General features: G+C 46.3%; 2 protein-coding genes across 2 annotated transcripts in view; both read left to right on the forward strand.

Annotated features, from left to right (window-relative positions):
• The window catches only part of LOC142913262 (beta-1,4-galactosyltransferase galt-1-like), a 3,553-nt gene extending 1,444 nt beyond the window's left edge, over window positions 1–2,109 (forward strand). The window contains exon 2 of the mRNA XM_076060792.1: window positions 263–2,109. Within this exon, the coding sequence (XP_075916907.1) occupies window positions 347–1,726 (1,380 nt within the window). The 5' untranslated portion in view covers window positions 263–346 and the 3' untranslated portion in view covers window positions 1,727–2,109. The remainder of the gene's footprint in view (window positions 1–262) is intronic.
• Window positions 2,110–27,134: 25,025 nt separating this feature from the next.
• Window positions 27,135–38,952, forward strand: LOC142913263 (heterogeneous nuclear ribonucleoprotein L-like). Its single transcript, XM_076060793.1, has 11 exons — window positions 27,135–27,226; window positions 27,608–27,693; window positions 27,825–27,921; window positions 29,361–29,430; window positions 32,665–32,751; window positions 33,239–33,495; window positions 33,851–33,972; window positions 34,651–34,852; window positions 35,460–35,517; window positions 36,345–36,440; window positions 36,898–38,952. The coding sequence occupies exons 5-11, from the start codon at window positions 32,676–32,678 to the stop codon at window positions 36,951–36,953; spliced, it is 867 nt and encodes a 288-aa protein (XP_075916908.1). The 5' UTR covers window positions 27,135–27,226; window positions 27,608–27,693; window positions 27,825–27,921; window positions 29,361–29,430; window positions 32,665–32,675; the 3' UTR covers window positions 36,954–38,952.
• The last annotated feature ends 33,137 nt before the right edge of the window (window positions 38,953–72,089 follow it).

The following is a 72,089-nucleotide window of genomic DNA, read 5'->3' on the forward strand; positions in this document are numbered from 1 at the left end:
CGTATGTAAAAATAAAATAAAACAAAAATAAAAACAACTAAATTAAATCATGACGTTTCGGGCGCAACACAAGCGTCAAATATTGCATTCACTTGCAGAGAGTTGTACCTGTACATATCCGCCCTGAAGCCAATACAGTCTTTTGATTTTGGAGAGCTTTTCTTTTTCTGTGAGGTTTACCTGAAATGGAATTGTGTAAAGTGTTGTGCATTTTTAACGCGAAGCTCTGTGTGTGTGTGTTTTTACGTAAATGTAATCACAGGCCGAGCGATATCAGACTTTTCGTCCCGAGACGGCGGTCTAGAGATTTGATCCAGACGTCTTGTCTCCTTGCACGCCTCGAAGGATGATGAAGCTACGCCTCCCGGTCCTGTTCCTCTCGCTGCTGCTGCTCAGCGTCTCATTGCTGCTGAGCGTCTGGTACATGTACAGCTGGAAGGGTTTCCTCGTTCGCGACCTCGACGCACTCGGCAACTCGTCCGTCTTCAGGCCAAAGCCGGGGTCTGCTTCCGATAAGATCAACCACGTGACGCTGTGCGGGCAACGGGGAGCGCTGCAGAACACGTCAATGATGCGCGTGCGCGACACCAAGATATTCTTGGTGTCGGCGTACCACGACCAGCGCGAGGCCAGTCAGAGCACACGCATCATCGGCATCGCCAACCGGTATGAGCCGGACGTGCTCTCCTGCCACTTCTGCTGCCGAGGGCACTCGGAGATCCTGACGGTCACCGCCAGCGCCTACGTCCACTCGGATCACTTTGACTTCCCGTACGGCACGGCCGACTTCCTGTGCACGGAGCCGCTGGACTGCGAGCCGGGACACGTGTCCGTCCAGCGCATGCGCACAATACCGGACGAGGAAGAGGCCGAGTGGGTCTTCATGCCCGTGCGAAATCGGCTCTACATGCCCCCCACCATCACACAGGAATTCAGCGTCTGCATCTCCACGCTCTTCGGGAACTACGGAAACGTCCTGCAGTTCGTGCAGGCGATCGAAATGTACCGCATCTTGGGTGCGGGCCGCGTGACGGTGTACAACACAAGCTGCAGCTCTGAGCTGAACAAAGTGCTCCTCTACTACATCAAGGCCGGCCTCGTCGAGGTCGTTCAGTGGCCCATCACGGACTACGTGCGGGTGTCCAGAGGGTGGCACTACCCCGAGCACCCAGGCGAGCTGCACTACTATGGCCAGATAGCGGCGCTGAACGACTGCGTGTATCGGCACATGTACAGCACGCGCTACCTGGTCCTCACGGACATCGACGAAGTGATCATCCCTTTGAAGCACACAAACTGGAAGGACCTCATGCGGTACTTGAACGACAAGTACGGCGCCGACATTTACACATTCGAAAACCACGTGTTTCCCTACACGGTATCGGAAGAGTTTGGGTCGAAGTTCCAGGCTTGGAACGCCATCCCGGGCGTCAACATCATGCGCCACATTAGACGGGAGCCAAACCTGCCGGAGGTCTTCAACCCGACCAAGATGATCCTGAACCCACGCGCGGTGCTGCAGACGTCGGTGCACAGTACGCTCAACGCGCTGGGCATCTCGCAGATGGTGCCTGGAGACATCGCGGACATGCACCACTACCGATCGCCCGAGCAGCCCGACTTGCCGCTCGACTCGCTGGCCGTGGACCTCACGCTGTGGAGATACAATGCCACTCTGATCAGAAATGTCAACAAGGTCCTCAACAGGGTCTTCTGGAATGAGTAGGCACAACGGGCGGCGGTGGCGGCGGTGGCGTTGATTGTCATCTTGCGTTTTTTGCGGTCTTGCAATTTGAGTTAAACACCGGTGTTTGTGAGTTTTCCGTTTGCGAATGTGGTCAATGTATGGGACATTTATTTGCTAATCCTATGATTGCGTTTACAGTTAAAATTTGTTATCTTAATTTTTTTCTGCATTTTAATCCACCAGGGCACAATAGGGTTTGTATTGGTATGTCTTATGGAAGCTAGGGAAGTTAACATTGGTTTATTTTAAACCAATCCTAATTATTTCTATTGCTTTTGGGAGTACCACTCGAAATGTTTTCAGGTTAAAACATTTAAAATGTGGCACAAATTTATTTAAATAAATGTTCAGTGTGCATGTTCTACCAGTCTCTAATGAGCTTATTGTTTTCACGACTCATGTCCACGGAGGATAGTCAAATCCCAGAGTGTCAGGATTTTAAAAAGTAAATCCTGTGGTGATAAAAAAAATGCACATACGATATTAAACTTTGAATTTGAGTGATAATTTGAGTGTTTTGGGCCAAATGAGCTAGTAAAGACTCACATTAAACATTACAATAGATTCAGTAGGAATATATTTATACATCCAAATGTATATAGTTGTATATTTGAATATGTAACAACACCAGCTGTTGATACATACAGCTAATTTTAAATTATAAAGCCGTGTTAATGTATTCCTAAACAATACATGGAGTTGACATTTCTGAATTGTTGCATTAGATAGTTTCACGATGGATTATTCAGCAGAAATCATCATTATCACGTACTATCAATCTTGCAAACCAGTTTTAAACATATACAGCAAAATGCTATTACTATTCTTTATCTACATATATAATATCACAGATCTGTCCTTCTGTCATTCTGTGACTGTGATTAACGCCTCCGGATTGGTTTAAGTGCGTCACGTGACCCCGAGCAAACAGCCAACCAGAGGTGCGCCCCCCCCAAACATGTATGCCCCCGGATTGGTTTAAGTGTGTCACGTGACCGCGAGCAACCATCCAAGCAGAGATGAGCCCCTCCCAAACATGTACGCCCCCCGATGCTGCCCTGAGGCAGAGCCGTGCTCGGGCCGCTGCTGCCCCGAGGGAGATGGGTGAGGAGACATGTGAGTGACAGGAGAAGGGTGAGTGAGAGTGAGGAGAAGGTGAGTGAGAGTGAGGAGAAGGGTGAGAGTGAGAAGGGTGAGTGAGGAGAAGGGTGACAGTGAGAATGGTGAGAGTGAGGAGAAGGGTGAGTGGCAGGAGAAGAGTGACAGGAGAAGAGTGAGTGAGCGTGAGGAGAAGGGTGAGTGACAGGAGGAGGGTGAGGAGAAGAGTGAGTGAGAGTGGAGAATATATGTAATTTGTACGTGTTTATCTTAGGGATGATCCTTCGGTAGAATACTTCAATACAAAACTTCCATAAATCGTTAACAAGTTTATATGCTTAACCCAGATATCATGGCACTTATGTATTTGTAACGAGAGTGCGCCACCTACAGGACGACCGGGGGGTTATTGCAGACACGTGCTATGTTGTCTCACATCCAATCAGTAAGGGGGATCCCATCTGGGTGAAAGGTAAATGGGTAGAGCTAGCGGGAAGCCTCGAGAGCCCTCTAGAATGTTCCGAGAGGGGCGTGGCTAGAGGCAGAGCTTAGCACCGCCGAGAGGGATATAAGCAGAAGCAGCAGAGGACTCTGGGTCGTCGGTGTGTGAAGAGCCCGGGTCCGAACGTCGTCACCACCTGCGCTACCACCCATCGGCCACGTGGCGGGCTCCACCAGCTGAGCCTCCCCTCTCTCCGACACGCCGTCAGCCAGCGGCGAGGCGGAGAAAGAGTGAGTGCCACGGCGGCGGGAGGCAAAGCGTGCGCCGCCGTCCCGGGAGCAAGAGAGAAGCCAGCTGCGCAGGGAGACACGTGCTGTACTGCAACTTGAGAATAAATACAACTGAAGTTTAACCCATGTCGGAGACGCTGATTACATATTGATAAGTGGATGTTAATAAAACATGCAACTAGTAGTCAAAACCTTCTGTATTGTCATGTAACAATGTATCCGTTCACAAAAGTTAACATTTAAAATCGTGACGTTTAACAATATTCACATGCAGCGGTTGGCAATTTTACGTTTCAACTTTCCAGGCACTCGGGTTTGTTAATTCAGAGAGTGAAACAGCAAGGGACATTCTCGTCTCTTTGTCCTCTGTTTGCCTTCGGGTGCAGTGAGTTTATGGTGTTTTGCCATGGGTCCTCCCTTGCTCTCTCAGAAATTCCCTGAGTCACTTCTTGCCCATGGAAGAGTTATTCCTTTATGGCCTTTCATTAACGTTTCACCTTTTGCTACATGAGTTAGGTTTATTCCTGAGAAGCGAAATATTCGACGGCTTTAAGGCCTTCCTCAGCTCTGGTTATTCTCATCATGCCCATCTGATCAATGTCTCTTGTATTATGTTTACCCGTTTCTCATTATAGTGCTGTTTTGGCTTCGTCATCTGGTTTTCCCAAGCTTCAGCATGCAGGGAACGCATATTTGTCTCCAAGGAGCCATGATATAAAAATAGACAATATTACACTAACATTTTTTTGGAAGAGGCATATATACAACAGGTGTGGGAGCATGGCGCTGAGGTTTAGGAAACTGTAAGTCCCAGGCTTCTATGGTCTGGCCTTCCCATAAACAAAACACGAGGAATGGTAAGGGTGGTTGCTTACGCCTCCACCGACTATTAACACCAGTGGAGGGATGGAGGCAAGGCCGGTGAGTCAGATGCCTTCTATGACCTGTCACAAGTACTAGCTAAAGTCGCCCCTTGGGATGGAGTCATCCTGTCGGGTGACTTTAATGCCTGAGTGGGTCATGACACTGGCATCTGGGCCAAAGTGATTGGAAGGCATCGGCCAGAACAGCTCAATAACAACGGTAGGAGGCTGCTAGACTTCTATGCGGCACTCTGGGCTTACCAACACGCTGTTCCGGCATCGGCGCATCCACACAGCATCATGGATGCACACTGGGTCCAAGCAGGGACATCTGCTGGACTATATAGTAACAGAACACCGAATGCAAGCCCATGTCCTTGACACCAGGACCTACCGTTGAGGTGATCTGCCCGTTGACCATATGCTTGTCATCTGTAAGATTTTCCACTCCGGTGGTGGGTGTCCATCTAGGACACCATTCAAAGCCACATTGGCCTGGTCTCAGCTAGCTGATGAACGTTGCAAGTTAGAATGTCATCATCTCTTGCAGGAGAATACAAGTTAGGAAGCATTAAAGTCAGAACACAGATCAGAACATTTAATTAAATGACTGCGTGTTGTCTTGGTGTGGTCTGGGACTGTTTTGTTGGTGTTTTACTGCCTTGCCCTAGCTTGCGTTCGGTATTGATACATCGGCAGGCATGTATGTACTCATTTAATTTGTACTTAGATACTATATTTATAGTCGTACATTTTTAGTGACTTGCATTACTTTTTTCTATTTTGTACTCCTAACAAAATTGTATTGCTTGTTGTAACTTGATCCGCCCCTGCTGGACATTTGTGAAAAAGACCAGAAACCTTCACATTACAGGCATCGCAGAGTCCAATTCCAGTTGCCTCCAGACACTCAGACCGCCACACGCAAGCCCGCACTTTGTTGAAGGAACTGGTTCCCAGAGAGTTGGCTGCAACAATCCAACACAACCAATTTAACGGGGTTCAGGAGTTACATGAGGTGCATCCGAAGTCAACGCTACATATTGACAGAAATAATTGAATCACGCTCTATTGGGGGGCAGAGTGGTGCACCAGAATGTGTCTGGGATCGATTCCAGACTCGTGTGCTTTTTTGGGTGGGGTTGGCATGTACTCCCCTTGTTCTGCATGAGGGTGAGTGAGCGTGTGAGTGAGTGGAGTTGGAATGTACTCCCCTTGTTCTGCATGAGGGTGAGTAAGTGGAGTAGGAATGTACTCCCCTTGTTCTGCATGAGGGTGAGTAAGCATGTGAGTGGAGTTAGAATGTACTCCCCTTGTTCTGCATCAGGGTGAGTGAGCATGTGAGTGGAGTTGGAATGTACTCCCCTTGTTCTGCATGAGGGTGAGTGAGCGTGTGAGTGAGTGGAGTTGGAATGTACTCCCCTTGTTCTGCATGAGGGTGAGTGAGCATGTGAGTGAGTGGAGTAGGAATGTACTCCCCTTGTTCTGCATGAGGGTGAGTGAGCGTGTGAGTGAGTGGAGTTGGAATGTACTCCCCTTGTTCTGCATGAGGGTGAGTGAGCGTGTGAGTGAGTGGAGTTGGAATGTACTCCCCTTGTTCTGCATGAGGGTGAGTGAGCGTGTGAGTGAGTGGAGTTGGAATGTACTCCCCTTGTTCTGCATGAGGGTGAGTGAGCGTGTGAGTGAGTGGAGTTGGAATGTACTCTCCTTGTTCTGCATGAGGGTGAGTGAGCGTGTGAGTGGAGTTGGAATGTACTCCCCTTGTTCTGCATGAGGGTGAGTGAGCGTGTGAGTGAGTGGAGTTGGAATGTACTCCCCTTGTTCTGCATGAGGGTGAGTGAGCGTGTGAGTGAGTGGAGTTGGAATGTACTCTCCTTGTTCTGCATGAGGGTGAGTGAGCGTGTGAGTGGAGTTGGAATGTACTCCCCTTGTTCTGCATGAGGGTGAGTGAGCATGTGAGTGAGTGGATTTGGAATGTACCGTGGCGAGGCCCTAATCCGCTGTGTACCAATGCTAATGATAACGAAAAAGGGATGGCTGCGGCAGGACTCTGGGTGCACGCCTCGCCGCTAAGGCTGTTTTTACTATGCACACGCTGTGTAAGTGCGCGCGAGTGCCAGCAAGTGGGCCCCACACCGAAACCCTGCAGCCCCGCACACACCCTCTCATGCACACCGTCTCCCCACAAAAATCACAGACTCCACGCCGAGGCTCTACCCACACACACAGAAATGAACTAAAGTTTATTAACGGCACAAAAACCCGCTACCTGGAGGGGGAATATTTCGTGAGGAGAGCCTAGCCTAACTCTGCCTATGACCCCAGTTACACAAACGTCCTACCATGTACCTCGTAGCTGTTCTCACGGCATCGCACGGACGCTATGAGAGTCAGAGGGAGACGGACAAGCGAAACCCTTGCCAATCGCTGCCTCATAGCAGCACTCGCTGGCATCACATGGACGCTGCGAGCGGCTCGAGGAGGCAGGACGGCAGGCAGTGGGTCTGGATTGCCCGGAGGTTGAAGACAACTGCCCCAATCGTCCCGGGGCTCCCACCTTCATTCTCTAAACTTAAAAGGCCCAGGGTGGAATTGTACCGCGCGGCCAATCGCGCGCTTAACCTGCGCCGTCTAAATGGAGGGCCACGGGGTCTGCTGCCGCTCACCCATTGTCCTCCCGTGCTCATTAATTCTAACCCACTGGTCTGCTCTTCTGGCCAATTACTCCACACTCCGCCTATCCCAAGGTCGTGAGTAACTCATCGCGGTTGGTCCAGTGAACCTTTCCCTTCTGCGCCCATAAAATCTTCAGCCAATTTAGGGGCACCGCAGTGTAACCTGTCCTGTGGGGGGTCGGCCAATCTCCTGGCACCGGGAAAACTCTGTGCGGCAAGGCGTTTTCAGATTCATATATTCTTGTAACACCAGAGAACACACACGGGAGAGAAACCCTTCAGGTGCACTCTGTGCGGGAAGGCGTTTACAGTTTCACCAAAGCTTAAAGTACACCAAAGGACACACACGGGAGAGAAACCCTTCAAGTGCAGTGTGTGCGTGAAGGCATTTGCACAGTCATCCGATCTTGTAAAACACCAGAGAACACACACAGGAGAGAAACCCTTCAAGTGTGCTCTGTGCAGGAAGCCGTTTGCAGATTCATCAAATCTTCGAAGACACCAGAGAACACAAAAGAATCACAAGGAGCAAAGTCGGAGTCTGAAATCAGCTTGTGAAAGTCAAAGTGCCGCAATGAGCCCATCCCTCATGAAACACGAACCGGAAGAAAATCCCAGCTTGGACACTTTTAAAGGTATAAAGGTGAAATATGAAGAGGTGATGGTGAAATGTGAAGATGAAGATTCATTTCCAGAATGGGACCTTCACATTGATGAAGGCAACGTGAAGCAGGAGGAGAATTCTGACTGAGGCAGAGCGAGGCAACTCCCAGCAGTTTGTGGAAGTGGAGGTGTGGGTGGACTTGCTTCTAGACAATACAAAGTCAAGTGGAGACCCGGTAGATGTGTAAGCTTGAGACGATGTCGCTACAATAGATGCACCTTTGTCACAGGCCTTTAATGACAGGAACGTGAAGTTGAACACTTTGTGGGCCCGTGGGTTGGGTAGATCTCTAACCAGGAACAAGAGCCAATAAGCTCCCAAGCATTCACTATGTTATCATAATAATTGATTTTACATGGTGCTTGGTTAATTCCCTCAGCAACTCGGAGTTTTGTGTCGTACCTCGTCTGAAACACTCGAAGAGCATCCCCAAGTAGCAGGGTTTCTCTCCTGTGTGTGTTCTCTGGTGTTTTACAAGATCGGATGACTGTGCACAAGGTGGTGGCCCTGCACCAGCCTGCATGTGGACAAGAGCCTGTCAGTAGGGGGCGATGATTGATGCGTCATCTCAGTTGTGTAGTTTGTAGGCAATCTTCATTCGAAGCTTTCGTGACTGCAGGAATCCACACTCTTGAGTTATTTCGGTAAAGTCACCACGTGGGTAGAAACATAACAGATCACGGCGTTTAGATCACAACACAAGCAATCGTCATCAGGTGGGACAACCACAGCAAGAGAAACTGCTGAAGTAGTAGGCGCCTACTCCAGCAGTTTCTTCTTATTGCTGCTGTGCTTGTCCCACCTGATGACGATTGCTTGTGTTGCCATCGAAACGCCGTGATCTGTTATTTGTAGTGTGATGTTTTAAATTTGCTACATTTTGACCCAGACGCCAGCATGCAACGGCCTACTCGTTTTGAATGACGCAACAATAGTACGTTGTACATACACTGTTAAGCAGACGGTGCGTATTTGTAAAATAACTTCTTGTTAATACGATGTAACGTGATGCAGTCGATTTCGCTGCAGTAATTCAATGTTGCTGATATGCCCGTCAATGATTTATAATGAATACTTGTCTGATTGTGCATGTAACATTATCTGAGGGTCACACATTGAACAAGTGATGTTAGGACAAAGTGTGTGTGTGTGTGTTTGGAAGTAACCTGTACAGAGAACTCAGGTGAGACCAGTTGTTCTTGTGATACAGGTCAAAGGGTACTTTTGTGTTTCACGAAGCGTCTGCCTCTGGAGCAACTCATCGTCTTTGAAATAGGGAGCACGCTCGGATCATTCATCAGTTACAAGGCATACCACTTGAAAGTTACACGTATAGGAGGAGGTACATTCTCTAAAACACGAATTGTAGTTTTGTCTTACGTGTTAACGTAGATTTTGTCTAACTAGGACTAGAAATGCTCCTTGCTAATTGACGTCTGGATGTTCGTTACCTATCGGTTGAAGCAAACCCCACTGCTGTTGTTGAGAGGCTGTGCACCAATAATGGTCCAACACATTGACGGCCTTCAGGCCAGGAAAGTCACAACATTTGCACACGAAGGACACATTCACACAAGTACCCCATGCTCCGTTTTGAAGTTTTAAAATGAAACATCTTTGAATTGTGTTGTGTTATGAATTAGATGATTTTATTTTTTCATTAAAAGCTTGTATCAATTTACATCTGGAAGACTTCATTGAAAAGGACATTTCGTGTGAATTTTCTCTCGTCATTAAGTAGATGGCCTTTGCCGGGGGTTCGGACACACAGTTTACACACACAGTGTACACACAGTGTACACATGCACACAGTGTACACACACACAGTGTATACACACATAGCGTACACACACACAGTGTATACACAGTGTACACACACACAGTGTACACACACATTGTACACGCACACAGTGTATACACTGTACACATACACAGGGTATACACTGTACACACACAGTGTACACACATACAGTGTATACACAGTGTACACACACGGTACACACACAGTGTATATACACACAGTGACACATAGTGTGCACACGCAGTGTACACACACTGTATGTGTACACAGTGTACACACGCAGTGTACACACAGTGACACAGTGACACAACAACAACCGCAATTCGCCACTAAGTGGCGGTGACGTCACCACGACGCTTGTGCCAGGCACAGTGACACAGTGACACAGAGCGACACACAGTGACACACAGTGTATACACATAGTGTACACACACACAGTGTACACGCACACAGTGTATACACAGTGTATGTCCACACAGTGTATATATGTACACACACACAGTGTATACATAATAATGTCCACGTTGTTGCTGAGCTCACACACCAAAGGGAGGGAGCAATGGAAAATTAATCTAAATCAGCTTAAACTCCAACTCTGTGACGTCACCACTCTGCATACCTCATCGGCGTGAAACGCCAGGGTGAGGTGTACCTCGCTAGTGACGTCATGTCACCAAGGTATTCCACCGTGCTCTTGAACGTGACGTCACCTCCGCCAGTGTCACTGCAGATATCTTTCCAGTGGCAATCCTTATTTGGGCAAAGCTACGCCCAGTGACTGGCGGCTCATTAACATAATGTGACCGTTAAAGCCGTCTCGAGTTTATTGCGACGGGTTCAGCGCCCACGCCCCCATCCCTCCACATATGGGCCGGCCTCATTAACATAATTTATTCAGGTACAGAGCCGCTCTTGGGAGGGAAGTGACGTCATACTACTTCCTGCTGTCGCTAGGCAACAGGAAGCTGCCCTGTGCGCGCTTGCACTGAAATCCGAGGTGAGAAATTCTCATCGTTGTGGTGGTGGTGGTCGTTGTGGTGGTGGTGGTTGTTGTTGTTTACCAAGGTAGAGCCTCGCTCTCTCTCGTAGGGATGTCAGTTGAGTAGCAGCGAGCATGGGAATCGATGTCCAGGTTGGAACTTTACAACGCGGGGCCTAGCCACGCGGGGCCTTGCCTCCTGCCCTCGCCTGATTGCATTCACTTTAATTATCTCGCTTAAATTTAATTTGTCTTCACCCGGCTCGCCACTTTGTAACTTTGTTTTATTGTAAATATTCACGCAGTTTTTATTTTATTTTGTTAGCAGGCCAAGCCCGCTTGAGCTGCTATACCGCTCTTGTTATCAGAAGCAACCTGCCCACAACAACACAAGGTGAGGCTTTGTCAACGTGTGTGAATGTTTTGACTTAAAACTTTGGTGACTGCAGGAATTAATATTCTTGGTTATTTCGGTAAAGTCACGTAGATAGAAAATAAAATAGAAATAAATAAGAATAAATTGTAAATAAAGCAAAAAAACTCACGTTTTGATCGCAACACAAGTGGTCTTTATTTAATGTAATTGTATTATCTGTTATTGTTATTTTCTATCTACGTAACTTTACTGAAAGAAACAAGAATACGTGTGTCAATGTCTATCGGTCAAAGACGCTAAACGGAGTGACGCGCAAACTCCAAATATACAGCAGGCGTCAGGGTCGGAATCGAACCCACGACTTCCTGTGCACCAGGTGAGGTAGTTAACATCTCACCACGGAGAGAGACACGTAAACTCCAGTTAGCCTCGGCTATGTTCATTGATCCTCAATTAATTACTTGGTGGAGTGAGGAAGCATTCATGCCAAGCAGATGAAGGTGGCCAGGCATGATTCTAGACACGCCACCGCCTGTTTACCCAGTGACAGTGTACAGTTTGTGTTTGCAGTAACGTCTGTTAACTCTGTTGAACACGGAGGTTATAGCGTAACAATAGTTTACTTTTGTTTTCCTCTGGAACTCTTTATAAGAATGGAAACAGGAAGTTAACACAGCACACACATGCAGCTGAAATCGGAACTGTTCATCCCAGCATTCAAGGACATCTGAGCCTGGATTCACACCTCTAAGTTGCGATTGAACGTTAATTTATGAATTTCTGCACAACACAAATAGTATTGTTTTCAACACCCTTTGCTGTGTCAGCTGAATTTAGCTCTCATAAATATTCCTTTTGAAGCCAGACAGCTGAAATTGTGTGGTTGGAGTTTTTGGTGAACATTCATTTTGAAGATACGAGGGCTTCCAGGCATGTTTATGACCATTTGCCCTCTCATTGTGTGCCATAACAGCCCTGTGATGAATTTGGGAAACGTTTTTACTACATCATGAATATATGAATGTAGACGTGTAAGTCACATGTGACTATATATGCATTCCTCTGTGCCTCGATACTGACGTGTAGATGGTGTGGATATTATTTTTTTCTGTCTGCAGCTGACGCTTCCTCTGACGCTTCCTCCGCAGAATTGGTCTGATGGAGCAAATGCGCTCAGCGCAGCTCGGTAGGACAAGGCTCCAATGCGACCGGTGTGCATACAGCACGGATCGGACTGGAGATTTCACACGGCACAAGAGAACTCACACGGGAGAGAAACCCTTCAAGTGCACTGTGTGTTGGAAGGCGTTTTCACGGTCATTTGTTGTTAAAAAACACCAGAGAACACACACGGGAGAGAAACCCTTCAAGTGCACGATGTGCGGGAAGGCGTTTGCACAGTCATCACATCTGCAAAGACACCGGAGTACACACACAGGAGGGAAACCCTTCAGGTGCACTCTGTGTGGGATGGCGTTTGCACAGTCACATCTTAAAGTACACCAGAGAACACCGAAGCATCAGAAGATCCACAAGGAGTGCAGTCTGAAATCAGCTTGTGAAAGTCAAAGTGCCACCATGAGCCCATCCCTCATGAAACACGAACCGGAAGAAAATCCCAGCGTGGACACTTTTAGAGGTATCGAGGTGAAATATGAAGAGGTGATGGTGAAGAGGGAAGAAGTGATGGTGAAGAGCGAAGAAGTGAAGGTGAAATGTGAAGATGAAGATTCAAATCCAAAATGGGACCTTCACATCAATGGAGGCAACGTGAAGCAGGAGGAGAATTCTGACTGTGAGGCAGAGCGAGGCAACTCCCAGCAGTTTGTGGAAGTGGAGGTGTGGGTGGACTTCCTCCGAGACAATACAAAGTCAAGTGGAGAACCGGTAGATGTGTAAGCTTGAGACGATGTCGCTACAATAGATGCACCTTTGTCACAGGCCTTTAATGACAAGAATGTGAAGTTGAACACTCAGTTTCTAGGTTCTATCTGCAGAGTAAGGGCGAGCGGCCAGTCTTTGTGGACCTGTGGGTTGGGTAGATCTCTAACCAGGAGCGAGAGACAATAAGCCCCCAAGCATTCACTATGTTATAATAATTGCATTTACACGGTGCTTGCTTAACCGCCTCAGCAACTCGAAGTTTCCTGTCGTACCTCGTCTGAAACACTCGAAGAGCATCCCCAAGTAGCAGCTGCCCCTGTGTGGCACAAGGTGGTGGCCCTGCACCGGCCTGCATGTGGACAAGAGCCTGTCAGTAGGGGGCGATGATTGATGCGTCATCTCAGTTGTGTAGTTTGTAGGCAATCTTGATTCGAAGCTTTCGTAACTGCAGGAATCCACACTCTTGAGTTCTTTCGGTAAAGTCACCACGTGGGTAGAAACATAACAGATCACGGCGTTTAGATCACAACACAAGCAATCGTCATCAGGTGGGACAACCACAGCAAGAGAAACTGCTGAAGTAGTAGGCGCCTACTCCAGCAGTTTCTTCTTCTTGCTGCTGTGCTTGTCCCACCTGATGACGATTGCTTGTGTTGCCATCGAAACGCCGTGATCTATTATTTGTAGCGTAATGTTTAGAATTTGCTACATTTTGACCCAGACGCCAGCATGCAACGGCCTACTCGTTTTGAATGACGCAACAATAGTACGTTGTACATACACTGTTAAGCAGACGGTGCGTATTTGTAAAATAGCTTCTTGTTAATACGATGTAACGTGATGCAGTCAATTTCGCTGCAGTAATTCAATGTTAATATGCCCGTCAATATGCCCGTCAATAATTTAGAATTAATACTTGTCTGATTGTGCGCGTACATGTAACATTTTATCTGAGGGTCACACATTGAATAAGTGATGTTAGGACAAAGTGTGTGTGTGTGTTTGGAAGTAACCTGTGCAGAGAACTCAGGTGAGACCCGTTGTTCTTGTGATACAGGTCAAAGGGTACTTTTGTGTTTCACGAAGCGTCTGCCTCTGAAGCAACTCATCGTCTTTGAAATAGGGAGCACGCTCGGATCATTCATCAGTTACAAGGCATACCACTTGAAAGTTACACGTTTAGGAGGAGGTACATTCTCTACAACACGAATTGTAGTTTTGTCTTATGTGTTGATGTAGATTTTGTCTAACTGGGACTAGAAATGCTCCTTGCTGATTCACGTCTGGATGTTCGTACCTATCGGTTGAAGCAAACCCCACTGCTGTTGTTGAGACGCTGTGCACCAATAAGGGTCCAACACATTGACGGCCTTCAGGCCAGGAAAGTCACAACATTTGCACATGAAGGACGCATTCACGCAAGTACCCCATGCTCCGTTTTGAAGTCTTTAAAATGAAACATCTTTGAATTGTGTTGTGTTTTGAATTAGATGATTTTATTTCTTCATTAAAAGCTTGTATCAATTTACATGTGGAAGACTTCATTGAAAAGGACATTTCGTGTGAATTTTCTCTCGTCATTAAGTAGATGGCCTTGCTGGGGGTTCGGTTCAATGCGGACACAAACAGTGTACACACACACAGTGTACACACACACAGTGTACACACAGCGTACACACACAGTGTATACACACAGTGTACACATACACAGTGTACACACACAGTGTACACACACACAGTGTACACACAGTGTATACACAGTGTACACACACACAGTGTACATACAGTGTGTACACAATGTACACACACATTGTACACACACAGTGTACACACACATTGTACATACAGTATATACACAGTGTACACACACGGTACACACACAGTGTATATATACACACACAGTGTACACACACACAGTGACACACAGTGTAGACAGACAGGGTATACACAGTGTACACACACACAGTGACACACAGTGACACACAGCGACACACAGTGACACACACATTGTATACACATAGTGTACATACACACAGTGCACACACACACAGTGTATACACAATAATGTCCACGGTGTTGTAGCTGAGCTCACACACCCAAGGGAGGGAGCAATGGAAAATGAATCTAAATCAACTTAAACTCCACCTTTGTGACGTCACCACTCTGCATTACCTCATCGGCGTGAAACGCCAGGGGGAGGTTTCCCTCCGTAGTGACGTCATGTCACCAAGGTATTCAGTCCACCGCGTTCTTGAGCGTGACGTCACCTCCGCCTGGGTCGCTGCCGATATCGTTCCAGTGGCAATCCTTATTTGGGCAAAACTACGCCCAGTGACTGGTGGCTCATTAACATAATGTATTCGTTAAAGCCGTCGCGAGTTTATTGCGACGGGTTCAGCGCCCACGCCCCCATCGCTGACATATGGGCCGGCCTCATTAACATAATTTATTCGGTTACAGAGCCGCTCGTGGGAGGGAAGTGACGTCATACTACTTCCTGCTGTCGCTAGGCAACAGGAAGCTGCCGTGTGCGCGCTTGCACTGAAATCCGAGGTGAGAAATTCTCATCGTTGTGGTGGTGGTCGTTGTGGTGGTGGTTGTTGTTGTTTACCAAGGTAGAGCCTCTCTCTCGTAGGGATGTCAGTTGAGTAGCAGCGAGCATGGGAATCGATGTCCAGGTTGGAACTTTACAACGCGGGGCCTAGCCACGCGGGGCCTTGCCTCCTGCCCTCGCCTGATTGCGTTTACTTTAATTATCTCGCTTAAGTTTAATTTGTCTTCACCCGGCTCGCCACTTTGTAACTTTGTTTTATTGTCAATATTCACGCAGTTTTTATTTTCTTTTGTTAGCAGGCCAAGCCCGCTTGAGCTGCTATACCGCTCTTGTTATCAGAAGCGACCTGCCCACAACAACACAAGGTGAGGCTTTGTCAACGTGTGTGAATGTTTTGACTTAAAACTTTGGTGACTGCAGGAATTAATATTCTTGGTTCTTTCGGTAAAGTCACATAGATAGAAAATTAAATGAAAATAACATTATAAATTAAATGAAAAATAAAGTAATAAACCGACGACGTTTCGATCGCAACACAAGTGGTCTTTATCTTATTAAATTTAATCTGTTATTTGTATTTTCTATCTCCGTGACTTTACTGAAAGAACCAACAATACGTGCGTCAATGTCTATCGGTCAAAGACGCTAAGCGCGTGCCGCTGTTGACTCTGAATGTGTGGAGGGGAACACCTTCACCACGGGGAGAGAGAGACAGAGACACGGATAGCCTCGGCTATGTTGATTGATCCTCGATTCATTACTTGGTGGAGTGAGGAAGAATTAATGCTGAGCAGATGAAGGTGGCCAGGCATGGTTCTGGTCACACCACCACCTGTTTACTCATGGCAGTGTGTGACAGTGTCAAGTTTGTGTTTGCAGTAAAGTCTATCAACTCTGTTGAACGTGGAGGTTATATCAAAACAATAGTTTATTTTTGTTTTCCTCTGGAACTCTTTATAAGAATGAAAACAGGAGGTGAACACAGCACACACCTTCAGCTGAAGTCAGAACTGTTCATCCCCAGCATTCAAGGACATCTGAGCCTGGATTCACACCTCTAAGTTGCGATTGAACATTAATTCATGCATTTCTGCAAAACACAAATAGTATTGTTTTCAACACCCTTTGCTATGTCAGCTGAATTTAGCGTTCATAAATATTCATTTTGTAGTCAGACAGCCGAAATTGTGTGCTTAGAGTTTTGGGTTACCATTCATCTTGATGATATGAAGGCTTACAGGCATATTAATGACATTTTCCCTCTCATTGTGTGCCATAACAACCCGTGGAGAGAAACCCTTCAGGTGCACTCTGTGCGGGAAGGCGTTTGCACGTTCATCAAATCTGATTAATTTGGGAAACTTTTTCACTACATCATGAATATATTAATAAGTATAGACGTGTAAGTCACGTGTGCATTCCTCTGTGCCTGACGTGTAGATGGTGTGGATATTCTTTTTTTATGTCTGCAGCTGACGCTTCCTCTGCAGATTTGGTCTGATGGAGCAAAGGCACTCAGCGCAGCTCGGTACGACAAGTCAACAATGCGACCAGCGTGCATACAGCACGGACCGGACTGGAAATCTGACACAGGAGAGAAACCCTGCAAGTGCACTGTGTGTGGGAAGGCGTTTGCATGTTCATCTGTTGTTAAAAAAACACCAGAGAACACACACGGGAGAGAAACCCTTCAAGTGCGGTGTGTGTGGGAAGGCGTTTGCAGATTCATCAAATCTTCAAGTACACCAAAGATCACACACGGGAGAGAAACCCTTCAAATGTACTGTGTGTAACAAGGCATTTGCATGGCCATCAGTTTTTCAGAACCACCAGAGAACACACACGGGAGAGAAACCCTTCAGGTGCACGATGTGCGGGATGGCGTTTACACAGTCATGTAATCTTGTAACACACCAGAGAACACACACGGGAGAGAAACCCTTCAAGTGCAGTGTTTGTGGGAAGACATTTTCAGGTTCATTTGTTCTTAAAACACACCAGAGAACACACACGGGAGAAACACCCTTCAAGTGCAGTGTGTGTGGGAAGGCATTTTCATGGTCATCTGCTCTTAAAAAACACCAGAGAACACACAGGAGAGAAACCCTTCAAGTGTACTCTGTGCGGCAAGGCGTTTTCATATTCATGTCATCTTGTAACACACCAAAGAACACACACGGGAGAGAAACCCTTCAAGTGCAGTGTTTGTGGGAAGGCATTTGCACAGTCATCTGCTCTTGTAGAACACCAGAGAACACACACGGGAGAGAAACCCTTCAAGGGCAGTGTGTGCGTGAAGGCATTTTCACAGTCATCTGCGCTTGTAAAACACCAGAGAACACACACGGGAGAGAAACCCTTCAAGTGCAGTGTTTGTGGGAAGGCATTTTCATGGTCATCTGCTCTTAAAAAACACCAGAGAACACACACGGGAGAGAAACCCTTCAAGTGCAGTGTGTGTGGGAAGGCGTTTGCAGAGTCATCTGCTCTTAAAAAACACCAGAGAACACACACGGGAGAGAAACCTTTCAGGTGCACTCTGTGCGGGAAGGCGTTTGCACGTTCATCAAATCTTGAAGTACACCAGAGAACACACACGAGAGAGAAACCCTTCAAGTGCAGTGTGTGCGTGAAGGCGTTTGCACATTCATCTGATCTTGTAAAACACCAGAGAACACACACAGGAGAGAAACCCTTCAAGTGCAGTGTGTGCGTGAAGGCGTTTGCACATTCATCTGCTCTTGTAGTACACCAGAGAACACACACGGGAGAGAAACCCTTCAAGTGTACTCTGTGCGGGAAGCCGTTTGCAGATTCATCAAATCTTCAAGTACACCAGAGAGCACAGAAGCATCAGAAAATCCACAAGGAGTGCAGTCTGAAATCAGCTTGTGAAAGTCAAAGTGCCGCAATGAGCCCATCCCTCATGAAACACGAACCGGAAGAAAATCCCAGCTTGGACACTTTTGAAGGTATCGAGGTGAAATATGAAGAGGTGATGGTGAAATGTGAAGAAGTGATGAGCGAAGAAGTGAAGGTAAAATGTGAAGATGATCCAAAATGGGACCTTCACATCGTGAAGCAGGAGGAGAATTCTGACTGAGGCAGAGTGAGGCAACTCCCAGCAGTTTGTGGAAGTGGAGGTGTGGGTGGACTTGCTCCTAGACAATACAAAGTCAAGTGGAGACCCGGTAGATGTGTAAGCCAGAGACGATGTTGCTTCAATAGATGCACCTTTGTCACAGGCCTTTAATGAGAAGAATGTGAAGTTGAACACTTTGTGGGCCCATGGGTTGGGTAGATCTTTAACCAGGAGCGAGAGACAATAAGCTCCCAAGCATTCACTATGTTATCATAATTGCATTTACACGGTGCTTGCTTAACCGCCTCAGCAACTCGGAGTTTTGTGTCGTACCTCGTCTGAAACACTCGAAGAGCATCCCCAAGTAGCAGCTGCCCCTGTGCCGCACAAGGTGGTGGCCCTGCACCGGCCTGCATGTGGACAAGAGCCTGTCCGTAGGGGGCGATGATTGATGTGTCATCTCAGTTGTGTAGTTTGTAGGTAATGTTTAGAATTTGCTACATTTTCACTTCGACGCCAGCATGCAATGGCCTACTCGTTTTGAATGACACAATAGTATGTTTTACATACACTGTGAAGCAGACTGCAACTTTTTAAAAAGTTTCTTGTTAATACGATGTAACGTGATGCAGTATATTTCACTGCAGTAATCCAATTTTGTTAATATGCCTGTCAATAATTTAGAATGTATACTTGTCTGGTTTTGTGCATACTTGTAACATTTGATCTATAAGGGTCAAACATTGAATAAGTGATGTTAGGACAAAGTGTGTGTGTGTGTTTGAAAGTAACCTGTACAGAGAACTCAGGTGAGACCTGTTGTTCTTGTGATACAGGTCAAAGGGTACTTTTGTGTTTCATGAAGCATCTAGAGCAACTCATTGTCTTTGAAATAGGTAGCACGCTCGGATCATTTATCAGTTACAAGGCATACCACTTAAAAGTTACACGTATAGGAGGAGGTACATTCTCTACAACACGAATTGTAATTTTGTCTTACGTGTTGACGTAGATTTTGTCTAACTGGGACTAGAAATGCTCCTTGCTGATTCACGTCTGGATGTTCGTAACCTATCGGTTGAAGCAAACCCCACTGCTGTTGTTGAGACGCTGTGCACCATTTAAGGGTCCAACACATTGACGGCCTTCAGGCCAGGAAAGTCACAACATTTGCACACGAAGGACGCATTCACGCAAGTACCCCATGCTCCGTTTTGAAGTTTTAAAATGAAACATCTTTCAATTGTGTTGTGTTTTGAATTAAATGATTTTATTTCTTCATTAAAAGCTTGTATCAATTTACATCTGGAAGACTTCATTGCAAAGGACATTTCGTGTGAATTTTCTCTCAACGTTAAGTAGATGGCCTTGCAGGGGGTTCGGTTCAATGCGGACACAAACAGTGTACACACACAATGTACACACACAGTGTACACACACACAGTGTACACAAACAGTGTACACACACAGTGTACACACACAGTGTACACACACACAGTGTACACAAACAGTGTACACACACACAGTGTACACAAACTGACACAGCGACACACAGTGACAAAAACAAAGATACAAAGATCCCCCATATAGCCTTAGACTGTAGGGGCAAGTCCTGTTAGCGAGCACCTATGAAGGCCTGAACGGTACACGAGGGGGTGGGCGGCCAGCACCACGCCCGACCGCCTTTGTCTCCCTAGTGGCAATGTTTACACACCGCACCAGGTACTCATTTTAGGCTGAGTCGACCTAAGGGAAGCCCGGGACCGGTTCAGATAATCGTCACTGGTGTTGGCCGTGAGCGGGAATCGAACCCGGGTCGCCAGGTTCATAGTGCAGCGCGCTAACCGCTACACTATCGCTCCCCACACACAGTGACACACAGCGACACACACACAGTGACACACAGTACACACACACAGTGTACACACACAGTGTACACAAACACAGTGACACACAGTGTACACACACAGTGTACACAAACAGTGACACAGCGACACAGTGACACACAGTGACACACGTGGTGTCAATAAAGTTACAGACACCACGTGGTGTCAATAAAGTTACAGGAACTGCGTGGTGTCACTAAAGTTACAGCCACCACGTGGTGTCAGTAAAGTTTACAGCCACCACGTGGTGTCAATAAAGTTACAGCCACCACGTGGTGTCAGTAAAGTTTACAGCCACCACGTGGTGTCAGTAAAGTTTACAGCCACCACGTGGTGTCAATAAAGTTACAGCCACCACGTGGTGTCAATAAAGTTACAGCGGCCTAGAGGGGCGGACCGCGAAGCCTCCTCGGCGAAAACTTCGTGCCGGTAAAACCCCTCACACCCCCTAGGCAGGGATCCCCTTGACCCCTCACACCCCCTAGGCAGGGATCCCCTTGACCCCTCACACCCCCTAGGCAGGGATCCCCTTGACCCCTCACACCCCTAGGCAGGGATCCCCCTATGGGCAGTGTTGAGTCTATGGTGCAGTGTTGAGTCTATGGGTAGTGTTGAGTCTATGGTGCAGTGTTGAGTCTATGGTGCATTGTTGAGTCTATGGGCAGTGTTGAGTCTATGGTGCAGTGTTGAGTCTATGGTGCAGTGTTGAGTCTATGGTGCAGTGCTGAGTCTATGGGTAGTGTTGAGTCTATGGTGCAGTGTTGAGTCTATGGTGCAGTGTTGAGTCTATGGGCAGTGTTGAGTCAGTGGGCAGTGTTGAGTCTATGGGCAGTGTTGAGTCTGTGGGCAGTGTTGAGTCTATGGGCAGTGTTGAGTCTATGTTGCAGTGTTGAGTCTATGGTGCAGTGTTGAGTCTATGGTGCAGTGTTGAGTCTACGGGCAGTGTTGAGTCTATGGTGCAGTGTTGAGTCTACGGGCAGTGTTGAGTCTATGGGTAGCAGTGTTGAGTCTATGGTGCAGTGTTGAGTCTTTGGTGCAGTGTTGAGTCTATGGTGACGTGTTGAGTCTATGGTGCAGTATTGAGTCTATGGTGCAGTGTTGAGTCTATGGTGTAGTGTTGAGTCTATGGTGACGTATTGAGTCTATGGTGCAGTGTTGAGTCTATGGGCAGTGTTGAGTCAGTGGGCAAACGTACAAAATCAGCAGGGGATCAAATACTTTTTTCCCTCACTGCAGTAGAGACGATGAGACGAAGGGGTGTATCTACTTCATGTAGCAGAAGGTTTCAACGAGAACTGTTTGGTTTGATCAATTAATGCGGTTGAATCAGAAATGATTTTGTTGGATTGTATGACGAGGCTGTTGGTGGGATCTCTTTTTATTTTTGTATAGCTACCATCGTTGAGTAATTCTTGAATTTTGTTGTTATATTGTATTTTATCCACGATGACAGTGGCATTGACCTTGTCGGCTGAGAGGATGACAATGTCATCCCTCTTTTTTAATTCATATAATAATCAGATTTGATTATTTTTATATATTTATTCTTATTTAAAAATAATCAAATTTGATTAGTTACATACTAAAGGAAAATTTATTTATTATTTAAAATAATCAAATGTGATTATTTGTAAGTTTTATTAATTATTATTATAAAATAATAAAATTTGGTTATAAAGAAAGGCGAAATTATTAATTAAATATTTCTGCCTTGATTTATTATGTTAAAGTGATCGAAATTGGGCAATTATTTTATTATTTATTATTTAAAATAATCCAATTTGATTATTTTAACTTATAATGGATATTCATTTATTATTTAAAAAAAATCAAATTTTATTATTTTAATTTATAAATTTTTACTTATTTAATCTTATTTTTAAAATAATCAAATTTGGTTTTTATTTATTCTTATTTAAAAGTAATCAAATTTGATTATTTTTAATTTATTTTTATTTATTTATAATGATTTTACAATAATCAAATTTGAGTATTTTTTATCATTTTATTATTATTTATTTAATATTATAAAAATATAATCAAATTTAATTGTAGTCTGAGTCCGACCTAGGGGGAGGCCCACGACTGCTTCAGATCTCCGTCGCCGGCCCCAGTCGGCCGAGAGAGGCGTCACGTGACGAGTGGCTGTGGGGTCACACCAAGCCGCGCGAACATCGCCAGAGGACACATCGATCCGAGAATCGATGTCACGCGTTGGAATCGCCCCGCCGCCGCCGCCCGCTGCTGCCGCTGACGCTCGGCGATCCGCGCGGCCGTAGTTTTTTAGCGACAGGATCGCGAATCGATTCCCTCCGGCGCTCCACGCCATCACGACGATGTTGACCTCCGCCGCCCGGCACGCGGCCAAGCGCCTGGGAGTCAATGGCGAAGGCAACGACCGCGTCCAGGCGGGCGCGATGGTGAGCGTCAGTGACGAGCGACTTGACGAGGTGTTTTTATAACGAGAAGATGTTTCTTTTACTTCTCCTCGCCCAGAGCCTCGTTGTGAGGCCTGGGCCAGAGGCTTCACTCAGGCGACGTGCCACCACCACCACCAGCCGTGTTTATATTATTTAACGTGATTGTTTAGCTTTGTAACTCGCAGATTCCAGTGCCGTTGCGAAGAGCTTCTCGTTGTTGGTGTTGGGGATGGACCACGCGGACCACAGCATCGCTAGGCTCTGCTTACGTTCAGTAAAACGCGTTTTGGTAAACGTGGATTTCGTGTTCGTTAACACTTTGGGCTATTTCCAGTGTAATTTTTTTATACGGCGTTTTCTCTTCTAAGGGTGGGTATTCTCTTTGCACTGAACTAAAATAATAAAAAAATATTAAACAATAAAAACATTACTCATTGTTTTTTTCGGTAAAGTCACGTATGTAGAAATACAATAAAATTATATTAAAACAAAAAACAATCACGACGTTTCCATCACAACGCAAGCGATCTTCATCAGGTGTCAAGAACAAATCACGGAGGTAAATACAGCAAAAGATGAGAGACGAGAATTCAACAAACCTGAAACAACATTATGTGAAGCACATCCAGTCAGGCCAACAACACAGACACTTCCTGGCGGACCACGAATAAAAACATTGCCTACCAGGAGAAATTCGTTCATGAGGCTATCCACATATACAAGCACAGAGACAATTTCAACCGAGAAGATGGATTCTGGCTTAACAATCATTGGAAGGATTTGATAAACCATTTCGGGTCTTAATTGTTCACGCTTACGGTGGCTTTCAGACCGCATCCATTATTTTCGTCTCCCCCCTCCTCTTTTCAGAACATAGATGGACTGGTCCATCTGAACAAACTCTCAAATCGCTCTCCGTGGTGCTGACGTTAAAAAAAATGCCACTTTTATTCAAATTTTCTTGCTGTGGTTTTCACACCTGATGATGATTGCTTCTTGTGTTGCAGTCAAAACGTCGTGAGAATTGTATTGTTTTATATTTTTATTATTTTATTGTTTCCCTTCTACGTGGTGACTTTTCCGGAAGAACCAAGAATATTAATCCCTGCAGTCACGAAAGCTTTAAATCAAAAGTTAAAATACTAATTAAGTTAAAATACCGATATGTTAAATGTCCCACGCGATAGCGTCGTGGGGTAGCTCTTCGACCCTCCCCAATGTGATTAAAAACTTTGCGGAATAAAACTTTACAGCGTCTACAAAAGCGCACCTGGCGGTGGGGGATGCGAGTTCCAGAGTTTGTAACTCGAGGGCCGTTTAGATTTAAAGTTAAACTCGCGAACGTTCTTAGCGATTACTGAAATGATGGCACTGAGCTATGGCCATTTTTTGCCAAACGGATGCAGATTTAAAAAGCCCTTTAATGCAAGTGTCTGCATCTGCTCCGATATCACTTGCCGGCGATGTTAGCCTTGGCTTTATTTTGGTGATTTTGAAAAAGTTTTATGGTTTGGCCATGATTGTTTTGTTGTAGTACGGAGTTAGACTGATGGCTTTAATCTTAGTTGTCTTGTGGTTGTTGTTGTTTGACTTGCATCCCACTGGGATTTTTGCACACAGCGTTGGTGTACGGTGCTATTTCAAGGATTATTTTGCTGTTTTTTCCTGGATTTTTTGTTTGCACAGTCACACAAAGTCACTTTAAGATGTTTTTATTGTTCATGTTTTTGTTTGTTGCGGTTGCACCCGATTCAAGAGCCAAATGGCTCACAGGGCTATACCAAATAAATGAAACTGAAAACTGTCTTCTCGGTATAGGAGGAAACAACAGCTTTGCACAATAGTCGTGTTGAGTTTGCTTCCTTGCCGACGTGCACAGGACACGTTTGAGGACCCACACAAGCCCCCACCGTCGGCTGTGGTTCACGTGCGGGGACTCTCGGACACAGCCCTCGAGTCGGACCTCGTGGAGGCCGTGCGGTACTTTGGCCTAGTCAGGTGACCAGTCGGTGGTGACCGTTGCCCGCATGGGGAAGAAAGCTGTATTATTATTGTTGTTTACCGAAAACACCAAAGATTAATTCCTGCAGTCACGAAAGCTTTGAACCAAGTTTAAACCGCCTCTACGGGGAGGTATAAGGTCTGTATCTTTGTGTCTGTCTTTGTGTTGTCTTGTGTTGTCTCTGCTTGTGTATCTGCCTTTGTGTCTGTGCTTGGATTTGTTTCTCTGTGCTGTCTCTGCCTGTGTGTCGGTCTTGGTGCTTCCGAATGTTTGCTGCCGTGCTCCACTTTGCTCTATGCATACCTCATGCTAAAATGTCCCATTGTCTCTCAGCCTTGCCTTCTCATGCTAAAATGTCCCATTGTCTCTCAGCCTTGCCTTCTCATGCTAATATGTCCCATTGTCTCTCAGCCTTGCCTTCTCTGCCTATTTAAGGCGACTTCACTGTGTGCTTGTACCTGTGCTGGTCTGCTGTACTTGAATGTCTATGTGTGTGTGTGCCATCTGTATCTTAAATTTCATACTTAACTTGCAATTTAGCAATCTTTGAAATAACGTAATCAACCAGGCTTTGCGTTAATTGTGTTTTGACCGACCGTCTGTGTTGCTTTATTTGGTTTCCAAATTCTGCTAAACTCTTGTCTGTTTGGTATGCTTCTCTCTCTATGTCCCCTATTGTGTCGGTGTTAGTTCCCCCCTACTTGGGTGTTTGTATATACATCTGGGGTTATGTGTTTCCCCTCTCTCTTAAATTTAGCTCTTCTGTACCTGATGATGGCTGCTTGTGTTGCAACCGAAACGTCGTACGCTATTATGTAATTTTATTAATTCTTATTTATACGTGACTTTACCGAAAAAAAAACAAAGATTATTGTTGTTATTATAGTTATTATTGTTATTGGTGTTATTATTGTTATTATTGTTGTGGTGGTGGTGTTTGCGGACGTGGAGTGAACGTAGACCTTGGAAATTCGAGTATTACCGATTTTCGGTTCAATAACTCAAGAAATTGCATAACACAAAAATACTCGATGGTTCTTAAGCACGGGGTGGAAGATGCCCTTTCTGGGGGTGCAAGACGTGCCAGATTATTTTTTAACAAGGTAAATCCATCGAAACACATTGAGCACGGGCACGTACGCACCGCTACTTTGTTCCATCAAACCTCTAAATTAATAAACATTGTACGTTTTAAAAAAAATATTGAGAACCAAAGGGGGGGTGGCAAGGCTGCAGGTTAAAGCTCAAGAACCACTTCCGTAAATAAAAAGTCGTGGCCGCGTGTGGCGGTGGACGAGAGGGCGCGGCGTTGCCCACGTCACGGCGTGATCGGCGACGCCGTGCGTGGCTTACTCGGGGCCTTGCCAGCCTGAAGTGACCAACCAAAAACCACTTCATCTTCTTTGGGGTTCTTTCGGTAAAGTCACCACCGCGTAGAATGAGAATAAAATAATAAATTAATAAAAATAACGCGATAAAATTCTCACGACGTTTCGGGCCACAACACAAGTGGCCTTCATCAGGTGAAGGGACGAGACTGCCAAACTGAAATGGGACAGTCTCGTCCCTTCACCTGATGAAGGCGACTTGTGTTGTGGCCGAAACGTCGTGAGAATTTTATTGTGTTTTTTTATTAATTTATTATTTTATTCTCATTCTACGCGACTATACCGAAAGAACCAAAGAAGATGAATCCTTGCAGTCACGAAAGCTTTAAATGGAAACAAAAACCGTTTGTTTTTCAATTTCCCCAAGTCACGAATTCCCTCCGAATTAAAGTGCCGCTGCTGCTTTTGTTGTGCCGTCTGACAAAAGCGGCACACGTTCAACTGTGATTAGTAACCGTGTTAAAAATTAATATCTCGTATTGAAATGGTGCACACACGTACCTTGTTTATGTACGTTTGAAGAGGCTTCGTTTGTCAGGTGATACATCGACAGAAGAAGACTACATTACCCTCAAGATGTATTTTAAATATAATTATATTCTTACAGTACATTCAATTCCAACGTACTACACTGCCAAACTGAAATGGGACGTGGCATCTAACCTGCATCCAACCAGTCTCCACTCCGTTGCATGCATTGAAACATTTCTTGAGATCAAATGAGGTGACTTGGAGCAGACCAACCTCGTGTTTAACATTAACAACAACAGGCATGCGTTTTAAAGTCGGCCACATCTTTGAATAACGGCACTCGTTTGAATCGCTCCCTCCGTGCAGCTACGTGGTGATGATACCCAAGACGCGGCAGGCGCTGGTGGAGTTTGAAGACCCGGAGAGCTCCCGCAGCTGCGTCGACTACTCGTCCAAGGGCTCCGTCTACGTGTGCGGGCAGCCGGCCTACTTTAACTTCTCTACCAGCTAGAAGCTTTGGCGCCCTGGCGTCCCGGGGGACAACGGCAACAGCAACCACATCCTGCTCTTCACCATTCTCAACCCCATCTACCCCATCACCACGGTGGGCATTGTTACACTTACAGCAGCTGGACATTAATGTGTGAATAGTTTGTCGGGTGTGCCACGCACACACGCGCATGTTTCATTTATACGAGTGAAATTATGTCCGTTTTGGATTACAGTGAATGGCTTTGCTAACGAAATTACATTGATCCTTTGGTTCATTTGAGGCAATTGAAGTCGTGTTTTTTGTTTGTGCTTTGAAGTCCACCAATGGCATTGAATAAAAAACAATATATAGACCTAATGTTGATTTTGGAAAGCGTTGATGTCCTGTATGGCTCGATCTTAAAAATTCACTGGAAAAAAAGCTTTTCAAATTTACTTGGTAATGCGTGCAAAATCACCTCGCTGCGTTTGTGTGCTCCATGTGGTCCTGCAGGATGTGCTTTACAACATTTGCAAACCATTTGGGCCTCTGCAACGCATTGTTATCTTCAGGAAGAATGGCCTGCAGGCCTTTGTGGAATATCCTTTCAACGAGATGCATAACCGTAACGATATGTCCGCCATTCACGTAATTTTACATGTTATTTTGGAGATGCTAAATGTATTGTTTTTAAAATGAAATGGTCGTGTTTTCCTTAATTTTTGGCCACGTTTGTTTCGGTTGAGAGCGCCGAGAGAGCGAACTCATCCCTGAATGGAGCGGACATCTATTCGGGCTGCTGTACTCTCATAGTGGACTATGCAAGGGCAAGTACAACCGATACTTTGTACATTCACAAGTGTGTGCACCACAACCTGGGTTTTTTCACCCGCAGACCAAAGATTTCATTTAATATTATGAATTGACCACTTTGGTGAGCAAATAATGCTGAATACACACGGCAATTCATTGCTAGATGAGGGCTTCCGCACTCGATGCCTGTTGTGGGGGTTATTTTACTTGTGTGCGGGGTAAAGGAGTGTAGCATATATTGTGGCAGCATAGAAATACAATGCACCCAATGGATTTTACAGCTGCCCACCACACAGCCCCACAACCTACAACAACCCATTGTGCATGACGGGCATCCTTGCCGTTGTCTAAAGTCAAACTTTTCCCAATTGATATTACCGTGTGAGGGTGGTTCTCATCTGAGCCAGTGCCCTGAGCCAGTTAATGGAAAATTCGCATCCAGTGGGAAGGGTAGAGTTGGTTTTCAAATCGATTTTATTTGGTGACGGGTGATTAACATTCAGCCATAGGCTGCTTTGCGAGACCTGCAGAGTACCTGAGGGGAGATGTTACATTGTTAGCAGGAAATAAAATTACAGAACAGTAATAACGAATGCATCATTTTCATAACGGGGTTATGGCACTTCAACATTTTTGAGGTATACGATCAAGGCTAACGCTTTACAGTACACGAGGAACACTGCGAATAAATAATACCGAGTTAGGCAGAGCATGCCAAACTTATGTGCGATTAAACAAGTTTGGAATTTAAATAGGCCACCGAGGGATAGCGATTTTTATCTGCAAACACGAAGGGAGCTTGTTCCAACGAAGAGGGATAATCAACACGTGATCTTAAAAAAAAAACTGGTGGCAGAAGGCCACTGTTTTCCCACAACTCCGATAAGCACGCTTTTGCTACGTACGGTGCGAAAGTTTAGCTTATCGTTGACTTGCTACGTGTGGCAGCTCTTATTCATTCATCTCCCAGGAGGTTAAGGGTTGCGTTAAGTACCTCGGCTTTACCGCAAGTTGCGTGCCGTAATTGTCTCGGGGGTAATGACCGCTTAATAATTATTATGCTTGTAAATTTTAAATGGTTCTAAAGTTTCGATTTAAAGCTTTCGTGACTGCAAGGATTCATCTTCTTTGGTTCTTTCGGTAAAGTCACCACGTAGAATGAGAATAAAATAATAAAATAAAACAATAAAATTATCACGACGTTTCGGCCACAACACAAGGTCGGGACGACAGGTTTGTTCCTTTCACCTGAAGAAGGCCACTTGTGTTGTGGCCGAAACGTCGTGAGAATTTTATTGTTTTATTTTATTATTTTATCCTCATTCTACGTGGTGACTTTACCGAAAGAACCAAAGAAGGTTCTAAAGTTATATAATTTTTTCCCAGCATCTATGCCCTATATGCTGGCCACGAATAATGTTTATCTTTTCCCCCTGCTGTGTCCTCTTTACAGGCGACGCGTCTGAATGTGTTTAAAAATGACTCTGATACCTGGGACTTCACCAACCCTGGCCTCAAGCAAGGTAAGACCAATATTGAGCATATCAGAGCCGCGCTCTCTCGACAGCTGGTGGTGGTGAGCCCTCGGGTGTGTGGGGGGTGACGTTTTTAACGCAAGGGCTGGGGGGTGTGCACGGCGTGATGAAACAGGCATTGACTTTCTGTACGCGGCCGGCTTTGCCGTGTTATACTTGAAGATCAGTGGCCAAGTAGAGGGGGAAGTTTGGAGCGTTCTCAAGAGGATAATGCAGCTTCTGCACTTGAGATTTTGGTTGCAGAAAAATGTCACACCTGCAGACACTTGGTTGTCTTGAAGCACATTGGTGTACTGTTTACAATCTACAGAACTTGGTCGTTGTCACAGGAAGTTATTTGAAACGCCATTCCCCTCTTTTGTATCAATCATGCAATCACTGCAATTGTGTAGAGCTGGTCAAGGTTATTTTCGTTTATACCTATCTTCTCCATATATATAAAAGGCAAAGTTGTGAATATGTGTGTCTGTTCAAAATGTTTAGCGTACTTCCCGACATGCAACAAACTGGAAATTTGCCATGTGGGTACTTTCCAGACTGTACACCGTGCAAACATTACACAAATACACTTTTGTTTTTTGGGGGGGGGGGAGCTCGATAATGCATTTATTTTTTGCACGGCAAGTGAGCTGTGACGTCAAATCTGTCACGTGACCCGTAGTGTAGCGGTTAGCGCTACGCTGCGCTACGAACCCGGCGACCCAAGTTCGATTCCCGCTCACCGCCACCATCGGTGACGATTATTTTAACCGGTCCTGGGCCTCCCCTAGGTCGACTCAGCCTCAAACGAGTAACTGCTGTGGTGTGTGAACATCGCCACTGGGGAGACAAAGGCGGCCGGGCGTGGTGGATCCAAGTCCCGGGCGAAGCCGGGTAGTAACAGCTAGCGCAACATATAACTAAATAATCTTTGTGTTTTTTTAGCCCATGCTAAGCTTGCGTAGTTTACTCTGGGCAGATTGGTTTTAAACTCCTGCCCTTGTACTTTGTTTTTCTAGTTTACCCTTCACAACAATGTGGCAGTATAAGTGAATGTTGTGAAGAACAGGATTCACAAGGAGGCATGTGGCTGCTGGAGTGTTCAATAATCCATTGGATTAATTTTTTTGTTACCATTAAAGCTGTTGCCCTGGTACTGGACATGCGATAGACATTGCCATTAAGTTGGTGGCGTTTTAGATTTTGATCAGCTTTGAAGATTTTCCCAACGTCAAGTGCATGTGGCCCATAGGCGGGTACTCGGTTGTTCGGGGTGTATCAAGGCTGGGCATTTTTACACTACAGTGTAAAACCTTGCATTGTGAGCATAATTCGTTCCGGGAACGTGTTTGTAATCCAAAGCGCTCGTACATCAAAGCACTCGTCTATCAGTTGTGTGATCACGTGACTCACGGCAGTACAAAGTGTGTCTACACGTACACTGCTCGTATTGCAAGACCTCGCTCGTTTATCAAGTTAATATTTATTTTCAATTTTAGCTCGTCTTGCAAAACACTTGCAGACCAAGTTACTCGCAATCCAAGGTTTTACTTTTATATTTAGATTTACCAGGGTGTGTGTCTGTTGGATCAGAAGTAGGTGCCAACTTTCACTGGCATATTTGAGGTGGACATTGCACGTTGCGTTTTTATATTTTGTAGGGTTGAGAAACCTTGACTGCATTATGTGGTGTCTGGATACTAAGCGGAGAAGCTTAGAGGATGTCAGAAAAGCCGATATTTACGATTGAAAATATCACTTATTATAAAGTAACCCTTTTAATTTGGTACGATTGAGCCTGAACAGGAAAATGGTATCTTTGTCCCGAGTACATTGTGTGTACGCACAGATATTAGTTTCCGAAGAGGTAAGTCTCGCCACTTTATCAAGGGAGCTTCAGGGACACGGTGCGGTTTGATTTAATCGCCAAATTTCCGTAAACGCTTCGAAGAGTATTTTCCTCACTCCCAACATCAACGCTACAAGGAGCATCTGCGAGCATTGCCGCACACAAGCACACGAGGCAATTTGCAAGCAACACACGAGCAATCAAGCGCCCGGCAGCCAACAGCCACCGACGTGAACGGCGACGACACGAACGGCGACATTGGCGACATCCTCGTCGGCACTTGGGAGGCACCGGGGACCAAGCAACCAACACGCCGCCGCCGCTGTGACACGCACGGCCGACCCGCGCCCCCCACGCCTGCAGCGCCACGTCACGGAACACTCGGCGCAGCACGCCGCGTCCGCTGCACCGCAACCGCCACGTGCCGCTTGGCAGAGGCCATCGGATAACCTGCGTCCAGCCGCAGGCACCGGGGGACACGGCGCTGACAGACCGGCAAAGCACCGGAACCGCCGCGAAGAAGCCGGGAGCGACGAAAGCCCGCATTCACCGCGAACGGGACTTGGAAATAAGCCGAACGGAACGCGTGCCGATGCGTTTGGGGCTTAAAATCGCTCCGTTGGTGAGAATTTACCTCCACGCTCGTACGTTTAGACTGCCTTGCTAAAGTTTTGTTTGCAAACGAGGCTTTTGACATTGCTGATGCCAGACACAACGCATTTCGCATCGGTTTATAAGCGGCGATCTTTTTCATTTTAAAGGTTCGTAAGGCCCCGTCGCCCACTTCAAGCGTCCCAATTTTAAGCCCCAAACCAAAAAGGGTCGCCGGAGAGCGAGAGGTGCGGTGGCATGGACAACGCGGGGGGGTCCATTTGTGCCGAGCGTGACTGCTGTTGGCGCAGGAAAGAAGGCGCCGGCCTTTCTGTTGCATCCTCCTCGCGATGGGTCGTCAGCCGCCGCCCGACTCTGGGCAACTTTGTGTTCCCGTCGAAGCGTAGACTGGGTAAGAAACGAGCGGGCATCGCAGGCGGCAACCACGGACACTCGCTGACGCCGCACCTCGGAACAATTTGTCGCGTGCATCTGTACACCTCCAATAAATTTTGTTTTTTCTTCTTCTTGCGATGAGCGTTTCTTTACGCGCTGTATTTTGTATGGTGCTCGTTATTTATGTTGCGCCATGTGAAATCTGCATTTTAAAAATACCGCCAATTGTTTTTATCGACAGACGCAGCGCACCCCCGTGTGGAGTGTGCCCGGAATTTCTTAATGTGTTGGTCATGTGAATGTTCTGGGTGCAGAATGCATTTTTTGGATTGTCCTTATTTTGTGCAGCAATGAGCGCTTATGTTTCCCGTGGGTGAATTTGGTGATCGTTTTTTTGTTGTTTTCAGAGGACAATGCAATGATGCCAGCGAAGCAAACGTCTCTCCTTGGCGACCATCCCAAAGCACACGCTTGCGGTGGTGGCGACTGTGGAGGTAATCCCCTTGTTGCGAATGCTATAATTTCGGATTCCTTCAGCTTGCTGTCAGATTGAAAGAACCTGCTGCCTGTTGAGAACATTTCTTATTTGGAATTAGTGTTAAGGTGCATCCTAAAAACCTTTTTTTGCGATTAACAATTGCAACGTATGAGTTGCTTTGTGTTTTAAGAGACGATATTTCCAATAGCTATCAGATGTATTGGGTATTTAAAACAAGCTATGCTGAATAAGAGCTCTAGCTTGGTGGCCCTCAACCTAAAATAAAAACTAGTTTAGTCTATTCCCTAGGCAACTGAGTCTTCTGGACCAATGTTTTCCAGTGTCTCCAAGGAGTAGAGTGGTGATTCCTGGGTTACCTGACCTTATAGGAAAGGGCACACGTGTGTAAGATGATGGTTGTCATAAATCTGTTTTTCAGAGAAGTTTAGAGAGTTTCAGCTAGTTCACTATGCGTTTCCCCCTCTTGTGTGTTTGCGTCACAGGCCACCAGCAGCCACCACCACCGGGCGTCGACTATGGATCTGGCCGCGACGGCATGGGCGGTGGGGGAGGAATGGGCATGGGAGTAGGCATGGGCAACCAGGTTGGGCCCCAGGGTGGTACCCAGGGCCAGCACGTGCAGGCCATGATGAACCAGCAGGCCGACAACAAGGTCCTCATTGTGTACGACTTGGACGCCGAACGCTTCAACTGCGACCGCGTGTTTAACATCCTCTGCCTCTTCGGCGACGTGGAGAAGGTGCCTTCGCTGGGTGTTGCGCGCACCTGCTTTGAAATGAGTCCCTGTTTTTTTTCTTCCAAAGGTTCAACCGCGGTGCAATGCGTACGCGCGCGTGTGGTGCACGTCGTGCGCTGATCGTGTTATATAAAGTGGGAGATTCACACGACCAAATTTGTTCACCGATTGACAACATACACATTTGGTCATTTTCTTTACAAAAATGTACCCAATGCGAAGTGTTCTTTGTGCATGTTTTCTAATGGCCCCTCGGCCAACACTTCACATTTCAACAATGCGTTACAACGAAACTTGTAGATATTTTCGTGCAAGATTGCGCGATGCTGAACCGTCTTACGGGTTGTTATTTTTGTAGGTTAAGTTCCTGAAGAGCAAGCCGGGAGCCGCCATGGTCGAGATGGGAGATCAGTACGCCGTGCACAGGGCGGTTTTTCACCTCAATATGTCTCAGATCTTTGGAAATAAAATCAACCTCTGGTGAGCCTTTTTGTTCCCGTGTTAAATTGGTAAATGTAACTCGTCATATCCTGTTAATGTAATTGGATACTGCTTTCCATTTAGAGAAGACAACTTTAGTAAATATTTAGTGCAAGTGACTAAATTTTAGGATGGTGAAAAAGAGAGCTGATGAATACCGTGAACGAAACACTCGTCACAGCTCACGAGGACCCCGGTGACTTGCTGTCCAGAGCCTTTATTGAAGTGGCGAACATGAAATTTAGATTCTAGATTTGAAGCTTTACGGGGAGGGCCTTTATTGAAATAGCGAACGTGAAATTTGGATTCTAGATTTGAAGCTCTACGGGGAGGGCTTTCACCTATCTGTTAGAGCTTTCAACAGACAACGGGACAAGAAGTCAAAGCTCATCGAGACGCTGACCTTCCTCAAAAGATGCCGCGATCACAAGCTTAAAGGACGCGACCTGGGCTTGCTGTCTTCACTCCAACGCTGTCCTCTGGACAGTCCGGTCCCTTCACCTGATGAAGGCCACTTGTGTTGTGGCCGAAACGTCGTGATTTTTTGTTATTTTATTTTTTACCCACGTGACTTTACCGAATCGAACCAAAGAGCACGTGAAATTTGGAACGTGATAAAATAAAAACTAAAAACAGTTTCTTCGCGCTATTCCCTCCCTTCCGCCCTCGTCTCGGCAGCGTGTCGAGGCAGCGGTCGATTGTGCCGGGCCAGGCGTTCGAGCTGCCGGACGGCACCGACAGCTACAGGGACTACGCAGGTTCTCACAACCACCGCTACGCCGACAGCGAGAAGGCGGCGAAGAACCGCAACCAGCGTCCCACCGCGGTGCTGCACTTCTTCAACGCGCCCACGGACATCACGGCCGAGATGTTCGCGCAGGTCCGTGCCCCCGCCGCCCCTTCAGCCTGCTGCCAGCAGCGCAGAAGGGGAGCGCGTTCGGTTTCTTTAAAAGTTTTCCCAGGTGAAGCTTTTATAAATATTCAAGTCCAAATTTTGCACATGAAACAATCGTGGGTTTTTAAGATGAGCCTATTGATGTTGTGGAGTTTGTGGTGGCCAATGACACGTTTCCTGTGACGGGACAAATGTAAAATGGTGTAATGTAGTTTCCTTTCAGCGGTTAAAACATAAGATGTATAAATAATGCAGTCGATGTTCCAAAGGGACTTTTTTGTTACAGACTAGACAACACCTCGCGTTAATTTGTCCTGTTTAATACATTACGATTCATATTCGTATTCGAAAGGTTTACATTTCAGTCTTTGGACATTGTTTCTGCAAATGGTTGCATTCCCCCTGAGTCTATGCTTGGTGTTCACAATAATCTGAGCACTTTGAAAGACTGCTCCAAAGCTGGCGAATGTAAATTAAAAAATGGACAACGGGATTTGTGCCCGCAATTAAAATGACATCTCCCGAATGCTTTACCGGTGCACGTTAACTGTTACCAACTATAACGTGAACGCCGCCCGTTCTGTCCCCGCAGCTGTGCGACGAAATGTCGATTGCGAGGCCCCGCTCTTTCAAAGTGTTTTCTGGAAAAAGTAAGTCCCGCAAAGTATGTTTATTATTTATCTTACGTGTCATGGCACAGAATAAATCGTGTACTGTATTCTCCATGCAATCGTCGCTTGATTTACAGCACGACACCAGATGATCTGCAACGTGTGCTATGAGGCCATGCTCAAGAAACCCTGTGAGAAATTCTCTCCCGAGAGCAGTCCTTGCTATTCACTCGCGCCCAAGCTGACTGAAGCGTGTTAGCGTAGCCAAGGCATCGGACTGAAGCCTTCCTGCTGCAGAAATTCACCGACGACTGACACCACCCTTTAAACACGGCTTCTTTAGGTAAAGTCACGTAGAAGGGAAACAACAAAATAATAAATATATACAAACACAGACCATTTCAACCGAGAAGATTGATTCTGGCTTAGCAATCATTGGAAGGATTTGATAAACCATTTCGGGTCTTAATTGATTGTTCACGCTTACGGTGGCTTTCAGACCGCATCCATTATTTTCGTCTCCCCCCTCCTCTTTTCAGAACATAGATGGACTCGTCCATCTGAACAACTGCCAAATCGCTCTCCGTGGTGCTAACGTTAAAAATAACCGCCACTTTTTTAAAATTTTCTTGCTGTGGTTTTCACACCTGATGATGATTGCTTGTGTTGCAGTCGAAACGTCGTGAGAATTTTATGTTATATTTTTATTATTTTATTGTTTCCCTTCTACGTGGTGGTGACTTTACCGAAAGAACCAAGAATATGAATCCCTGCAGTCACGAAAGCTTTAAATCAAAATGGCGAAGGGTGTTGCGTTTTACACGACCCAAATGACTCTATGAGCGACGGTCCGTCCACGTGTCCAGCCGATAGGAGCATGTCCGGCCTGATGGAGTGGGAGACCAAGAACGATGCCATGGAGGCTCTGGCGTGCATTAACCATCACCCCCTGAAGAACGCAAGTAAGTTGTGGGGTGTTGGCCATTTGTGTTGGTGCGATGACATTGAAGCGGTGCTGTATTATCGGCAAATCTTTGGTCGTACGCTCTGTTGAGCACCTAATGTTCAGATTTGGGGGGGCGCTTGTTATTACCATAGCACCATCTGTGTACACTGGCTGCCTAGCAGCCTTGGGTGAAATTGCAGGAAGCAAAAGCAGTTGTAGATTGTTGTATTATATATTAACAGGTTGTTATTTATGGGCGATTTGGATTTCGTTGTTGTTGTTTGCATATACAGAATGGAATTGAAAGTTGACATAGCCAAGCACTTTCACTTATCACAACTCAACGTTATCTTAGCTCCCTGAACGAGTTTGTTGACATCGACAAAGACCCTCCTAAGAATTGCTTCATTGTTTTAAGTTTTTGTGTGCTCCAGTGAAGACGTCATGTGGCTCCCCTGTTTTTATTTTCTCAGATGTTCCATACCTCTACACCCTCAAACTGTGCTTCTCCACTGCCCAGCCTTCATAGAAGACAACTCAACATGTTTCATGCCGTATTGAACGTCGGTGTCAACATCATTGTCACTTTGTGTACTATTTGTGAATGTCCCATCACTCTTGTTGAAAGTTAACCGTGGGTATAGGTCGAAAGTACAATTGACGCGTTTACATTTTAGTTGTCATTTTTTGGAGGATTAATTTAGATTTCTATATTGACTGCACCGAAAGATTTTAAAGGTCGCAGTGGAAATGAAGAATGTTGAAATTAAAATAATTATGATTAGTCTCCTTAACCTGCCGAGTTTGTCTGCCGTGTGCATTGCTATTTTGTCCATGAGCCCCAAACCAGATTTCACTTGGCAGTCCTCGGGTGCCGTAACTTTAGCGGCTCCAATTAATTTACAATTTGGGGGGGTTCTCAACTTGCTCATAGCCAAAGTTTTTGCTCCCACCACGAGTGATGCTCCTTTCTTGCTGTAGCCCATGGCACTAATATTGCCCATTTAATTTCATAACGGAGAGCTCTGAAATAAATGCCAAAGAGACCCTTTTGGGGGGGGCTGGTAAAAATATACCCCGACTCATTGAAAATCCCATTGAAAAACATGGGTTGGCATTCTGTACAGTGCGTGTATTTAGCAGGTTAATACGCTTGCAAATATAAACCCCAAGAGAAAATAGAACAGTGTTTGAAAATAAAAGTATGGAGAGATGCATGTTTGACATCGAACTGGAATCGATTGAACATGAGCGTGGAGACATGAAGGAAGTTGGGCATAGGGTAGGTGAGTGACTGAGTGTGTGGGTGGCTAGGTGAGTGACTGAGTGACTGAGTGTGTGGGTGGCTAGGTGAGTGAATGAGTGTGTGGGTGGCTAGGTGAGTGACTGAGTGAATGAGTGACTGAGTGTGTGGGTGGCTAGGTGAGTGACTGAGTGTGTGGGTGGCTAGGTGAGTGAGTGAATGAGTGACTGTGGGTGGCTAGGTGAGTGACTGCGTGAATGAGTGACTGTGTGGGTGGCTAGGTGAGTGACTGTGGGTGGCTAGGTGAGTGACTGAATGAGTGACTAAGTGTCTGTGTGGGTGGCTAAGTGAGTGACTGAGTGAATGAGTGAGTGTGTGGGTGGCTAGGTGAGTGACTGAGTGTTGGTGGCTAGGTGAGTGACTGTGTGGGTGGCTAGATGAGTCACTGAGTGAATGAGTGACTGTGGGTGGCTAGGTGAGTGACTGAGTGAATGAGTGTGTGGGTGGCTAAGTGAGTGAATGAGTGACTGAGTGTGTGGGTGGCTAGGTGAGTGTGAATGAGTGTGTGTGGGTGGCTAGGTGAGTGAGTGAATGAGTGACTGAGTGTGTGGGTGGCTAGGTGAGTGAGTGACTGAGTGTGTGGGTGGCTAGGTGAGTGAGTGACTGAGTGTGTGGGTGGCTAGGTGAGTGTGTGGGTGGCTAGGTGAGTGAGTGACTGTGTGGGTGGCTAGGTGAGTGAATGAGTGACAGTGTCTGTGTGGGTGGGTAGGTGAGTGACTGTGTGTCTGTGTGGGTGGCTAGGTGAGTGAGTGTGTGGGTGGCTAGGTGAGTGCGTGAATGAGTGACTGTGTGTGTGTGTGTGTGCGGCTAGGTGAGTGAATGACTGAGTGTGTGGGTGGCTAGGTGAGTGACTGTGTGGGTGGCTAGGTGAGTGAATGACTGAGTGTGTGGGTGGCTAGGTGAGTGACTGTGTGGGTGGCTAGGTGAGTGAGTGACTGAGTGTGTGGGTGGCTAGGTGAGTGTGTGTCTGTGTGGGTGGCTTATCAGGGACGGGTCCCGTGTGGCCAGTGGTCGAGACCTGTACCTTGGCTGGGTCAGGTCAGACTAGCCTCCCCTAGGACCCCCTTAGCCGGAGGACCCCGAGACCCTAGCCCAGGAATAGGGCGAGTTAGACCGAAGCCGTACCTCCTCAGCTAGCAGCGGGTGAAGGGGCCGTTACCCCTTCAAGTAGAAGGCTGTATTGTATTGTGTTAAGCACCTTTGTAATAAATAAGCATTGCCTCTACCGATTCGTCTCTACGCTGTCTTAAAGAACCCACTACACATGTACAGGCATAACTCTTACGTCTTTAACCACTGAACTTGTTTTAAATACATATAAAAACTCTAAACATTTATCATGTGTACAGTATCGTAATTAAGGCGGGTACTGATACCCCAATAAAGTGCTCATATTTGGTCAGAGGAAAACCAATGCTCATTCGGTAATGCATCTCCATTGGAAGCATGTTATGATGACCTCCTACAGCGCTGTTTCACGAAGTCTTCCGTTTATCAAGAACGCATCCTGGCTGCCATAAGAGGCACGCATACAACTGAAGGCCGCCTGGGATCAAACTTACAAAATAAGCGGATGAGAGCAGGTTGGTGCGCTTTCGGAAAATGTAACTTGATAATGAAACGCAAGACCCAATCTAGATGTGACTCACTTGCAGCACTCCACTGCCCCTACTCCACACCCCCTCCACTCTCTCCTCCCTGGCTCCTGAACCCCTCTCTTACCTACATAGCCTCTTGTCACAGCAGCCCTTTTGCCCACTTCAGCAATTGTTTTCTTGCTGTGGTTGTCCCACCTCACGGCGGACGCTTGTGTTGCGCCCGAAACGTCGCGGATTTAATTTATTTTATACCTACTACGTGACTTTACCTAAAGGACCAAAGAGCGAGGCCCAATGTTTAGAGAGTTAAAGGGTATGTAAAGCAAGGCCAAAGGCACGTAGAGGCACAACCATAAGATAACATAACAGATTCTCCTGCGGAGGGAGCTGGTAGTAGGAACGTTGGGCTGCTCGGTCAATGGCCAGGGTCAACGGCGGCACCACCACGTGGTGTATTCCGTAAATATGCTCGACTTTGAGGGCGGGCATGAGCCGGCGTGAGTAGGTTACACGTTGAGTTTTATAAGGGCACCACGGGGTGACCAGCCCCTCCCCACCCAGCCCCACCCATCCCCACTCAGCCCCACCCTCCCCTCCCTCCCCTCCCTCCCCTCCCCACCCCGCCACACCCACCCCACTCAGCCCCTCCACCACCCACCGCACCCAGCCCCACCCTCCCCTCCCCACCCTCCCCTCCCCACCCTCCCCTCCCCACCCAGCCCCTCCCCACCCTCCCCTCTCCACCCAGTCCCACCCCTCCCATTTGTGGATGCACGACGGACGGACCCAACAATAATCCCCTGTGGGCTGGTGGTGTAATAACCAGGAGGTTCCTACCAGTATTAACTTTATAACCAAGTGTAAGCCCAGAGTCTCGATGTATTTTATTTCAGTGAGCCCTGGGTCAGCACTCATGAAACATCACGAAAGCACAGCAAGTACAAAGCAATTTTAAAAGCAGTTGCAGTAACAGCTAAGAATATATTAGAATACATTTCACAACATTTTACAATTAACATTGCCGAAAAGGTCTAACTAAAATCTGAAAACTCATACTATCTATGCAACAAAACTGAAAAGCGCTCAAATTTATAACATCCAATTATGGAATTAATAGCTTATTAAAAACCAATAAAATCCTAAGGTTGGGGGTTGACTCAGCCTATGAGCCCTCCAGGGACAATACAATTAGTACCACTTAGTAGGGAAGTAAACAGTGGTTGTCCTATGGGTCGACTCACACCCATCATTGAAATGTGACATTTATAAGACTGGTTAAGGGCCGTAAAAACACAACACCATTGCACATTTGAGCAGGAAATCAACTTTGACTTGACAATTATAAAAACTGAGTGGGCCAGGATCATGTTTAGATGTTATACAAATGTGATATAATTCCACGTGTGGAGGAGCGTTGTGAGTGAAGGATTAGCCAACAATTTGTATTTAAGTTTAGGAACCTGGCATATGAATGTTTTAAGTGCTGGTCTCGTGTAAGACCCCTGCCAAACACGCACATCTGCACCTCCACAAATGGTGGAGTCCTCCGGCTCGATTCCTCTATAGGGTTTTTTTTCCTCTGCCAGTTTTCTCCCATTACTCTGCACCTCGTTAGGCTCAAGTGAAGCCTCAATCCGGTACGAACTCAGTCAGAACATGGCATGGCCAATATGAACCCTGATGACGACCGCCGCTTGCGCTGCGATTGAAACGTCGTAGGTTTTATTTTTATTCATTTCCTTTTATTATTATTTCTATTTTACGTGACTTTACCAACAAATCCGTTGTCAATCTACCATGGGCGTTGTGAACTTCCTACGTTGCTTTTTCTCTCTGTAAATAAATACCCCAGGGCTAATGTCTGACACGACCATTACTGACGCCCTCTAGGGACTCTGTTGTAACTGCATGATTGAGTCCAGGGCTTGCCACGAGGTGGCGAGGGCTACCTCTTGTTGTCGAGCTTGTTGCAGCACCGTCGCCATTTCCCCAAACTGCATGGTCAAGCGGATATTGTAGCCTTCGTGACGTGACATGATGGAGGAGCGGATAGCATCGCACACCTGAGACACCTACAGTGGGGGGAGGGGGGGGCGAAAGGGCAATTTTACAAGCAATAATGGAGGGAAATGTTTTCAATTCCTCATATGATCGTGTTTTGTTTTCGTGGAACTGAACACATTTAAAGGAACATTTTGCATCGGTTTGAAACATTCAGGCTGGCCTGCCTCCAATCCACCCTGCGTTTAACCAGGCTGTGTTGTGAGGAACTCACATGTTCTTGAAAGATCTGGACAAAGTCACACCAGTGACTTCCTCAATGAGGCTAGACTGTGTGTAGCTGGGTCACATAGCCCACATGCCCAGCCACCGCATGCCCAATCAGTTTCTGTCTAGCCAGATAGAAGGGACTGAATGGTCATGGTACAAGCTACAGAACACAGGGGCTGCTGTGGTACAGGAGAATATAAAGCTGATTGGACTTGCCAAGGATTGGTACCAGCGTTGTCAAGATCGGCCTCTGTGGAGGAGGCTCATGAACGATGCTACTGGGCAGTTGGAGGCAGTCGCTCTGCAAGCATCAATGTAGGGTGGAGGAGCGACGCTCAAGAGTGGAGCAGTGGGCGGCTAAAACACACAAGTTGGCACAGTGGGGATCACAGGCCGTGCATCTGCCATTTACCTCGGTCAGATAACCCACAATGATCTGGGCCTGTCCAATGACCTCTTGCCTTCGAAACGGGCACCATGGATTCAAAGGCGCAAGCTATTTGGTGACATTACCACCAGTTAGTGGCGGAGCGGTGAATGGCGGCTGTTGTTGTTTTTCTTCAGATTTTTTATTTGATAATTTCTGTACTTTCTTTGTTGCTTACTCTTTTGTCAACCTTGGACTCGGGGGATCGATTTTAAATAATGAGACTATCCTGGTCCCTTGAGTTCTCACCTCGTTAAACATTTATTTGAACTAAACTTGAGGGAAACACACATTGTCACGGTAAGTAAATGCGCAACCGGTGGGCTGTAAGTCAAATGCTCTTGGAGTGTCCCACTGAGTGTTTTTTTTGTTGTTAAAATAGCTGGAGATAAGAGATAAAGCGAGATGACAGCCAAGCTCCCCCAAGAACAGAGATAACGTGCGTGATGTCACGTGGCCTAATAGCCAACGTGAGGAATCCTGCCGTATGGTGAAAGAGTTGTGTCTAGCTCAGACGTGGGCAAAGTGCGGCCCGTTGGGCTTTATAATCCGGCCCGCCGAACTTGTCCAAATATTATTGCTAAATTAAATTTCCCCTTCTCCTGTAATGCCCCCATTTCGCCATTAGATGGCGCACTTTGACCACGAGTTACGACATGTTTTTGTATTTCACATTCTTAGCTCTTTCGGTAAAATTTTGATTTAAAGCTTTCGTGACTGCAGTAATTCATATTCTTAGCTCTTTCGGTAAAGTCACGTTGAAGGGAAACAATAACATAAAATATATAAAACAGTAAATTAATTAATGCAAACCGACACACCTGATGACGACCGTTTGTGTTATGGTCGAAACGTCGTGAGAACTTTTATTGTTATATATATATATTATTACTTTATTGTTTCCCTTCAACGTGGTGACTTTACCGAAAGAGCTAAGAATATGAATTACTGCAGTCACGAAAGCTTTAAATCAAAATTTATGTTTTTGTACCGTTTATGTTCGTGCAACTTGTTAAATTGCCTTGCAAATGAATGCTTTGCTACCTGTTAAAGGCCAAATCCTTTCACGTAATGATTTTTAACACGTCATTTATATTTAGTTCACACAAACACTCCATCCATCTGTTCCTGGCCAGGCCCCTCTGTCAAATTTTAGAACCCACTGTGGCCCGCGAGTCAAAAAATTTGCCCACCCCTGGTCTAGCTAGTAAAAAAACAGAGTTTGTTGCTACGTGGGTTACATGAACGACCACTGGGTATCTGAAGAGCGCACCTCAAGAAAGGTGACTTCTAAGATCTCAACGGAAATTGCTTACCCAAATGTACAAAAGGGAGATCAGTCATCAGATTTGAGTCAGTTTTTTTTTTAAGATACAGCATTTCTTTCATATGTAATCATCATTGATGATTTTTGCCAACCGTTTCCTGAAAATTGCCCTTGCACATTTTGGTCTGAAGGCTCCCCGTCAGGTTCAGTGTTACAACTCTGAGGCTTGTTTCATAATCCTTCGCGCAGTTTCAAAGCCAGAATGAGGGCGCCTAAGGACCCAGGCGTTAAGCCCCAGAGGCTCAAGAGAGCCAGACTAAGGCTACCCTGGGTCGTAGTAACATCCTCTCACCTCGAATAATAGTGAATTCTGGAACTCGTTCAACATCTCCAAGTCCCTGGCGCGTTTATCGTTAATCTCCTGCACCAGTGCTTCCAGCTCGTTTGACAGATCGTCAGAGGTGGGCCTGCCCAAGGGGGTTGAGAGCAGGGTCGAGGCTTCCACGGCGGCTGGAGATAATTGGGTGGAAGGGTCATAGTTGGTGTTGGAATCGTACCTGGTGTTGGGATTGTGACAGGTGGGAGAGAAAATGTACGAAACACAATGTGATCGTGAATTTCTGTACGGGGAGAATACGATCCAACTAGGGAGCACAATGTCCAATAGTGCAAAACTGTTGGAAATTATACTCCCTGAGAAGGTAATTATACTTCACAAAATGTATACTCCCTGGTCAGGAATACATCTTTTTTTTGTATTGCCTAACTGTCGTCTATGACTTTCTATGGCCCTGATGACCACGATCGCCATCATAACCATCCCCATCACGTGTACCATCGTCATGAACATCATCGCCATCACGATCACCACCATCATCACGATCACCACCATCACCCTCACGATCACCACCATCACCACGACCCTCACGATCACCACCATCACTACCACCCTCACAATCACCATAAAGATCTCCAACCATCACTACCATCATCATGATCACCACCAACCCCATCACGATAACCACCCTCACAATAACCACCCTCACGATCACCACCATCACTACCACCCTCACAATCACCATAAAGACCTCCAACCATCACTACCATCATCATGATCACCACCAACCCCATCACGATAACCACCCTCACAATAACCACCCTCACGATCACCACCATTACTACCATCCTCACATTCACCATAACGATCCCCAACCATCACTACCATCATCATGATCACCACCTACCCCATCACGATAACCACCCTCACGATCACCACCATTACCACAATCATTACGATCACCACCCATCACTACCACCCTCACAATCACCACCACCAACCCCATCACGATCACCACAGAGCCATCACCGGCTGTCAGAAGCGGCCTTGCTGCTGCTGCCACCACGGCCAAGTTCGTCACCTGACGTGTCCATGGCGAGGCTCTTCCACTGGCGTCCTTCACCCACAAAGACAAACACCGTTACCATCAAGATTCCCTCTCGATGGCGCAGCTGTCAACCCCTCATCAGTTGCCCCTACCTTACTACGGGCCAATTCAGAACTTAATAAAGTATTAAAGCTTTCGTGACTGCATGAAATTACTCATTGGTTTCTTCGGTAAAGTCACGTATGTAGAAATACAATAAAATTATATAAAAAACAATAAACAATCACGACGTTTCGATCACAACGCAAGCGATCTTCATCAAGTGGTATGTGCAATCCAAAGGTTGAACACGAAATGTAACACTTCTGAAATTCGTGGTCCGCCAGGAAGTGTCTAACTGTGTTGTTGGCCTGACTGGATGTGCTTCACGTAATGTTGTTTCAGGTTTGTTGAATTCTCCTTACCTCTTGGTGGACTTGTATATGTATTTATACCGACCGTGTACCTCGTATTTTTTCATTCTGTCTATGCTGCTATGTGCAATCCAAAGGTTGAACACGAAATGTAACACTCTTCTGAAATTCGTGGTCCGCCAGGAAGTGTCTAACTGTGTTGTTGGCCTGACTGGGTGTGCTTCACGTAATGTTGTTTCAGGTTTGTTGAATTCTCGTCTCTCATCTTTTTGCTGTATTTACCTCCGTGATTTGTTCTTGACACCTGATGAAGATCGCTTGCGTTGTGATCGAAACGTCGTGATTATTTTTGTTTTAATATAATTTTATTGTATTTCTACACACGTGACTTTACCGACAAAACCAATGAGTAATTCAGAACTTATTGATCACCCCTCGGTGCCCCTTATACATCTCAACGTTCATACTACAAAGTCTCATCACGAGTGAAAAACACAAAACATTATGCTAGTCTCCCAGTGAGAGGTTGAGGAGGGATTTGCTTGACCATACTTCACCACCCTGGTCAATGTGTACTGACCATACTTCACCACTCTGGTCAATGTGTACTGACCATACTTCACCACTCTGATCAATGTGACCTGACCATACTTCACCACGCTGGTCAATGTGACCTGACCATACTTCACCACGCTGGTCAATGTGAACTGACCATACTTCACCACCCTGGTCAATGTGTACTGACCATACTTCACCACGCTGGTCAATGTGTACTGACCATACTTCACCACTCTGGTCAATGTGTACTGACCATACTTCACCACTCTGGTCAATGTGACCTGACCATACTTCACCACCCTGGTCAATGTGTACTGACCATACTTCACCACTCTGGTCAATGTGGACTGACCATACTTCACCACCCTGGTCAATGTGTACTGACCATACTTCACCACGCTGGTCAATGCGACCTGACCATACTTCACCACCCTGGTCAATGCGACCTGACCATACTTCACCACCCTGGTCAATGTGTACTGACCATACTTCACCACGCTGGTCAATGTGTACTGACCATACTTCACCACGCTGGTCAATGTGACCTGACCATACTTCACCACGCTGGTCAATGTGGACTGACCATACTTCACCACGCTGGTCAATGTGTACTGACCATACTTCACCACCCTGGTCAATGTGTACTGACCATACTTCACCACGCTGGTCAATGTGGACTGACCATACTTCACCACGCTGGTCAATGTGTACTGACCATACTTCACCACCCTGGTCAATGTGGACTGACCATACTTCACCACTCTGGTCAATGTGTACTGACCATACTTCACCACCCTGGTCAATGTGTACTGACCATACTTCACCACGATGGTCAATGCGTGCTGACCATACTTCACCATGCCGGTCAATGTGGACTGACCATACTTCACCACCCTGGTCAATGTGACCTGACCATACTTCACCACGCTGGTCAATGTGTACTGACCATACTTCACCACGCTGGCCAATGTGTACTGACCATACTTCACCACGATGGTCAATGCGTGCTGACCATACTTCACCACGCTGGTCAATGTGTACTGACCATACTTCACCACGCTGGTCAATGTGTACTGACCATACTTCACCACTCTGGTCAATGTGTACTGACCATACTTCACCACCCTGGTCAATGTGTACTGACCATACTTCACCACTCTGGTCAATGTGTACTGACCATACTTCACCACTCTGGTCAATGTGTACTGACCATACTTCACCACGCTGGTCAATGTGCACTGACCATACTTCACCACGCTGGTCAATGTGGACTGACCATACTTCACCACCCTGGTCAATGTGTACTGACCATACTTCACCACCCTGGTCAATGTGTACTGACCATACTTCACCACTCTGGTCAATGTGTACTGACCATACTTCACCACTCTGGTCAATGTGACCTGACCATACTTCACCACGCTGGTCAATGTGTACTGACCATACTTCACCACCCTGGTCAATGTGTACTGACCATACTTCACCACCCTGGTCAATGTGTACTGACCATACTTCACCACGCTGGTCAATGTGTACTGACCATACTTCACCACGCTGGTCAATGTGTACTGACCATACTTCACCACGCTGGTCAATGTGTACTGACCATACTTCACCACTCTGGTCAATGTGTACTGACCATACTTCACCACTCTGGTCAATGTGTACTGACCATACTTCACCACCCTGGTCAATGTGTACTGACCATACTTCACAACGCTGGTCAATGTGACCTGACCATACTTCACCACGCTGGTCAATGTGTACTGACCATACTTCACCACGCTGGTCAATGTGACCTGACCATACTTCACCACGCTGGTCAATGTGAACTGACAATACTTCACCACCCTGGTCAATGTGACCTGACCATACTTCACCACTCTGGTCAATGTGTACTGACCATACTTCACCACGCTGGTCAATGTGTACTGACCATACTTCACCACTCTGGTCAATGTGTACTGACCATACTTCACCACGCTGGTCAATGTGTACTGACCATACTTCACCACGCTGGTCAATGTGTACTGACCATACTTCACCACGCTGGTCAATGTGTACTGACCATACTTCACCACCCTGGTCAATGTGTACTGACCATACTTCACCACGCTGGTCAATGTGTACTGACCATACTTCACCACGCTGGTCAATGTGTACTGACCATACTTCACCACGCTGGTCAATGTGACCTGACCATACTTCACCACGCTGGTCAATGTGACCTGACCATACTTCACCACCCTGGTCAATGTGTACTGACCATACTTCACCACCCTGGTCAATGTGTACTGACCATACTTCACCATGCTGGTCAATGTGACCTGACCATACTTCACCACCCTGGTCAATGTGTACTGACCATACTTCACCACGCTGGTCAATGTGACCTGACCATACTTCACCACCCTGGTCAATGTGTACTGACCATACTTCACCACGCTGGTCAATGTGTAGTGACCATACTTCACCACGCTGGTCAATGTGACCTGACCATACTTCACCACCCTGGTCAATGTGTACTGACCATACTTCACCACTCTGGTCAATGTGGACTGACCATACTTCACCACGCTGGTCAATGTGACCTGACCATACTTCACCACCCTGATCAATGTGTACTGACCATACTTCACCACCCTGGTCAATGTGTACTGACCATACTTCACCACGCTGGTCAATGTGACCTGACCATACTTCACCACCCTGGTCAATGTGTACTGACCATACTTCACCACGCTGGTCAATGTGGACTGACCATACTTCACCACTCTGGTCAATGTGACCTGACCATACTTCACCACTCTGGTCAATGTGACCTGACCATACTTCATCACCCTGGTCAATGTGACCTGACCATACTTCACCACCCTGGTCAATGTGTACTGACCATACTTCACCACCCTGGTCAATGTGACCTGACCATACTTCACCACCCTGGTCAATGTGTACTGACCATACTTCACCACTCTGGTCAATGTGACCTGACCATACTTCACCACGCTGGTCAATGCGTGCTAACCATTGTGCCACCGCTCCCCCCGTCGCCCTAAACGTGCTCAACCTGCGCAAACATTAAAGGCCGTGTATATTACGATGATAAAATAAACATTAGGCGAGTCATTTAAGAGTTGTGTTTAATGAAAAGTTTACTTCACGCGAGCCCTCAGCGCAGCCGTTTCCACTTTTCCCGCCAAAAACAAACCGTCACCAAAACCAACACCGCAAACTCTTCACGTTCCCACTTGGACGACTAACTTCAGCTTAATTATTAATTATCTATCACTCGTGACTCACTCTCTACACACACGTGCGTGTGTACATTTACATGATGAGGAAATGTTTTACTTTGTTAACAAAACAACCTCGCGGTGGCCTTCAGGAGGTCGTGGGTTAGATCATGTCCCTGAGAGATGTTAACTACCTCGCCTGGTGTACAGGAGGTCGTGGGTTAGATCATGTCCCTGAGAGATGTTAACTACCTCGCCTGGTCTACAGGAGGTCGTGGGTTAGATCATGTCCCTGAGAGATGTTAACTACTTCGCCTGGTGTACAGGAGGTCGTGGGTTAGATCATGTCCCTGAGAGATGTTAACTACCTCACCTGGTCTACAAGAGGTCGTGGGTTAGATCATGTCCCTGAGAGATGTTAACTACCTCGCCTGGTGTACAGGAGGTCGTGGGTTAGATCATGTCCCTGAGAGATGTTAACTACCTCGCCTGGTCTACAGGAGGTCATGGGTTAGATCATGTCCCTGAGAGATGTTAACTACCTCGCCTGGTATACAGGAGGTCATGGGTTAGATCATGTCCCTGAGAGATGTTAACTACCTCGCCTGGTGTACAGGAGGTCGTGGGTTAGATCATGTCCCTGAGAGATGTTAACTACCTCGCCTGGTGTACAGGAGGTCGTGGGTTAGATCATGTCCCTGAGAGATGTTAACTACCTCGCCTGGTATACAGGAAGTCGTGGGTTAGATCATGTCCCTGAGAGATGTTAACTACCTCGCGTGGTCTACAGGGGGTCGTGGGTTAGATCATGTCCCTGAGAGATGTTAACTACCTCACCTGGTCTACAGGAGGTCGTGGGTTAGATCATGTCCCTGAGAGATGTCAACTACCTCGCCTGGTCTACAGGAGGTCGTGGGTTAGATCATGTCCCTGAGAGATGTCGACTACCTCGCCTGGTATACAGGAGGTCGTGGGTTAGATCATGTCCCTGAGAGATGTTAACTACCTCGCCTGGTCTACAGGAGGGCGTGGGTTAGATCATGTCCCTGAGAGATGTCAGTGTGTGTGAGTGTGAGATTGTCAGTGTGTGTGTGAGGTTGTCAGCCTGTGTGTGTGTGAGATTGTCAGTCTGTGTGAGTGTGAGATTGTCAGTGTGTGTGTGTGAGAGATTTTCAGTGTGTGTGTGTGAGTGTGAGGTTGTCAGCCTGTGTGTGTGAGTATGAGATTGTCAGCCTGTGTGAGATTGTCAGCCTGTGTGAGTGTGAGATTGTCAGCCTGTGTGTGTGAGATTGTCAGTGTGTGTGTGTGAGATTGTCAGCCTGTGTGAGTGTGAGATTGTCAGTGTGTGTGTGTGAGATTGTCAGCCTGTGTGAGTGTGAGATTGTCAGTGTGTGTGTGTGAGATTGTCAGCCTGTGTGAGTGTGAGATTGTCAGCCTGTGTGAGTGTGAGATTGTCAGTCTGTGTGAGTGTGAGATTGTCAGTGTGTGTGTGAGAGATTTTCAGTGTGTGTGAGTGTGAGGTTGTCAGCCTGTGTGTGTGAGTGTGAGATTGTCAGCCTGTGTGAGTGTGAGGTTGTCAGTGTGTGTGAGTGTGAGATTGTCAGTGTGTGTGTGTGTGAGGTTGTCAGTGTGTGTGTGTGAGGTTGTCACAGTGTGTGTGAGTGTGAGGTTGTCAGTGTGTGTGAGGTTGTCAGTGTGTGTGAGTGTGAGGTTGTCAGTGTGTGAGTGTGAGGTTGTCAGTGTGTGTGTGTGAGGTTGTCAGTGTGTGTGTGTGAGTGTGAGGTTGTCAGTGTGTGTGTGTGAGGTTGTCAGTGTGTGTGAGTGTGAGGTTGTCAGTGTGTGTGTGTGTGAGGTTGTCAGTGTGTGTGTGAGGTTGTCAGTGTGTGAGTGTGAGGTTGTCAGTGTGTGTGAGTGTGAGGTTGTCAGTGTGTGTGAGTGTGAGGTTGTCAGTGTGTGTGTGTGAGTGTGAGGTTGTCAGTGTCCGGCAAAACAACCCCCTACCTCCTCGCGGTGCCGGACGGGCAACTCTGTCGTGGACAGCGCTGTGAGGGGAGATCCAATTTTGATTGGCTCCTCCCCTCATGGCATATGTGTCCACCACAGGGGCTAAACGGGGGCTCTGGACGGGTGCGAGGGGCTGGTAACCCCTCCACCTTCAATTAATTACCACGAAACCACGAATTAAACTGAAATATGTAACAACTAAGCTTGTGCCGGAGGCCCCGGGGGGCCAGTCGTCTATGACGTCTCCTGGCCAAACCCCAATTGGCGGAGCCAGGAGATTGAATACCTACCCTCGGGGCTACTCCAGAAACAACGAAAAGCTAATACGGGTGGCCACGTGGAATGTTCGAACGCTCACTGCAGAGGAGAGGCTGCCACTCCTCTGTCGGGAGCTGGACCGGTACCGCCTGGATCTATGCGGCATTCAGGAGGTCCGGTGGACCGGCTCTGGCTCCTGCCACCATGAGGGGTGGACAGTCCTCTACTCGGGGCAGAAGACTGCCAAACAACAGGGTGTGGGTCTTCTTTTGAACAAAAGAATGAAGGGGGCGTGGGAGCGTGGCGGTGAGGTGTGGAAAGCTGTAAGCCCCAAGCTACTTTGGGCTCGCCTTCCCATCAACCGGAGGCGAGGAATGGTGGTCGTGGTTACTTATGCCCCCACCGAAGACGAACATCCGTGGAGGGATGCAGGCAAAGCCGATGAGTCAGATGCCTTCTATGACCTCCTGTCACAGGTGCTGGCTAAAGTGGCCCCTCGGGATAGAGTCATCATGTTGGGTGACTTCAATGCCCGAGTTGGTCATGATACTGGCACCTGGTCTAGAGTGATTGGAGGGCATGGGCCAGATCAGCTCAATAACAACGGTAGGAGGCTGCTAGATTTTTGTGCAGCCCATGGGCTTGTAATTACCAACACGCTGTTCCGGCATCGGCGCATCCACACAACATCATGGATGCATGCCGGGTCCAAGCAAGAACATCTGCTGGACTACATAGTGACGGACCAGCGAATGCGAGCCCATGTCCTTGACACCAGGACCTACCGTGGAGCTGATCTGCCCTCTGACCATCGACTAGTCATCTGTAAGATGCGCCTGCCATTCTTCCACTCCGGTGGTGGGTGTACACCCAGGACCCCATTCCAACCTAAAGTGGCCTGGTCTCAGTTATCTGATGAAAGTTGCAAGCGAGAATTTCATCATCGCTTGCGGCTGGGATTGGCATCGTCCCCGACTCCTCCTGATGTCGAGGGTAAATGGGCGAGGTTTAGGACTGTGACTCATGCAGCTGCAATGGCTGCTTTGGGTATGCGGTCCAGACCTCCCCAGACACCCTGGATGACAGAGGAGTTGTTCAGGATGGTTGAGAAAAAGCGACAGGCCCACTGTCATCGGCTACAGAATCCCACGTCAGAGAATGAGGAGGCTTACCGCAGCCTTCGCTCGGAGGTTCGGAGAGCCGTGAGGCGCTGCAAGGATGGGTGGTGGTCGCAGGTTGCTGAGGAGATGGAGTCTGCCTCAGTGGCCCGTCATCACAAATCTCTATTTAACTCCATCAAAAAAGTAACCTGCAGCGCCACACCTATTACCATCATTAGGGGAAAAAACGGTGATCCAATCTCCGACCCCCAGGAACAGGTTTGCAGATTTGCTGAGCATTTCTGTGAGGTCCTGGGGGAGGGAAAATCCCTCAGCCAGGAAAACATCGTGGCACAAAGTGAGGATGACCCTGCTAAGGCTGCGGTGCCTCAAATATTGGAAGAAGTCACCCCCTGTGAGTGGCTGGCTGAGGTGCCATCTGTTGAGGAAGTACTGAAGGCGATCCGGAGTCTGAGAACAGTAAAGGCAGCAGGCAGAGATGATCTCCCAAGTGAAATGCTGAGTGAGGGTGGCGTTTGTGCACAGACTGCCCTATATGACATCATAACAACGGTCTGGACCACTGGAAGGGTTCCGCAGGAATGGAAGGTTGCCCTGGTGGTCCCCCTCTTTAAGAAGGGGGACCGCACAGACTGTAACAACTACAGGGGCATCTCACTCCTCAGTGTGCCGGGGAAAGGTCCTGGCAAGGATTATTCAGCATCGCCTTGCCAGGCACGAGAGGCTTGCGGAGCCCCAATGCGGCTTCAGGAAAGGGCGGTCCTGCACAGATGCCATATTTTCTGTCCGTCTGCTACAGCAGAGGTGTAGGGAATTCCAACAAGACCTACATCTCTGCTTTATTGACCTGGTCAAGGCCTATGATACCATCAGTAGGCCTGGGCTCTGGGTCGTTCTTCATGCTTTTGGAGTACCTGACCCTCTGCTCACGATCATTAAGGACCTTAATGATGGTGAGCGGGCCCGGGTAAAACTACGTGGCCGGGAGTCAGAGCCATTCCCTGTACACCTTGGGGTACGACAGGGATGTCCTCTGGCTCCCACATTATTTAACATCCATTTTGACCACGTAGTTCGTGAAGCCTTCAATAGCTGTACCGGGGGAATCTCCATATGGTACAGATATAATGGGAGGCTAATCGATGCCCGGGTGCGGTCAAGGGATGGCTCCCTATTACTCAACCACGTTATGTATGCTGATGATTTGGTAATAGCTGCTCAGTCAGAGGAGGAGTTGGAGACGCTGCTGCTGAGACTGGAGCGTGCCACTAAGAGGTGGGGCCTTACCATCAGCCCCACCAAAACTAAGCACCTGCCTGGGTATTTTGTACTATCGGACACTCCACCCCCACAACTCCCAATCGGTGATGGGGCAGTTGTGGAGAGAGTGGAGAGTTTCCCATACCTGGGCAGTGTGCTTATGACTGGCTCCAGTTTAACAGCAGAGGTCTCACTCCGAATCAGTCGAGCGGCAATATCTTTTCATCGGTTGCGTAACGCTGTGTGGAAGCTACCTGGTCTGTCGCTCCGCACTAAGCTTCAGGTCTTCTCGGCCACGGTCATTCCCTCCCTTCTCTACGCTTGCGAAACGTGGACCGCCCTAATGGAACATCTTCGCCGGTTAGAAACATTTAGGCTGGCCTGCCTACGATCCATCCTGAATTTAACCAGACTGGATTGTGTGAGGAGCTCACAAATCCTTGAAAGATCTGGGCAGGGTCCCATCGGTGAGCTGCTCCGGCAGGCAAGGCTGCGATGGCTGGGTCATGTAGCCCGCATGCCCAGCCACCGCATGCCGAAACAGCTTTTGTTTGGCCGGATTGATGGGGTTAAGCGGGCGCGGCACGGGCTAGAGAAGAGATGGAGTGATGTGGTACAGGAGGACGTGGAGCTGAGTGGACTTGCCGATGACTGGTACCAGCGGTGTCAAGATCGGCCTCTGTGGAGGAGGCTCGTGAAGGATGCTAGTGGGCAGTTGGAGGCAGTCGCCCTCCAACAACAACGGAGGGCGGAAGAGCGACGCTCACAACAGCGAGCGGAGCGCCGGGTGGCTAAAGCACAGCAGGTTGGCACAGTAGGGGGCACAGGTGGTGCATCAGCCAGTCATCTCAGTCAGTCGACCCGTGGCACCTGGGTCTGCCCCGTGACCTCCTGCCAGCGGGCGTTCGACACTTCACGTGGCCTCAGGGTGCACATAGCCTGGCACAAGCGTCGTGGTGACGTCACCGCCACTTAGTGGCGAATGGCGGTTGTTGTTGTTGGTTGTCAGTGTGTGTGTGTGTGAGGTTGTCAGTGTGTGTGAGTGTGAGGTTGTCAGTGTGTGAGTGTGAGGTTGTCAGTGTGTAAGTGTGAGGTTGTCAGTGTGTGTGAGTGTGAGGTTGTCAGTGTGTGTGAGAGTGTGAGGTTGTCAGTGTGTGTGTGTGAGGTTGTCAGTGTGTGTGAGTGTGAGGTTGTCAGTGTGTGTGTGAGTGTGAGGTTGTCAGTGTGTGTGTGAGTGTGAGGTTGTCAGTGTGTGTGTGAGTGTGAGGTTGTCAGTGTGTGTGTGTGAGGTTGTCACAGTGTGTGTGTGAGGTTGTCACAGTGTGTGTGAGTGTGAGGTTGTCACAGTGTGTGTGAGTGTGAGGTTGTCACAGTGTGTGAGTGTGAAGTTGTCACAGTGTGAGTGTGAGGTTGTCACTGACCCTGGTGAATCTTCGTCGTTGTCAAGGCCGCAGGTTTCACCTCCCTCACGACTCTCAAAATGGCGGCGAGCGAGGAGGGGGAGGAGCCAGAAAACTCCGCGTCACGTGGGAGGGGAGAAACTGAAACCTGATTGGCTCCAAGGCGGAGAGATTTTTATTTTTTTTACGGGAAAACTTTATTCTTTTTAACCGTACGACGGATTTACAAAACTCACCATCAACAATAAACACTCGCGTTGGTATTAGCGCGGTCTGATTAATTTTTTTTAAAAAAGTTATTGGTTACGTAAATATTTATAAAACGCGGTAATATCAGAAATCTCATCTGAGTTCCAAAAAAAATGACCCAAATGATATTCCGTATTCTTAGCTCTTTCGGTAAAGTCACGTTGAAGGGAACCAATAAAATAATAAAATATATATGAAACAATAAAAATTCTCACGACGTTTTGACCATAACACAAACGGTCGTCATCAGGTGTGTCGGTTTGCATAAATTTATTTATTTTTAAACGGTGTATTTATGTATTTTTAAACATTAGCACCACGCGCAGCGATTTGGCAGTTTATTTAGAAGGACTAGTCCATCTATGTTCTGAAAAGAGGAGGGGGAAGACGAAAAATTAATGTATGCTGTCTGAAAGCCACTGTAAGCGTGAATAATCAATTAAGACCTGAAATGGTTTATCCAATCGTTCCAATGATTGCTAAGCCAGAATCCATCTTCTCGGTTGAAATTGTCTCTGTGCTTGTATATGTGGATAGCCTCATGAACGAATCTCTCATGGTAGCCAGATGGCTTACAAAGAACCTCTGTCTTGGAAAAGTCAATGTCACGTGAGCCTTGCTAGTGACGTCATGTCACCAAGGTATTCACCCCACCCCCGTCCAGCACGCCCTTGAGAGTGACGTCACCTCTGCTTGGTCACTGCCGATATCTGTTCCGGTACAATCCTTATTTGGGCAAAGCTACGCCCAGTGACTGGTGGCTCATTAACATAATGAGTTCGTGAAAGCCGTCGCGAGTTTATTGGGACGGGTTCAGCACCCACGCCCCCATCCCTCGACATATGGCCCGGGCTCATTAACATAATTTTATTCAGTTACGGAGCCGCTCGTGGTAGGGGAGTGTCTTGTACCCCGGACGTGACGTCATGTTACCTGCTGCTGTCGTGTGACGTCACGAGGTAACAGGAAGCGATCGCTTCGCTCTTGCACTGAAATCTGAGGTGAGAAATTATGATCGTGTGGGTGGTCGTGGTTGTTGTGGTGGTGGTTGTGGTGGTGGTGGTTGTTGTTGTTGTTTACCAAGGTAGAGCCCCTCTCTCTTTCGTAGGGATGTCAGTTGAGTAGCAGCGAGCATGGGAATCGATGTCCAGGTTGGAACTTTACAACGCGGGGCCTAGCCACGCAGGGCCTTGCCTCCTGCCCTCGCCTGATTGCGTTCACTTTAATTATCTCGCTTAAGTTTAATTTGTCTTCACCCGGCTCGCCACTTTGTAACTTTGTTTTATTGTAAATATTCACGCAGTTTTTATTTATTTTCACCAGGCCAAGCCCGCTTGAGCTGCTATACCGCTCTTGTTATCAGAAGCGACCTGCCCACAACAACACAAGGTGAGGCTTTGTCAACGTGTGTGAATGTTTTGACTTAAAACTTTGGTGACTGCAGGAATTAATATTCTTGGTTCTTTCGGTAAAGTCACGTAGATAGAAAATAAAATAATAAAAATAAATGAAAATACAATTTTTAAAATAAAGTAATGAACCCACGACGTTTCGATCGCAACACAAGTGGTCTTTATCTTATTGAATTTAATCTGTTATTTTTATTTTCTATCTACGTGACTTTACTGAAAGAACCAACAATACGTGCGTCAATGTCTATCGGTCAAAGACGCTAAGCGCGTGCCGCTGTTGACTCTGAATGTGTGGAGGGGAACACCTTCACCACGGGGAGAGACAGACAGAGACACTGATAGCCTCGGCTATGTTGATTGATCCTCGATGCATTACTTGGTGGAGTGAGGAAGAATTAATGCTGAGCAGATGAAGGTGGCCAGGCATGGTTCTGGTCACACCACCACCTGTTTACTCATGGCAGTGTGTGACAGTGTCAAGTTTGTGTTTGCAGTAAAGTCTATTAACTCTATTGCACACGGAGGTTATATCAAAACATTAGTTTATTTTTGTTTTCCTAAGGAACTCTTTATAAGAATGGAAACAGGAGGTGAACACAGCACACACATTCAGCTGAAGTCGGAACTGTTCATCCGCAGCATTCAAGGACATCTGAGCCTGGATTCACACCTCTAAGTTCTGATTGAACGTTAATTTATGCATTTCTGCATAACACAAATAGTATTGTTTTCAACACCCTTTGCTATGTCAGCTGAATTTAGCTTTCATAAATATTCCTTTTGTAGTCAGACAGCTGAAATTGTGTGCTTAGAGTTTTGAGTTAACATTCATCTTGAAGATATGAAGGCTTCCAGGCATATTAATGAGTTAACATTCATCTTGAAGATATGAAGGCTTCCAGGCATATTAATGACATTTTATCTCTCATTGTGTGCCATAACAGCCCGTGGAGAGAAACCCTTCAGGTGCACTCTGTGCTGGAAGGCATTTGCAGATTCATCAAATCTGATTCATTTGGAAAACTTTTTCACTACATCATGAATATATTAATAAGTATAGACGTGTAAGTCACGTGTGTATTCCTCTGTGCCTGACGTGTAGATGGTGTGGATATTATTTTTTTCTGTCTGCAGCTGACGCTTCCTCTGCAGAATTGGTCTGATGGAGCAAAGGCACTCAGCGCAGCTCGGTACGACAAGTCAACAATGCGACCAGCGTGCATACAGCACGGACCGGACTGGAAATTTGACACGGCACCAGAGAACTCACACAGGAGAGAAACTCTTCAAGTGCACTGTGTGTAACAAGGCATTTGCATGGCCATCAGTTTTTCAGAACCACCAGAGAACACACACGGGAGAGAAACCCTTCAGGTGCAGTGTTTGTGGGAAGGCATTTTTATGGTCATCTGCTCTTAAAAAACACCAGAGAACACACACGGAAGAGAACCCCTTCAAGTGCAGTGTGTGTGGGAAGACATTTTCAGATTCATGTACTCTTAAAACACACCAGAGAACACACACGGGAGAGAAACCCTTCAGGTGCAGTGTTTGTGGGAAGGCATTTTTATGGTCATCTGCTCTTAAAAAACACCAGAGAACACACACGGAAGAGAACCCCTTCAAGTGCAGTGTTTGTGGGAAGGCATTTTCAGATTCATTTGCTCTTAAAACACACCAGAGAACACACACGGGAGAGAAACCCTTCAAGTGCAGTGTGTGCATGAAGGCATTTGCACAGTCATCTGATCTTGTAAAACACCAGAGAACACACACGGGAGAGAAACCCTTCAAGTGTACTCTGTGCGGGATGGCGTTTGCACAGTCACCACATCTTATAGTACACCATAGAACACACACGGGAGAGAAACCCTTCAGGTGCACGATGTGCGGGATGGCGTTTACACAGTCATGTAATCTTGTAAAACACCAGAGAACACACACGGGAGAGAAACCCTTCAAGTGTACTCTGTGCGGGATGGCGTTTGCACAGTCACCACATCTTATAGTACACCATAGAACACACACGGGAGAGAAACCCTTCAAGTGCAGTGTGTGCGTGAAGGCATTTGCACATTCATCTGCTCTTAAATCACACCAGAGAACACACACAGGAGAGAAACCCTTCAGGTGCAGTGTGTGTGGGAAGACATTTTCAGATTCATCTGCTCTTAAAAAACACCAGAGAACACACACGGGAGAGAAACCCTTCAGGTGCACGATCTGCAGGATGGCGTTTACACAGTCATATCATCTCATATTACACCAGAGAACACACACGGGAGAGAAACCCTTCCAGTGCAGTGTTTGTGGGAAGGCATTTTCATGGTCATCTTCTCTTAAAAAACACCAGAGAACACACACGTGAGAGAAACCCTTCAAGTGCAGTGTGTGTGGGAAGACATTTTCAGATTCATGTAATCTTGTAATACACCAGAGAACACACACGGGAGAGAAACCCTTCAAGTGCAGTGTGTGCGTGAAGGCGTTTGCACAATCATCTGATCTTGTAAAACACCAGAGAACACACACAGGAGAGAAACCCTTCAAGTGTACTCTGTGCGGGAAGCCGTTTGCAGATTCATCAACTCTTCGAAGACACCAGAGAACACAAAAGCATCGGAAGATCCACAAGGAGCAGAGTCGGAGTCTGAAATCAGCTTGTGAAAGTCAAAGTGCCGCAATGAGCCCATCCCTCATGAAACAAGAACCGGACGAAAATCCCAGCTTGGACACTTTTAAAGGTATCAAGGTGAAATATGAAGAGGTGATGGTGAAATGTGAAGAAGTGATCAGCGAAGAAGTGAAGGTAAAATGTGAAGATGAAGATTCAACTCCAAAATGGGACCTTCACATCGTGAAGCAGGAGGAGAATTCTGACTGTGAGTCAGAGTGAGGCAACTCCCAGCAGTTTGTGGAAGTGGAGGTGTGGGTGGACTTGCTCCTAGACAATACAAAGTCAAGTGGAGACCCGGTAGATGTGTAAGCCAGAGACGATGTCGCTACAATAGGCCTTTAATGACAAGAACGTGAAGTTGAACACTTTGTGGGCCCGTGGGTTGGGTAGATCTATAACCAGGAGCAAGAGCCAATAAGCTCCCAAGCATTCACTATGTTATCATAATTGATTTTACATGGTGCTTGCTTAATCGCCTCAGCAACTCAAAGTTTTGTATCTCATCTCACGCTCGAAGAGCATCCCCAAGTAGCAGCTGCCCCTGTGTGGTACAAGGTGGTGTCCCTGCACCGGCCTGCATGTGGACAAGAGCCTGTCATCTTCTTTGGTTCTTTCGGTAAAGTCACGTAGAATGAGAATAAAATAATGAAATAAAACAATAAAATTCTCACGACGTTTCGGCCACAACACAAGTGGCCTTCAGGTGAAAGGAACAAACCTGTCGGGACGACAGAGCTACAATGAACGCTGCTAAGATTCTACGTGACTTTACCGAAAGAACCAAAGAAGATGAATCCTTGCAGTCACGAAAGCTTTAAATCGAAAAAAAGAGCCTGTCAGTAGGGGGCGATGATTGTTGCGTCATCTCAGTTGTGTAGTTTGTAGGTAATGTTTAAAATTTGCTACATTTTCACTCAGACGCCAGCATGCAATGGCCTACTCGTTTTGAATGACACAATAGTATGTTTACATACACTGTGAAGCAGACTGTGCCACTTTTTTAAAAGCTTCTTGTTAATACGATGTAACGTGATGCAGTATATTTCACTGCAGTAATCCAATTTTGTTAATATGCCTGTCAATAATTTAGAATGTATACTTGTCTGGTTTTGTGCATACTTGTAACATTTGATCTATAAGGGTCAAACATTGACTAAGTGATGTTAGGACAAAGTGTGTGTGTGTTTGAAAGTAACCTGTACAGAGAACTCAGGTGAGACCCGTTGTTCTTGTGATACAGGTCAAACGGTGTTTTTGTGTTCCACGAAGCATCTGGAGCAACTCATTGTCTTTGAAATAGGTAGCACGCTCGGATCATTCATCAGTTACAAGGCATACCACTTAAAGGTTACACGTATAGGAGGAGGTACATTCTCTACAACACGAATTGTAGTTTTGTCTTACGTGTTGACGTAGATTTTGTCTAACTGGGACAAGAAATGCTCCTTGCTGATTGACGTCTGGATGTTCGTAACCATCGGTTGAAGCAAACCCCACTGCTGTTGTTGAGACGCTGTGCACCAATAAGGGTCCAACACATTGACGGCCTTCAGGCCAGGAAAGTCACAACATTTGCACACGAAGGACGCATTCACGCAAGTACCCCATGCTCCGTTTTTGAAGTTTTGAAATGAAACATCTTTGAATTGTGTTGTGTTTTGAATTAGATGATTTAATTTCCTCATTAAAAGCTTGTTTCAATTTACATCTGGAAGACTTCATCGAAAAGGACATTTCGCGTGAATTTTCTCTCGTCATTAAGTAGATGGCCTTGCCGGGGGTTTGGTTCAATGTGGACACAAACAGGGTACATACACAGTGTATACACACAGTGTACACAGTGTACACACACACAGTGGCACACAGTGACACAGTGTGCACACGCAGTGTACACACTGTGTCACACTGTCACACAAAGTGTAAACTGTGTGTGTGTACACTGTGTGTGTACACACACACAGTGTACACACTCAGTGACACACAGTGACAGTGACACAACAACAACCGCCATTCGCCACTAAGTGGCGGTGACGTCACCACGACGCTTGTGCCAGGCACAGTGACACACACACAGTGACACACACAGCGACACAAAGTGACACACAGTGTATACACATAGTGTACACACACACAGTGTACACACACAGTGAACCAATAGCTCAGATGTGTAGTCATTTCTGTGACCAGTCACTAGCTAATCACTCAGTTGTTTCAATGCTGGAATTCGCCTAGTTATTTCAATGCTAAATTCTCCTGTTTGATTTGTACTAAGGGCCTCGGTGAATGTGTATGCTCTGACTTTAACGTAGCTATTTCTGCAGCAGGTACAAGCTCAATTTATGCAGCAGGTACAAGTTAATCACTCAGCTATCTCAATGCTAAATTCTATGCTAATTCCATTGTCAAGATGTGTATGCCTTAACTTAGCTATTTCAATGCTAAATTCTATGCTAATTCCTTTAACAATGGGTGCCTGTGCGGGTGTGTATGCTTTAACTTTTAACATAGCACTTTCTGTGACCAGTCACAAGCTAATCATTCAGCAATTTCAATGCTAAATTATATGCTAATTCCTTTGTCAAGGCGCTTTGTTCCTCTCACACAGCTTAAAGGCCGTATCTGAACGTGGCTCTTTCACTCCAGCGCTGTCCTACCAGACAGTCTCGCCCCCTTCACCTGATGAAGGCCGCTTGTGTTGTGGCCGAAACGTCGTGAGAATATTATTGTGTTATTTTATTTTATCAATTTATTATTTTATTATCATTCTACGTGACTTTACCGAAAGAACCAAAGAAGATTCTCTAATTTATTTAGTTACGGAGCCGCTCATTGTGGGAGGAGCGTGTCTCGTACTCCGGAAGTGACGTCATGTCACCTGCTGCCGCGTGACGTCACGAGGTAACTGGAAGCTATCGCTTCCTTCACTGAAATCCGAGGTGAGAAATTCTCATTGCGATTCTGGTTGTTGTGGTGGTGGTTGTGGTGGTTGTTGTTGTTTACCAAGGTAGAGCCTCTCTCGTAGGGATGTCAGTTGAGTAGCAGCGAGCATGGGAATCGATGTCCAGGTTGGAACTTTACAACGCGGGGCCTAGCAACGCGGGGCCTTGCCTCCTGCCCTCGCCTGATTGTGTTTACTTTAATTATCTCGCTTAAGTTTAATTTGTCTTCACCCGGCTCGCCACTTTGTAACTTTGTTTTATTGTCAATATTCACGCAGTTTTTATTTTCATTTTTTGTTAGCAGGCCAAGCCCGCTTGAGCTGCTATACCGCTCTTGTCATCAGAAGCGACCTGCCCACAACAACACAAGGTGAGGCTTTGTCAACGTGTGTGAATGTTTTGACTTAAAACTTTGGTGACTGCAGGAATTTATATTCTTGGTTCTTTCGGTAAAGTCACGTAGATAGAAAATTAAATGAAAATAACAATAAAAATAAATGTAAATAAAGCAAAACAACTCACGTCGTTTTGATCGCAACACAAGTGGTCTTTATTTAATGTAATTGTATTATCTGTTATTGTTATTTTCTATCTACGTAACTTTACCGAAATCAACAAGAATACGTGTGTCAATGTCTATCGGTCAAAGACGCTAAACGGAGTGACGCGCAAACTCCAAATATACAGCAGGCGTCAGGGTCGGGATCGAACCCACGACTTCCTGTATACCAGGTGAGGTAGTTAACATCTCACCACGGAGAGAGACACGCAAACTCCAGTTAGCCTCGGATATGTTCGTTGATACTCGATTAATTACTTGGTGGAGTGAGGAAGCATTCATGCCAAGCAGATGAAGGTGGCCAGGCGTGATTCTAGACACGCCACCGCCTGTTTACCCAGTGACTGTACAGTTTGTGTTTGCAGTAACGTCTATTAACTCTGTTGAACACGGAGGTTATAGCGTAACAATATTTACTTTTGTTTTCCTCTGGAACTCTTTATAATAATGGAAACAGGAGGTGAACACAGCACACACATTCAGCTGAAGTCGGAACTGTTCATCCCAGCATTCAAGGACATCTGAGCCTGGATTCACACCTCTAAGTTGCGATTGAACATTAATTTATGCATTTCTGCCTAACACAAATAGTTTTGTTTTCAACACCCTTTGCTATGTCAGCTGAATTTAGCTCTCATAAATATTCCTTTTGTGGCCAGACAGCTGAAATTGTGTACTCAGAGTTTTGGGTGAACATTCATTTTGCAGATACGTGGGCTTCCAGGCATGTTTATGACCATTTGCCCTCTCATTGTGTGCCATAACAGCCCTGTGATGAATTTGGGAAACTTTTTCACTACATCATGAATATATGAATAAGTATAGACGTGTAAGTCACATGTGACTGTATATATGCATTCCTCTGTGCCTCGATACTGACGTGTAGATGATGTGGATATTCTTATTTTCTGTCTGCAGCTGACGCTGGTCTGATGGAGCAAAGGCACTCAGCACAGCAGCTCGGTACGACAAGTCAACAATGCGACCAGCGTGCATACAGCACGGATCGGACTGGAAATTTGACACAGCACCAGAGAACTCGCACAGGAGGGAAACCCTTCAAGTGCACTGTGTGTGACAAGGCATTTGCATGGCCATCAGTTCTTGAGACCCACCAGAGAACACACACAGGAGAGAAACCCTTCAAGTGCATTGTGTGTGGGAAGGCATTTTCACAGTCATCTGCTCTTAAAAAACACCAGAGAACACACACGGGAGAGAAACCTTTCAAGTGCAGTGTGTGTGGGAAGACATTTTCAGATTCATTTGCTCTTAAAACACACCAGAGAGCACACACGGGAGAGAAACCCTTCAAGTGCAGGGTGTGTGGGAAGGCATTTTCAGATTCATCTGATCTTGTAAAACACCAGAGAACACACACGGGAGAGAAACCCTTCAGGTGCACGATGTGCAGGATGGCGTTTACACAGTCAAGTAATCTTGTAACACACCAGAGAACACACACGGGAGAGAAACCCTTCAAGTGCAGTGTGTGCGTGAAGGCATTTTCACGGTCATCTGATCTCGTATTACACCAGAGAACACACACGGGAGAGAAACCCTTCAAGTGCAGTGTTTGTGGGAAGGCATTTTCACAGTCATCTGCTCTTAAAAAACACCAGAGAACACACACGGGAGAGAAACCCTTCAAGTGCAGTGTGTGCGTGAAGGCGTTTGCACGGTCATCTTCTCTTGTAAAACACCAGAGAACACACACGGGAGAGAAACCCTTCAGGTGTACTCTGTGCAGGAAGCCGTTTGCAGATTCATCAAATCTTCGAAGACACCAGAGAACACAAAAGCATCGGAAGATCCACAAGGAGCGGAGTCGGAGTCTGAAATCAGCTTGTGAAAGTCAAAGTGCCGCAATGAGCCCATCCCTCATGAAACAAGAACCGGACGAAAATCCCAGCTTGGACACTTTTAAAGGTATCGAGGTGAAATGTGAAGAAGTGATGAGCGAAGAAGTGAAGGTAAAATGTGAAGATGAAGATCCAACTCCAAAATGGGACCTTCACATCGTGAAGCAGGAGGAGAATTCTGACTGTGAGGCAGAGTGAGGCAACTCCCAGCAGTTTGTGGAAGTGGAGGTGTGGGTGGACTTGCTCCTAGACAATACAAAGTCAAGTGGAGACCTGGTAGATGTGTAAGCCAGAGACGATGTTGCTACAATAGATACACCTTTGTCACAGGCCTTTAATGACAAGAATGTGAAGTTGAACACTTTGTGGGCCCGTGGGTTGGGTAGATCTCTAACCAGGAGCAAGAGCCAATAAGCTCCCAAGCATTCACTATGTTATCATAATAATTTATTTTACACGGTGCTTGCTTAATCGCCTCAGCAACTCGGAGTTTTGTGTCGTACCTCGTCTGAAACACTCAAAGAGCATCCCCAAGTAGCAGCTGCCCCTGTGTGGCACAAGGTGGTGGCCCTGCACCGGCCTGCATGTGGACAAGAGCCTATCAGTAGGGGGCGATGATTGATGTGTCATCTCAGTTGTGTAGTTTGTAGGTAATGTTTAGAATTTGCTACATTTTCACTCAGACGCCAGCATGCAATGGCCTACTCATTTTGAATGACACAATAGTATGTTTTACATTCACTGTGAAGCAGACTGCAACTTTTTTTTAAAAGCTTCTTGTTAATATGATGTAACGTGATGCAGTATATTTCATTGCAGTAATCCAATTTTGTCAATATGCCTGTCAATAATTTAGAATGAATACTTGTCTGGTTTTGTGCATACTTGTAACATTTGATCGATAAGGGTCAAATATTGAATAAGTGATGTTAGGACAAAGTGTGTGTGTCTGTTTGGAAGTAACCTGTACAGAGAACTCAGGTGAGACCCGTTGTTCTTGTGATACAGGTCAAACGGTGTTTTTGTGATCCACGAAGCATCTCGAGCAACTCATTGTCTTTGAAATAGGTAGCACACTCGGATCATTCATGAGTTACAATGCATACCACTTGAAAGTTACACGTATAGGAGGAGGTACATTCTCTACAACACGAATTGTAGTTTTGTCTTACGTGGTGACGTAGATTTTGTCTAGCTAGGACTAGAAATGCTCCTTGCTGATTCACGTCTGGATGTTCGTAACCATCGGTTGAAGCAAACCCCACTGCTGTTGTTGAGACGCTGTGCACCAATAAGGGTCCAAGACATTGACGGCCTTCAGGCCAGGAAATTCACAACATTTGCACACAAAGGACGCATTCACGCAAATACCCCATGCTCCGTTTTGAAGTTTTGAAATGAAGCATCTTTGAATTGTGTTGTTTTGAATTAGATGATTTTATTTCTTCATTAAAAGCTTGTGGAAGACTTCATTGAAAAGGACATTTCATGTGAATTTTCTCTCGTCATTAAGTAGATGGCCTTGCCGGGGGTTCGGTTCGATGCGGACTTTCACCTGTTTGGGATTGCGGGATCGAGATAAGGCGACACGGAGCTGGCCGTGCGAGAAGACCGCCGTCTGCAGATCGATTCCAACGTAATCGAACGTCTGTCCCTGCGCCTCCGTCGTCCATGCAGGGGGTGCGTAGGTTTGCAGCGCCCCCTGCATGAAAACAACGGAAAGTGCAGCGCTCATCACAGATAAATAAAGTTGCGCGCTTATATTTAAAATGTTTTTCTTTTATAAGGTGATGTTGAAATCAGAAAGTGTTTGGCCAGTTGATGATTTCAATCAGATTTATTCATTTATTATGAACCACATATCTGAGCTTTTGTGGTCCTGTTGAGCTAAAGTTGGAAAAAGTCCGTGACTTTAACTTCGCTCAATATTGTAAACGTGTTTCTATTATTTAGGTATTGTTTAATACAAACTACTTCAGATAATGGGTTTCAAGATGTACTTGAATGGCACGTTCGTTGTTCCGGTGTTTAATGGCTTGGACGTCATGGCAAATGGCTTCCATCGATGTGGAAGTCAATGGTGGATGATAATTTGACATTTCGGTGTTGATTTGGAGTAGATTGTTTAACTGTTGCATACCGGGTGGTGAAATGGTTTGCCGAGTACCTGAACTGTTTGACCAAGTGAATTCATGAAGAGTTCGATACGAGTTTGAGCGTTAATATTCTTGCGGAACAACAAAGGTCGGATATTTTAAATATTCCTGATCGTACGTTTATTGCGACAATGTTCAAGGGGAACACGTGTGGAGGAGAGTTCCGGGTGAAGTCTCCCCTTACCTGGCAACCATGGTGGCTGTCCGCTGATCACTCTCGCTCCGTCACAGCTACGAGCTGTAGGGATGGGACGCTCCACCCTGGCGCTGTTTTCATTCACAGCACCAAGACTGGAGAGCCTCATCCCTGCAGTTCCCTCCTGTCGTGCCGCATCATTTACCGCGTAACGAGGCAACGTTTTCATGAGCAGTGCGTTCCACTACGAACCCACACGAGCGAACCATGTGCAACAGTGTGCATACATACAGACACGAACAAACACGCGGGTGCACATACACACACGAGCGCTTACTTGCAAACACGGACGGGTGGAGATGCACGCACGAGTGTGGTCACCACCTGGCTAGCTACACTAGTCACGTGATAACTAGTATAGTAAACTATACACTACACTATACACTACACTATACACTACTATAGACTACACTATACACTACACTATACTAAACTATACACTGCACTATACACTATTATACACTACACTATACACTACACTATACACTACTATACACTACACTACTATACACTACACTATACACTTTTATACACTACACTATACACTACGCTACTATACACTACACTATACACTACTATACACTACTATACACTACACTATACACTACACTATATACTACACTATACACTACTATACACTACACTATTATACACTACTATACACTACACTACTATACACTACACTATACACCACTATACACTACTATACACTACACTATACACTACACTATACACTACTATGCAATACACTATTATACACTACACTATACACTACTATACACTACACACTATACACTACACTACTATACACTACACTACTACACAGTACACTACTACACTATACACTACACTATACACTACTACACACTAGTGCTGCACAAGTCCCCAAACTGCAAAGACAAAGGCTCCCCAATGTAGACTGACGCATCCACAGACGCACAATGGACCCACGGACTCGCACAGAAACCCACGGACTCATCGACTCCCACTGGGCGTGTGCTGTTAGCGAGCACCGGTGAGGGTCGCGATGGAACAACACCAGGGGCTGGTGTGGACAGAACCACGGCTGGCCGCTCGTCTCTCAAATTCTGATGTTAGCACCCCCACCCACCTCACCACCTTAATTATGGCTGAGTCCACCTAAGTGACGCTCAGGACTGCTTCAGGTAAGGGGCCGACCTTAAATGACGTCACGTGATTTTAGAGGATTTTTGACCCCCCCCATCGTCACACGACGTCACACAAAGTCAGACCCCTCCCCCTCAATTATGACGTCACAAAGTTCTGCCCCCCTCCCCCCCCAAAAATAAAACATGCTTCAAATCGCTTTAAACTATTGTTGTCATTGTAGTGCGTTGTAAATGTGGCGCTGCACTCTGATGTAGGTAGAAAACATTACAAAGTTTATTTAAGTAGAACGCGTTTATATTTATTTAAAGTTGCGCAATTTGATGTGACGTCACTTTTCTCAAACCCCCCCCCCCCTTGTCACACATCGTCACAAACGTCTGACCCCGCCCCCCCCCCCCCTCTAGGTGCGTGACGTCATTCACGGACGGCCCCTAATTGTCGCTGGTATTGGACGTGAGCGAGAATGGCGCAGCGCCGCTAACCGCTACGCCATGATGGTGCCCTTACCTGCATGAACGGAGACGCGGTCAGACGATGCGTGAGTCGCTGGTGCAGGCAGGACGAGTGATCTCGGGCGTACCTCCTGACATGGAAGGCGAGGGAGGTCGGAGTGCGCGTGTGAAGAGAGACGGCAAGGGGCAGGAGGAGAGGGGGGCGATCGGACGGAGCGGAAGCAGGAGCACGAGGGCAGGAGAGGCAGCGGAGCCGTGGAGGAGTCTGGGCGCGCTTGATGGTGAAAGTTGACGTGGACGCACGCTGCAGAAGAGAAGAAAATCTTCACGCTCGGCGCCACACACAGCCAGACGTAGCTCACCTCATCCGTCTTGCTGATGATGTGTAGGACGACTAGACTCTGATTGTCTTGTAGCTCTGTGGAAAGAAGGAGAGATGTCTTGGGTCCAACAAGGCCCTCTGCCACCGGTATGGGCGGGGGGGGGGGGTACCCTAGTGGAGGGCTGAGCGTGGGAGTGAGTCGAGGGGAGGGTGAGTGGTGGTTGACATGAATTTTAATTCCTATACATGCTATGTATTGTAACATTTATTGTCGTATGGTTTTACATATGGTAGAACATATAGGCTATTAGACGAGGACCAATTCAGTGGTAACATCGTTAACACGGACCCACATCGTCATCAGGGACCCACATTGTCAACAGGGATGCTCGCCTCGTCAATAGAGACCCACATCAAAAGCGACGCTCATCTCTTTAATCCGGACCCATATCATCAATCGGGACCCATATCATCAACAGTGACCCACAACATGAATATTGACACTCACCTCGTCAGTAGGGACCCACATCGTCAACAGTGACCCACAACATGAATATGTTCACGTTTTTCTTTTGTTGCGGTTGCACCCGAGTCAAGAGCCGCACGGCTCACAGGGCTCTGCACCTGACACATGAAACTTAAATTAAACTGAAGACGACGTCTCACCAGCATGCATCTATCCTCCACGCGTGGCCTCTGTCACGCGACTTCCACGATTTCGCCTGAGAGTCTCCCGCCGCGTGCCCCCATAGGTCTTCTCCATCGGTCACTCGACCCGCGTAGACCATTCATCCGCATGGTCCACGTGGTCAAAGAAGAAGTTGGTACCAGCCGAGGCAGCACAACGCCAGTAACACAGACTCACGTTAATGGTCGATAAGAGTGAAGTACAGTACGTCATAACCCACTCATTTCAAATGTTTGCCACATTATTCGTTGCTATTGGTCACATAAAGAACTTGGAATTGCTAATGCTGTGCCACCTCAGGTTCTAAGGCAAAGTGAAATGTCTGCTCTGGGCCGGTCAAGGACACCATTTCTGGGATGAAACTATCACATTCACGACACGTGATAAAGCATTTAAGCAGTATGCCTGCTGTAATCATAGCAGGTACCACCACAGTATGCCCTGATGTAATTATAGCAGGTACCACTAGTCGGTATGCCTGCTGTAATCATAGCAGGTACCACCACAGCCAGTATGCACTGCTGTTATAGCATAAAAAATATAACGATACTATCATAGAATGTTAACTAAACGAGCATAAATTTGTAACTAATTTAGGATAAACATTAAACTTAATGAGTATGGATAAATAAACTACATTAGCATACAGATTAAAACTAATTAGCATACCAAAATTAGCATAGGACAACCGTTGACCAATCGCTGCGCACCATCGCCGGAGACGCTCCCAGGTTTGCCTCTCGACCAATCGGATCGCTGGCCTTCCCCCCCCTCCCCACTTTGGCACGCGGCGACCAATCAGATCGCGGGAGGACGCTACCATTTATAATGCCCTGCAAGCTGAACCCCGCGCGCCCATGTGCGTGTGAGTGTTTAGTTTTGTTTTAATTATTTTAATCATTAAAGTTCGCGAGTGTCAAGGTAAGCTACGTTGACTTTCTTTTTTAAAACATTTTCTCAAGAGAACCGTTGTTGCTGCTGCTGCGACTGTTGTTGTGAAAGGCCCGGTACACCCTGAGCCCTTGCCTAGACTAGGACAGCCTTGATGTCACGTGGGTCCACACTCTTTGCTTTCGGTAAAGTCACGGAGGTAGAAAATAAAATGTATTTATTATTTAATTTAATTACATTTTATTTTATATCTACGTTAAATTTCATTTAAAATTTTAATTAATTTAATTAAAATGTATTTTATACCTACGTAATTTTTTTTTATAAATGAATGAGTTTTATAATTTAATTTAAATTTATTTTATACCTACGTTAAATTTTATTTAAATTGTAATCAATTAAATTGTATTTATTTTATTTCATACCTACGTTAAATTAAATTGAAATTTTTGATAAATTATCATATTTTTTTTACATTTATTTTATTTAATACCTACGTTTAATTTAATTTTTAAAATATATTACATTACTTTATTTAAATTAATTTTATTTTATACCTACGTTAAATTACATTTTTAATAAATTAAATTTATTTTATTTAAAAATTTTAAATTAATTAAATTTATTTTATTTAAATTGCATTCATTTTATACCTACGTTAAATTAAATGAAATGCTTTAATAAATAAAATTAATTTTATTTAAATTAAATTTATTTTATTTCATACCTACACATGTACAGTCATTTTAACTGCTCTGACTGCTACAAGCTAAGTGTGGCCTGGAATCGTATTATTAAGTAATACATTTTACAATTACAATTCCTTATAGAGGAACCCCATACTAATGAACTGACTACGTATATATATAATTAAAAGACCGCACGCAGATATCGCAAAAAGGACCCCGTTGTCAATGATATAATTCGATGTACGTACAGCAGTTGCATGCAGTTAATGATGTACGTACAGCCGTTGCTGTACGTACATCATTAAAATTACACCGATTGTAATACGTCACCAAAGACGACACAATTTTAATTTGACCCCCGGGTCTGATCGCGTTAACTGTGCAGGTGGCGGGTCTAGAGGTTACTTGCACGTGTGTGCAGCTTGTTGAATATTGACGTGCGATGACTTGTGGAGAGGAAGAATGATGATGATGGCGATGCAAGTCTTGAAGTCTGACGCTGTTCTCCGAGTCGTGTAGCCTACCGCGTGCCACTTTGGGGATTGCGTAATGTCATTTTAGTTTCCTCTGTGGAACTTTTTATTTTGTTGATTCTAGCGATGTAACTGACGTAGGGCGGGCTTGGGAGCGGCGTTGACGATGTTTTTTGGCGTTGCACCAACCAGCACCTTTGCATTCAGAAGTTGGAGGTGCTTTGATTGTTACAGCGAGAGGTGGAATCGTCACCGCCATCGTCATGGGTTTAAGTGGGCACGGAGCTCGTCAAGGGAATGGGTAGGTAGAGGAATGGGGTTGGAGAGTATACACAACTTGCAGTTCTAGTAATTTAAACAATTTATGGGCATGCGCATCATTAACAGTGTCCTGATTGATGAGCAAAACAAAATCGCAATTTAATCGTGAATCTATTGTCATAAATGAGTCCGAAATATGAATAGTCATGC

The sequence above is a fragment of the Petromyzon marinus genome, unplaced genomic scaffold (assembly GCF_048934315.1).
Source record: "Petromyzon marinus isolate PM22_M1 ecotype Great Lakes invasive population unplaced genomic scaffold, UKy_Petmar_22M1.pri1.0 PM_G_Scaffold_238, whole genome shotgun sequence".
NCBI classification, from domain to species: domain Eukaryota; kingdom Metazoa; phylum Chordata; class Hyperoartia; order Petromyzontiformes; family Petromyzontidae; genus Petromyzon; species Petromyzon marinus.

Bases quoted from the DNA above. Each gene is read 5' to 3' on its own strand.
- LOC142913263 (XM_076060793.1), top strand. From the start codon at position 32,676: ATGATGCCAGCGAAGCAAACGTCTCTCCTTGGCGACCATCCCAAAGCA. The intron at 33,496-33,850 runs GTGCCTTCGCTG...TTATTTTTGTAG, and splicing joins TCTTCGGCGACGTGGAGAAG to GTTAAGTTCCTGAAGAGCAA. The intron at 34,853-35,459 runs GTCCGTGCCCCC...CTGTCCCCGCAG, and splicing joins CGGCCGAGATGTTCGCGCAG to CTGTGCGACGAAATGTCGAT.